This window comes from Sus scrofa, chromosome Y, assembly GCF_054392235.1.
Source record: "Sus scrofa isolate SSC_HxYL_T2T_F1_AM1 chromosome Y, Sscrofa_HxYL_maternal_Yorkshire_Landrace_v2.0, whole genome shotgun sequence".
NCBI lineage: Eukaryota > Metazoa > Chordata > Mammalia > Artiodactyla > Suidae > Sus > Sus scrofa.
Window position 1 is genome coordinate 5,577,268 of NC_139402.1, and position 72,089 is coordinate 5,649,356.

The 72,089-nt window shown below is 42.0% G+C and overlaps 2 protein-coding genes across 2 annotated transcripts; both read left to right on the forward strand.

The window, feature by feature from the left end:
* Nucleotides 1-8,973: 8,973 nt before the first annotated feature.
* LOC146394340 (odorant-binding protein-like) lies at nt 8,974-34,544 on the forward strand. Its single transcript, XM_085009128.1, has 6 exons — nt 8,974-9,051; nt 9,495-9,634; nt 30,794-30,867; nt 33,089-33,199; nt 34,202-34,298; nt 34,517-34,544. Exons 1-6 carry the CDS (start codon nt 8,974-8,976, stop codon nt 34,542-34,544), a joined length of 528 nt encoding a protein of 175 aa, XP_084865254.1.
* Nucleotides 34,545-51,472: 16,928 nt separating this feature from the next.
* Nucleotides 51,473-58,979, forward strand: LOC146394341 (odorant-binding protein). The gene is made up of 6 exons (XM_085009103.1): nt 51,473-51,633; nt 52,090-52,229; nt 54,311-54,381; nt 56,919-57,029; nt 58,237-58,338; nt 58,545-58,979. Exons 1-6 carry the CDS (start codon nt 51,556-51,558, stop codon nt 58,562-58,564), a joined length of 522 nt encoding a protein of 173 aa, XP_084865229.1. The 5' UTR covers nt 51,473-51,555; the 3' UTR covers nt 58,565-58,979.
* Nucleotides 58,980-72,089: the final 13,110 nt, after the last annotated feature.

Sequence of the window (72,089 nt, forward strand, 5' to 3'; positions counted from 1 at the left end):
CGGTGGAAATATTTCCTCACCACAGTCGTCATTGTGATCTGGATCCTTTAATTCAGACCCTGTATAATTAACTGTAGTTCATGCTTCATTACATCCTGATTAAAAACTATTAAATTTCAAATGGTGATGGAAGGGGTACCCACTGTAATGTATTGAAGCCCACTCGACCTTCCCACGAGTGGAGACCTGTCTAAATTCCCCTAATGATGCCTCTTTCCAGCAGGAAGCAGTCAGAGTGGTTCTCACCCCTTTTCCCTGCAGTTAGAGTCTCCAAATAGAGAAGGGAGTTTGAGGCAGAATAATTACTGAGGTAGCCAGTGTAGAAGCATGGGCTTCAACGCATTCTTTGATATGGCCATTGATGAATATTTGTGGCTTAAGAGCTCCAAGGGTAACATCCCCATAGGCCCTGTTTGCTATAGGCAGTATAGCTATGAAGAAATGGACATTCATCCCTAACCCCCTGTGATGCAGTCTATGGGAAGAGAAGGGCAAAGAAACCATGAGACATGGGATATTTCCACTGCTAAGATCCCTATTGGAATGACATAGGTAAGAGTGCAAGGCCAGTGGGAGAAAACCACCTCTTTCTGGACCCCATAGTGGTACCCCCATTTTAAGGGATAAAAACCCCTATAAGACAAAAGAGAAGGGGGGGGCTCTTCTCTCCCCACCCTGCTGTGCTGGATCTGTTTGCTTTCCTGTAATAAAGACATTGCTTGCTTGTTGCCTGTGTGTTCACCAAGATCATTCTTTGGCTGTGTGAATAAGAAGCTGAGTTCCAGAAATGTCTTTCCAGCATCCCTGTGACTCTCAGGTAGGCTCCACTGGCCGCAGACAGAGGAGTCACATGGTAACTTGTCTCATAGCAGAACTCCAGAAAGCCACATACAGAGCTTAACTACAAAAAACTAAAAGAAATTAGCCAAGACCCAGATGAAAATACTGCCCTCTTTCTTTCTCACCTAACAGAGGCTCTCCAAAATTGTACAAATTTAGACCCTTCCTCAGTAGAAGAAAGTCTTTTCTTAAACACTCACTTCATCTCTCCATCTGAACCTGACACAAGGCAGAAACAACAAAAATTGGCGGATGGATCTTAAACCCCACAATGGAATCTCTTGTGCCTCGCATTCAAGGTCTTTAATAATCAGGATGAAGAAGCTAAAAGCCAAAAACTATAAAGAGATGAGGCTAAATAGCTAATGCTGGCAACTGTCATTCAGGCTTCCCAAAATAGAGGCTCCCTCACAGTAACAACTTCCCCAAGGCCCCCCCAGGCCCATGTTACAGATGCATCAAGAGAGGCCACTAGAAGGCTGATGATGACCAACTGCTCAAGGGGGGTGCCACATCCCTCCCTGTGGAGAGACCTGAATCATCAAACCTCAATCTGCCAAGCAAGCTCGACCTGGCTGCAGAAGACTGAGGGTGCCTGGGGCCCCCTGGTCCCCATGCCTATCACTGCATCCGCATACTGGGTAACTCTGCTAGTTGCAGGTAAGCCCATCTATTTTCTTATTGACATGGAGATCACTTTACTCGGCACTACCTAAATTTATAGCCCACCCCACCCCTCTCAAGTCACTGTTGTGGGCATTGATGGCCTAATATCTGATCCCTTATCAACAAAACCTCTTCAGGAAGAGCTTTAGCCATTTTTTCCTGATACTGCCCAGGTGCCCAACCCCAATTCTCAGCAGAGATGTTTTATCTAAATTCAGAGCCGCCCTTACACTTCTCACTCCTCTCTCTTTCGCTGAACCATCCCTCACCCTCCTTATTCCTCATCCAGATCCTGATATGATACCTCTGCCATCCTCCATTCTTTCACCCAGGGTATGAGATACCACCACCCAGTTCAGAGCTTAGCATCATACTCCCATTCCACCTGGCTTAAATGATCTGTCCACATACCCCTGCCAACCCAGATACATGCCCCTGAGGGAAGTGGCCACTGGAGTCTTAGGCACAAGCAGAGTCCATGTCTCCATCCCATGTCTCATCTACACACAAATCCAGACCCTGAGACCAGTGCAGGAAATGCCATTTGGCAGTCCATTATATAAGCCAGGCTTTCCATGGCACACAAAACTACAAAAATTAAGACAGGGCCCACAAACTCCACTCCTGGCCTTACTTGGCATGGCCTTTAAGTCTCAGGGAAGATATCTGTACGTATTCGGGGACATTTCTTTCTGGCCTTAAAGGAACAGGACATCCCAGCAGGAATTTTCCTGTGCCTTTGAGATGCAGATATTCTACCTGGCCTTCTGGAACCCTTATCTCACCATCTTTGGAAAGACAATCTTCAGGAAAAGGGGTACAAGTTGGAAATTGAATTCTCAGGGACAGTTAGAAATCCTAGGGCTTTTTCATAAACATTAGTAAAAAGGGGTTGAACCATCTAAACAGGTGACCTTGCTGTGTTCCATCTGCCAGAAACCTAATGTACATCCAGTCTTTCTTGTAACTGACAGATTTTCACACAGTTGTCCCTGATTCATGGCTGAAACTTCAGAATGGGAAATATGAGGTCTCTGTTTGGCTTGATTGTATGTATCTTTGTGTGTGCTGTGCATGTATGGCATTGACAAAATTAATTCCAAAAAGAGCTCATTTAATTGGCTTAAAGGTAACTAAGCACGTACATAAAATCTCAAACTACATAAGGTAAATTAATTTTAGGTTCATGTGACCTAGAAATCACTGAGTACTAAATTAACATCTAATAGTAAAGTCTGTTATTCTAATACCAACATGTCCTTGGAGTCATCAACATTAAGTATAATACCTTATTGTACCTAACACTCATAGAAGTAAATGAGATACTGAGGCATCAGTTACTAAAGTGAGAAACCACAGTCATTTATTTCATTACCAACTAAAATGGAAAAAATTAAAATCATTTAACAAAAACTATTAATCAGTATGTTCAGTGCCATCCTGAGATGTTCTCTACAAGAAAGTGCATTTTTTTAGAAGTTAAAAAACATCGTCCATGCTTGCTTCAGAAAAGTAGGATATATGCATTCAGTAAACAAGGACGGAGAAATAGAATTGAATTCTATTAAGGACACAGAAAGGAAGTCTATCTTATAGCTTGTTATTTTGAATGGTAAGATGGGGAGAGAATAAGACAGATAGAGAAAGTGCTGGAAGGTTGGTGGGAAGTGGACACACAAAAGAATTTTGTGCATGCTCAGGACTGACTATATTAATAATTTCAGGAAACTAATTTTTTAATTAATTTACTTATTTTTTACTGTTATTTTCACAACACAAATTTTTTTCCAACTGTACAGCATGGTAACCCAGTTACACATACATGCATACATTCTTTTTTCTCCCGTTATCATTCTCTGTCATAAGTAACTAGACAGAGTTCTCAGTGCTACACAGCAAGATCGCATGGCTAATCCACTCCAAAAGCAGTACTTTGCATCTATAAACCCCAAGCTCCCAATCCATCCCATTCCCTCCCCTCCCCCACTCGGGCAACCACAAGTCTATTCTCCAAGCCCATGATTTTCTTTTCTGTGGAAAGGTTCATTGTGGTGTGTATTAGATTCCAGATATCAGTGATATCATATGGTATCTGTCTTTCTCTTTCTGACTTACTTCACTCAGGATGAGAGTCTCTAGTTCCACCCATGTTGCTGCAAATGGCATTATTTCATTTGTTTTTAGGGCTGAGTAGTATTCCATTGTGCCTATATATACCACATCATCCTCATCCAATCATTTATCAGTGGACATGTAGGTTGTTTCCATGTCTTTGCTATTGTGAATAGAGCTGCAATGAGCATGCGTGTCCATGTGTCTTTTTTAAGGAAAGTTTTGTCTGGATATATGCCCAAGAGTGAGATTGCTGGGTCTTATGGTAGTTCTATGTCTAGTTTTCTAATGTACCTCCATACCATTTTCCCTAGTGGTAGTACCAGCTTACATTCCCACCAACAGTGTAGGAGGGTTCCCTTTTCTCCATAGCCCCTCCAGCACTTGTTATTTGTGGACTTCTTAATGATGGCCATTCTGACTGGTGTGAGGTGGTATCTCGTGGTAGTTTTGATTTGCATTTCTCTAATCATCAGGGATGTTGAGCATTTCTTTCATGTGCTTGTGGTCATCTATACATCTTCCTTGGTGAAATGTCTACTCATTTTTTTCCATTGGGTTGTTGGTTTATTTGCTGCTGAGTTGTATAAGCTGTTTGTATATTTTAGAGATTAGGCCCTTGTCAGTTGTGTCATTTGAAATGATTTTCTTCCATTCTGGATGTTGTCTTTTTGTTTTCTTTTTGGTTTCCTTTGCTGTGCAAAACTTGTCAGTTTTATTAGGTCCCATTGGTTTGTTTTTGCTTTTATTTCTGTTGCTTTGGGAGACTGACCTGAGAAAATATTTGTAAGGTTGATGTCAGAGAATGTTTTGCCTATGTTCTCTTCTAGGAGTTGGACGGTGTCTTGTCTTATATTTAGGTCTTTCAACCATTTGGAGTTTATTTTCATGCATGATGTGAGGGTGTGTTCTAGTTTTGTTGATATACATGCAGCTGTCCAGGTTTCCTAGCAAACCTTGCTGAAAAGACTGTCTTTTTCCCATTTTATGTTCTTGCCTCCTTTGTCCAAGATTAATTGACCAAAGGTGTCTGGGTTTATCTCTGGGTTCTCTCTTCTGTTCCATTGGTCTGTCTGTCTGTTTTGGTACCAGTGTCACACTGTCTTGATGACTAGGGCTTTGTAATATTGCCTGAGGTCTGGGATAGTTATGTCTCCGGCTTGGCTTTTGTTCCTCAGAATTGTTTGGCAACTCTGGGTTTTTTGTTTTTATACATAAACTTTCAGAAGGTTTGTTCTACTTAGGAAACTAATTTTAAAAATAAGCTAGTGCAAACCTGGAATTTGGATTTGGTCTCTCTGTTAAAAGAAGGTTTTCTTAAAATGCTGTTTTTTATAATTGATTATGTGAATTTCTGTGCCTTTAATTTGCGTTTGGTTTTGAAATCCTTTGTTACTTGGGTTGAGTGAATAAGTAATGGTCAGCAATAATCTATGATTCTATCTGACCAGGTATGTTTAAACTTTCCCTTGTATTTGTTTCCAAACTTTCTCAGTATAAATTACAGGGGAAACTTTGTCAAATGAACAGTATGGTACAAAGAATTCACCCCTCATTGTCAGACTCTGGCCATGCTGATGACGTTGTAGCATGAAGATGTCTGCTCCTAAATCAGAGAAGTACAAAGGTAAACAATAGCTGTGAATTCAACAGTCAGGGCTATGGGAAATCCAAGGCTCTCCCTTGGCTCTTCCCAGCTCCCTGGCAAACCCAAACATGAAAAAGAAATGGTTAGAAAATGTGTTTTCCATTGGGGGTATACAGTTAGCAGTCCTAATTTAGCTATGTTGGGTTCACATGAGGGTGATTTTAAAGAAATGGATGGTTTGGATTCATATTCTAGTTTTATGTAATGAGGTTCGTGTTTCCTATCTGACACTTACCTCTCCAATAGTTATTTGCTGGTATGTTACATTATGGTAAAGGTACCAGAATTATTAAGAACATGTTCTAAGCTTGTGAGGCTGATTGCTGTAATCTGTCTCTGGGCAAATATCAGATGTCCCATGATAACCAGGGGACTATACATACATTCTGGAACAGTGTCATTTAAAGGGTTGTCTCCAGCCTAGAGAAAATGTTTCTTATCAGGAATACTTAAGTGCCATCGGCACCAAGAAAGTGAAGGACATTAGCTCTTCAATTTGTATTTCTCACTTAAGAAGGGGCTCTACATGGGACTGGTCTATAGAGAGAAGGACTCACCTCAGACTCACCCTGAAACAAGGCTCTAATAATAAAAACACCAATGTCTAGACAAAAAGGAGACAACATCAAAGAAGACCACAGTCCTAAGATTGCCATACCTGACTTGTATGGTTATTTGTTTTACTTCTGATTTACCCTGGTAGGTTTATTCCCTCCAAGGCTCTTAGGGCTGATGTTATGAGGTGAGATCCCCTCACCTGGCCAATTACTGCCTGCTCTGATCCGGACCATAAATATGTTTTCTTCTAATGTTACTCAAGCTCAATCAGCAACAAGTGAAAACTTCAGCCAAGGGATATAACATTCCCAGCCTATATTAGTTTAAATGAAAGGCTCCCTTAAGCTGAACACCATCTAGGGATAAACAACCTGACAACACTAGGCTGAAAAGAAGTGAGGCTGAACAGACAAAGCCAGTGTGTAAGTTCTTTAAACATAAGGTACAGACTGAGCCAGCTGAACGTGGGACTCAACCCCTTCCCCCTCCCTTGACCTTCCCCTCCTTTTTCAGTGATTCCTGCCACAACTTAACACCATGAATTCCATCCAGCCACAGATTCCCACTACGGACCCTTATAAGCCTAGCACCTCTGCACAGTCACAGCTGACACCATCTTGAGCTCAGACCATGCACCTCAGAAGCCTTAAAAAATCTCTTTTGCTTTATTAACTTGGCATGGTGCTTTCCTCCCTCACTATTTAGATGGGAATCATGAGACCTTAGATGGAAAAAGAAGGAATACACAGAAATAGAACAAGAAGACAGAAATTTCCAAAACTTGAGAGAAAGCCCTCACAGTCAGAGAAACCTAAATAAATTGGACAAGGAAAGAGCAGATGTACAAAGCAGAGATTAGCATTACTTGGGTATTAAAGGTTTAATGTTTGTGTCAGAGGTGTCCTTCATTATTTGTCATTCTGTTACATGCATGTTGCTTCATATTAATGAAAAAGAGCTCAGAAGAAAGGTCATAGGACTTGCTTTACATATAACCTAACAGGATTAAAAAGATACAAATGTTAATCTGTTGCCATCATCTCTCAGTGTAAATGTCATTTAATTTCAACTTCATTGTCACATGGAAAGGACTTCCTAAGATGGGCTGATCTTTGCATCCATCCAAAGGGAACACATTTTGCTGGGCATTTGAATAGAAAAACCAGAGAAGGGAGGAGGTGCCTAAACAGGGAGAGAGAGAGAGAGGGTGATAACAGGCATGGGACAGAATGTAGCTGAAAGCTTACACCTGCTCAAAATCACCCCAAAATCAGGGAGGTCCCTGACAAACTTTGGGAGAATATGGGGTGACATGCAACTATATTATTGAAATAAATTCTCTGATTTAGTTTTGACAGCAGGAAATCAAGGCAGACAATATACAGAGGAACAGAGGAAAGAAAGACAGAAACCTATCTTGGCATCAAAGGGAAAAAGAACAGAGGTTAAAGAAAGACATGATCACTGAAGGAACCATTGTTAGTCCTTTGGAGAATGAAGGCAAGTGTTCCACTGAAGATGTAAGGTGAAGACTCCCTTTAGTCAAGCTCTCCATGAAGTTCTGACATCAGTCCAAGACAATGATTCTGAAGCTCTAATGGGCCCCTGGAGCAGAAAATACAGAGTTTGCCCTCCATGTGTTTTCATGATGCTGAGTTAGGAAGTCTTAACACTACCATTTTCCCTTCATTTTTACAGCTGCAACACACACTATCTTCAGGATATTTGTATTAAAAATTGACCATGAAAGAAAATGAACATAAAGAAATACTTGTGAGAGAAAGAAGGAAGTGTATCTTTGGCTGTTTCACTCTCCTTGTAAGGGACCAAATGGGAAGAGCCTGGAGTGTCAATGAAAGGACAATGAAGTCTCCAGTTAAGACGAATAAAGTGAATTTAAGGTGAGCCAAAATGATGATTATAACCTAGGAAGCACACTCTCAGATAGCTCTGAGAACTCTCCTGACTTGTTAGAAGTTGCAGGCACAGTGCTATGCATTTTGGAGACAATGTATCATCCAGCAAATGACTGACTATTTTGACATAAAGGTCACCAATGTTACATCCTCTAGCTAATAAGCTGATACAAAGTCACCAATGTTACATCCTCTAGCTAATAAGCTGATACAAAGCAACTGCACTGTGACCCCCTACAGAGTTGGGGAAGAATGCTCCTTCTTTGAAGAGCATACATGGATAGCTGAAGAAGAAAGAAAAATGATGGAACTTCATGGTAAAGTAGGGATTCCTGACTTTGAGCAGCTCTGGTTCATGTGGAAGACAGATGCCCTTTGCACAGGAGGGAGGGAAGAAGATCTAAAACATACTTTTATGTGTGATTTTTATTTGCCATGCCTGAAAATCTGCATGTTAGTGCATACGGAGGAAAGCTACCTTTTTCCTTCAAAGTTATACAAATTACAGGAATGACTATCATGCTTTCTTGCTTACATGGGCAAACATTTGAATCTATGAATAAGTAACATAGCAAAGATGAGACTGTCTAAAAGGAGTCTGGGAAATGGAGTGTTGGAAAGGAATGGCTGATATGCCTTCTTCAGATGAGGTTAGCTGACCTGTGCATGGGTGGTCCACTTAGTAAAAGGACGACAGAGTGTGCTCTGGGACAGAAGCGGGGTGGATACAGACTTGATATGCTCATCCCCTATAAGAAACTGTACTCTTTCATAAGGTGTCCTAGGAAAACATTTCAGTCTTGTTAAACCAGACAATGACTCCTTTATGCCTAATAAATAAGCTTAAACCTACCTCCTCGATGTTGAAGAAGTAATACAGGTGTTCCATTCTGCAATCTCAGGATATCAAAGAAAAATACTAGTACTGTTCTTGAAGGACTTCCTATGTATTATAATTTCACTCTCATCCAAAAGGCAAAATGTTCAGACCAACGTAATCTCTACTTAAAGCTAATCTCCTTATCAAAGCAACAGAAGGCCAGAAAAACTCTTCTCTGCCAACCAGGATATTGGTAAGATGATTCTATGGAACCAAAGTCTTGTGATGCACAACCATTGGTCATTAAGTGTCATGAAAACAGACCAATCCTATAAAACAAGGCAGAAATTCCCATTCTCTCCAATCACTGGGACACTCGCAGCTTTTGCAGAAGAACTGCAAGAGGCAACAGGATGAAGGTTGTGCTGCTGAGTCTGGTGCTTGGTCTGGTTTATTCCCAGGAACCTCAACCTGAACAATATCCCTCACAGGTACCAGGGATGGGATATTTTGTAGCAGGTCTTGTGAGTGAGTGTGTGTGTTCACATAGGGGTTAGGTTATGGATACCCATATACCTAGCCATCAATTCCAATTCCAAAATGCCCCATGAATACTCAATTTATACTGTCTCTATATTTGGGGTACTGTCTATTCATTAGATATCATACATTTCTATTGTTTGTGCAAAAGAGAGTTTACAGCAGCCAAAGAACTGCCTTGCAGGGGGCCGTCTTCCCTTTGATAACTGAATGCAAGCTACCTCAGAAATAGCTCAATTCCCTGTGTTGCCTTTCTCTTGAGTTGGTACATTATTTCATAAATAGGGCTTTGTTCAATTAAGTTAGCTTCTCTTGAAGTAAAAGTGAAGGAAAGTAAATGAGCAAAGATGGAGAAAAATCAAAAGGAGTGGACTGAAGTTTATTTTGTTTTTAGATTTCAGGAGAATGGAGAACACTTTGTGGTGCATCCAGTAACCAAGAGAAGATCAGTGAGAAGGGCCCATTCAAGATTTATTTCCATAGCATTTATTTTGACAGTAAAAAGGACAACATAATATTTAAATTTTTTGTCAAGTAAGTAAAAATAACAGGGTAGGAAAACACATAGAAATCCCCAACCCTGGGGGAGGGTCTGGTTTCCATGTGAAATGCCTGGGTTTTGCACAGGAGTCTGCCTCCCTGAGTTGTACAGCTTAGAAGGGTCTCCAGAGACCTTGAGTCATGTTCATCATAAGCTTCCAGAGAACGCCAGGTGCCTTGGCTTACAGAGAAAGTCCCACAAGAGCTATGGCCTCAAGCCATTTAAGGAAAGAGGGACAAAGCAGCAGGAGGAGGTCAATACCCTAAACACTGCTGTGCCAACCTGGGGCTGGAATTTTTTCATGGAGAATTGGTAGGAGAGGCTTCACACTGCACCTCAGAGTCTGGGAGCAGGTGATGGGTGACTCACCCATGTTTATTTATTTATTTATTTATTCATTTTGAAAAATATCTGGAGTTCCCATCGTGGGGCAGTGGTTAGCAAAGCCAATTAGGAACCATGGGGTTGCGGGTTTGATCCCTGGCCCTGCTCAGTGCCATCCTATCTTCCTTTTCGCCATTTGCAACATTTTTTATGTACACAATGTTGCCTGGCTTTTCATGCGGCCGTGCTTTCTGTAATCAACATTCTGGTATTTTCACATGATTCCATGCACTTTTGTGAAGGGCGTAGTTCAAAGGGTTTTGACATGTGTACACCTGGCTTCACCACCTCTATCATCAAGATATAAAATTCTTCCATCACTGCAAACAAATATCCTATTTTTCTTCCGGATCAAACCTCAACCCATCATGCCACAGGTAATAAATGATCTGATCTTTATCGCCCCTTCCAGAACTTCAGACAATGGAATTATACCCTCTGCTTCTTGCACAAAACAGGTTTACAAATGTTTCTGGGTCTGCACATACAAACAGTCACTATTTACACAGCCAAGCAAAGAGAGTTTTCTTGTATATATAAAATTAGAACATTTTCTAGTCACTGGACAATTCTTTTATTCCCATTTTTGTTGTTGTTGTGAGAGAATTTGATGCAGTTCCCTCAGGACTAATAACAGTGGACATAGTTCACTGTGGCTTTTCTTCTGCAATGTGTCTGTTCAAGAGTTTATCCAATTCTTCATGGATTTTTTTCACCTTTTAATATTAGTTCCCTGTTCATTTTTCATAGAGCAAAATATGCTTATTTTCTTTTTCCTCCTTTTTAAATGATTTTTATTTTTTCCATTATACTTGATTTACAGTGTTCTATCAATTCTCTACTGTACAGCAAAGTGACCCAGTCTCTCTCTCTCATAAACACACAAACACATATATACACATGTTTTCTCACATTATCCTCTATCATGTTCCTTCTAAAGTGACTAGTTCTTTTTTTGTCAATATCTACATGCACAGAAAGACATAAACAATTCTGGGTCTTTTGTTGTTCCATATAAATTTTTGGATTGTTTGTTCTAGTTCTGTGAAAAATGTCATGGGTAATTTGATAGGGATTGCATTGAATCTGTAGATTGCTTTGGGTAGTACGGCCATTTTTACAATATTGATTTTTCCAATCCATGAACATGGAATATCTTTCCATTTCTTTATATCTTCTTTTATTTCTTTGATTAAAGTTTTATAGTTCTCAGCATATAAGACCTTTATTTACCTCCTTGGGCAGGTGTATTCCGAGGTATTTGATTTTTGGTGGTACAATTTCAAAAGGTATTGTATTTTTGTATTCCTTTTCTAATGTTTCATTGCTGGTATACATAAATGTGACTGATTTTTTGACAAGGGAGGCAAGAACATCAAATGGGAAAAAGAAAGTCTATTCAGCAAGCATTGCTGGGAAACATGGACAGCTGCATGCAAAGCAATGAAATTAGAACACACCCTCACACCATGCACAAAAATAAACTCAAAAGGGCTGAAAGACTTAAATATAAGACAAGACGCCATCAAACTCCTAGAAGAAAACATAGGCAAAACACTCTCTGACATCAACATCATGAATATTTTCTCAGGGCAGTCTCCCAAAGCAATAGAAATTAGAGCAAAAATAAACCCATGGGACCTCATCAAACTGACCAGCTTTTGCACAGCAAAGGAAACCCAAAAGAAAACAAGAAGACAACTGACAGAATGGGAGAAAATAGTTTCAAATGATGCAATGGACAAGGGCATAATCTTCAGAATATATAAGCAACTTATACAACTAAACAGCAAAAAAGATAATCAACCAATGGAAAAATGGGCAAACGACCTGAATAGACATTTCTCCAAGGAAGATATACAGATGGCCAGCAAACACATGAAAAAATGCTCAACATCGCTGATTATAAGAGAAATGCAAATCAAAAATACCATGAGATACCACCTCACACCAGTCAGAATGGCCATCATTAATAAATCCACAAATAACAAGGGCTGGAGGGGTTGTGGAGAAAAGGGAACCCTCCTGCACTGCTGGTGGGAATGTCAACTGGTACAGCCACTATGGAGAACAGTTTGGAGATACCTTAGAAACCTATACATAGAACTTCCATATGACCCCGCAATCCCACTCTTGGGCATCTATCCGGACAAAACTCTACTTAAAAGAGACACGTGCACCTGCATGTTCATTGCAGCACTAGTCAGAATAGCCAGGACATGGAAACAACCTAAATGTCCATCAACGGATGATTGGATTCAGAAGATGTGGTGTATATATACACAATGGAATACTACTCAGCCATAAAAAAGAATGACATAGTGCCATTTGCAGCAACATGGATGGAACTAGAGAATCTCATCCTGAGTGAAATGAGCCAGAAAGACAAAGACAAATACCATATGGTATCACTTATAACTGGAATCTAATATCCAGCACAAATGAACCTTTCCACAGAAAAGAAAATCATGGACTTGGAGAATAGACTTGTGGCTGCCTGACAGGAGAGGTAGGGAGTGGGAGAGATTGGGAGCTTGGGGTTAGCAGATACAACTTAGAATAGATTTACAAGGAAATCCTGCTGAGTAGCATTGAGAACTATGTCTAGATACTCATATTGCAACAGAACAAAGAGTGGGGGAAAAAATGTATACATGTAAGAATAACTTGATCCCCTTGCTATACAGTGGGAAAAAATAAAATAGAAAAGTAAATTGGGAGTAAAAAGGGAAAAGAAGACATAAGCAAACACAAAGTATGTTCTTTTTTTTTTTTTGTCTTTGGTCTTTTTAGGGCCACACCCACTGATCATGGAGTTTCCCATGCTAGGGGTCGAATCAGAGCTATTGCTGCGGCCAATGCCACAGCCACAGCAATGCCAGATCGAGTCACATCTATGACCTACACCACAACCTACAACCTCCTGGTTGCCAGTCAGATTAGTTTCCACCACACCAAGATGGGAACTTCCAAAGTACTTTTTTATATAAGTGACCTACATATAATAATAATTTATTTGCTTTTATTTTACTATATAATATATACTTTGTATGTTTGAATGTATACATAAGTGTGCCTTTCAGTGTTAAATCTTCTGAAGCTGTTTTTATACAAGAAGAACTTGCTTTTGATAAACACATTTGAAAAAGATGTTTGCACTTTTTGGCTATCATAACAGCTAAGGATACCTGGCCAGGGTTCTGAAATCACTAAAGTCTGTCTTGAGAGCTAAGCCTCTCAGGTTCAAAAAATGACTAAATCAATTACTAATTTTTAAAAAGACTATTGCCAAGCAGAAAGAAATAAAATGTGTAAAGAAAGAGGAGTTACCACCATGGCTCAGTGGTTAAGAAATCTGACAAGGAAACATGAGGTTGCGGGTTCGATCCCTCGCCCTGCTCAGTGGGTTAAGGATCCGGCATTGCCATGAACTGTGGTGTAGGTCACAGACACAGCTTGGATCCAGTGTTACTGTGGCTCTGGAGTAGGCTACAGCTCCAATTAGACCCTTCACCTGGGAACCTCCATGTGCCACAGGTGCAGCCCTAGAAAATGACAAAATTTAAAAATTTAAAAAATTTTAAAAATGTGTAAAGAAAGAATATGTGTTATCAGAACAAATGTTTCTGAGCTAGGGACAGCAAGAGAGTATACATTAACAGGTTCAATAATATTGATGCTGTCAAATGCACAGTCATGATTCTATGCAATTAGATCTTCAAAATTCCTGTGTGATATATCAACGCCTACTACCCAGAGTTTCCCTCATCTAAGTCCTCACAAAAGGAAAGCAAAGACAGACCAAGGTGAATAAGTTCCCTAAGTGATTAGCTCCTCAGGAGTCAGCACTGGGGCTGCACGTCTGAAAGAGATAATAGGAATGCCTCTTCTTTTGGTGGCTGCTCAGAAACATCAGGTCTATTACTGGGTATAGAAGAAATTTTACTTTTATTTAGCATTTGTATTCTTCAAGTAGAACTGAAAAAAGGAAAAAGACGATGCTATACATTAATAAATTGTGATGTGAAATGGTCATGTTTATCTGCAAGGCTATATATATAGTCACTACAGAACCTACTTTAAATGTAATTTATGTAGTCTGATCCCTCCCTTTATCCTCCTTTAGTTTTTTACAGACCGGACCTGATAATTTATTGAAATAAGCCATTCAATTAAAATTACTCCAATGGACAATAATCCTTGGACATAAACACTCAGGCTGTACCATTCAGCAGACTAACTTTAGGCTACGTCACGGTACCTACCTGTGTCTTGATTTTTTTGTCTATAAAATGGACTTAGTAAAACAGAACCTACATCATGGGGTATTAATAGGAAGATTACATGAGTTAATATGTGTAAAGTGTTATGTATAGTGCTGCACAGAATACTCAAAAATGAAATTTCTTACTATATGAAATTAATTTCAAATAAAATGATTCCAATAAAAAATGACTAAATCCAAGGCTGTTCCTTTTCTTCTTCTTTCCTACCATTCTAGATTTTTTTCATGTCTGTGGGATTTCAAAATTGACCAGGTTTGTATCTGCAGTTTGTCATGCAACTTCTGCTCAGATTTGAAGGCTAAATGAGGCATCCTTGCCACCTGTTAGTTACTTGGTCTAGAAAACCTATTTCTTCTCATTACCATCCCACTGCTCATAGGTACTGAGGGGTCCCACTGGTCATGGGTACTCAGGATCTCAAGAGAGGAAAAGAAATGAAATCCTAATATATGTCCAACTTGAATTATTTTTATCCATGGGATGATGTTTTGTTTTCCAAGATGAATGGAAACGGCACAAAAGTATTTGTTCAGGGAAGAAAGATAGCACCTAACGTTTACAAAACTGACTGTGAGTATGAGGTTTTACTGGTACGAGCAGACGAGGGTGGAAACCTTGGTCTCCATTTCTTTCAAGACCCCATACATGGGAATTCTAGTTCTACTAAACGTGCAGGGGTCGCAAGGCACCCATCCCTCAATTTTCAAAGCACTTTGTGGTCATGATCAAAGGAATACATCCCACAACTCAGAAGGTCTCTCCTGACGCTGAGTGATCCTCCGTGGGGGTGCCTACAACTGATCTTTCAGGAGGGTCTCAGGTACATGTCCCTCTAGGTAATTGAAAACAACCGTGGGAACTAAGGCCCCAAGGTCTATTTTGGGGTTTACATATCAATGTCATTGTTGGGATGGACTTTTTGGAAAAGAGTCTAGCACCCCTTTATCTATTCAATGTATAATGGATCCGTTGAAAATCAAAGGAACCACAGTAATTTCAAACACAAAGCACATTCCACAGAAACGCAGCTTCTGATCAAAGCAATGGGGATGTTGCTTAAGATGAGAGACCTAAGTTATTTATAATGGCATACACAACACTGTCATTTTTAAAGGACCACAGGGTACATATGGGATTAAATTTTAAACACATCAACCTGTGGTTCCGACCCTTCCCTGACGTAAGCAATAGCACAGTGGTCCTGGAAAGAACCCCATTTCTTACATATATGCCTGACCTGTTTCTCCACCCATTAAACAGTAACTTTTTTGTCATTGCTGTATCTGGTACCATTTCCCTGCTTCCTTTCTGTCATAAGCAGCTGGAGCATTCCCTGTACCCACAGATGGAGACAGGGATCAATACAAGAACTGTTGTTGCCAAAAGGCTATATTCTCCATGATGAAGCTTATCTACAATAAATAATTTAACCTGGGTCCAAATGCATGAAAATTCTCTCTCTCTTACAGATGCAGGTACAAATGAGTTACACATTGTTCGGTTGTCCCAAAATTCCATGATAGTATATAAAATCAATGTGGATGAAAAAGGCAAGAAAAGCATAATCACTGGACTGCTGGCTATGTGTTCATCCTCCCAAGACTCCCGCTGGTATTGCCGTGGAATCATTCCAGTGTCAAAAAACCAAACCAGCAGGTACCATCATTATTGATGTACCAGATCCAGGTCATTATATGCAATGAGTTAAGGATGCTGGAATATAATTTACGAATAAAATGATGAACCTAAGATCTAGTGGGGAGCGAAATTATGAGACACTTTAAATCATAGACCATTTGTTCAAATGAAACATTTTTAGTAATTGGGTTTTATTAGAAAGAGCTTTTTAAGAGATCCACTAATTTCCAAGCAAGGAATGTGGAGGTCGAAAGCCTTAGAACTGAAGCTTTTATTTTATTAACTAGGGCCGTACCTGCAGCATATGGAAGTTCCCACATCAGGGGTCACATTGAAGCCGTAGCTGCCAGCCTACATTGCAGCACCAGCAACTTGGAATCTGAGCTGCATCTGCAACCTACACCACAGCTCATGGCAATGTTGGGTCCTCGAACACATTGAGCGAGGCCTGGGCTCAAAACTGTGTTTTCATCGAAACAGATTGGGTTCAGTACCACTGAGCCAAAACAGGAACTCCCAGAACCAAAGCTTTTAAAGGGAACCTGTTTAATCCTTTCCATGAGAGTCCTTATAAACTTTGAAATATCAAGCCCATAATAACCTCAAAGGGCCCTGAGAGGAAAAAGAAATATTGCCTTATTGATCATAAACCATTTTTTTAAAAATTACTGGGAAGAACTGTGGTTTGTTTTTATGTCTTTTTTTTTCTGTTTTGCATTTTAGGGCTGCACCTGCAGAACATGGAGGTCCCCAGACTAGGTGTCAAATCGGAGCTACAGCAGCCGGCCTACATCACAGCCACAGCAACACAGAATCTGAGCCCCATCTGTGACCTACACTGAAGCTGGCAGCAACTTTTGATCCTTCAGCCCATGAGCAAGGCCAGGGATCAAACCTACATCCTCATGGATACTCTTTGGGTTCATAACCCACTGAGTTACAATGGGAACTCCCAGAACAGTGGTTTAAGGAAAGGATAAATTTTCTCTGATCACAAGGTCGCTAACAGTGCATATGTGTCTGGAAGGGAAGACTCATGTATCCAGATTTTGGGGTCCAGAACAAGGTGCGAATGTCAGGGAGAGCATCCAGGCAGTTGCACAAGATGCAGTAGATTCACTGTCTGAGATGGGTTGGGTCCCCAGTTCATTCATGGAGCTGCTGACAGCGCCACCTGCTGAGGAGGGGACGGTGCCCAGGTTCAGAGTTGGGCTGGGTTGAATTCCTCTCATGCACCTCAGTTGAGGAAGCTGACATCTGAGACATTCACCAAAGTAAACTATCTGAGACTATCTGTTACATTGTACCACATGAAGACATGAATTCCACATGCACTTCTTTCAATCCTGTACTGATACATTTTGAGGAGTGCTAACAGATACATTTCTGCTGCATGTATGGTGATTTTTCTGGCAAAGGAAATAAAGCTAAAGATGAAGATTTTAAGAAGTTCAAGGAAGTGACGAGAGAGAAGGGGATTTCAGAAGGAAATATAGTGAATGTGGCTGAAACCGGTAAAGGAACTATACGTTTTCTTGGATATATCAATCACCCAATCTGTACATATTCTAACAGCAAAAAAACTGATTGATTTTCAATGTCTCCTTCCATACATCATCCTTTATACAATCCCCTACTTAAAAAGAGAAAACGTGGAAACAGTCATATTCGGGGGTTGTTTCATTCTTACCCTTTTCATTTTCTCCCCAGATGACTGTCCTAAGCAGTGATTGAAAAGAGACTTCAACATCACCAATGGTAAGAAACTGACCTGTTATCAATGCTGCTCCTGCAAATCCATCAATTAGGACATAGGGGGACTGCACAGGTGACCTTCTTTTTGGTAATGATATTTATCCCAAAACTTAACATCCATCACTAGAGAATTTTCCATGACACTATTTCCCGATCTCAAGACATATTAAATTGCAGTCTGGTGGACTGACTATTGCTGAGCAGTTTAGGTGAGAAAGTATTATCCTACAGGAATCACTCAGAGGACAGACCTCAGAGAGAATCAGCTGGACAGCAGTTGGTGGCAATGAGTTAGTTTCCCATTCAGTCCTTACCTGATGGTTGTCCATGCACTTCCCTACTCTGGGAGAATTGGGCTTCTAGAGAACTCACCATTTCCACAGAAACATGGGTTTGTTATCCAGAACCCCTTCAGAACCGTAGAAACTTTAAAATTTCTGACACAATAGAGCCTCAACAAATGACATTGATCTATGCTACAATGTGCCTTTTCTTTTTCTTTCTTTCTTTTCTTTTTTTTTTTGCTATGGGAAGAAATGGAGGAAAAGAAAGTGATCAGTAAGACTAGCTTCCAGGTGAATATAACCTTGAATCCAGAAAGGACAAAACCTTTGGAATTAGAGGAGAACAATGTAACCCCATCACAGATCACACAATCATTTTTAAGGTCAATCACCCCAGGATCTAGCATCCTGAAATCCTGAAACTCGCAGTATGGTATTGTCAGTAGCCAAGGTCCTGACACAGCTACTTCCCTGGAAAGAATCCAATGTATCCCTCCTCATCACAGGTATGGAGAATAAGGTCCACTCGGAGTTTGTCCAGTAGGTGAACTGACAGCTCCTGGACCCTTGCATGTCCTGCTACCTGAGCTCATACCTGTCAGCCATCACACAGTCAACTAAACCTACCATCCTGTTTCTTTCACCTATAGGGGGTGACACTGAGAATCAGGAATATGATCTGCTCCATAGAATCAAGAGCAAAAATAAGCATCCCTGGTTCCTGCAAAGCATCCTCCTTCTCTCTTTGTCAACGTACTCCAATTCCCATTTCATCTCTCCTGGTCAATCTTCGTAGCCTGTTTGGTGATACTTGATTTCTGATGATTGCAATAAATGTGTTTAATACATACACGCCACATATGTGTCTTTGCAGAAAATCCCCTATTTCTGTATTTTATATTATTTTTTATTTATTTATTTTTGCTTTTTTCCTTCTTAGGGCCTCACTGGCATATGGAAGTTCCAAGGCTGCTTAAGAAAAAAGCCCCTAGTGAGCATCTTATTCATTACAGGGGGAAAAAGAAGTGTGCTCAAATCTTTGGGATATAGACATGAAGTGTCAGATGCCATGTGCCATAGTTGTGGGAGATATGCCTATTCAGACAGCACCCACACTGCTGAATTTGAGCTGAAGTACTAACCTTTCTTAACCACTGGATCATTAATAATCAAAAATGGACACAGTTGAGACTTGTTCAATCCATAGTACTATGAACTCTACTTAGAGCGTGGAGGAACAAGAAGACAGAGACATCAGTTGGGAAGTGGTAACACACAGCTCACAAAATTGCATAATACACAGCTCACAAAATTGACAGGTGGTGTTCTATCCTCTCATGCTCCAAAGAGCTTCAGATACCAGTATTTCCAAGAAGTGACCTTTCCTATCATAATGTGCAGGGCATTCCCATCAGCTCCCCATGGTGCCCAAGGATTTACCATTCAAGTATCCAAGCTCCCTAGATTCAGAACATATTCCAAACAGAGGGCCAAAGTTCACAGATCTGGTCCAGTTCCTGGGAGAAGAAAACTCATCCTCAGTGATATTTTTTCACAGGAAATCTTCTACCTACCCCAGCATCGTTACCTTCAAAAGAGGTACAGCTGTCAGCTGTGACAGCTGTTCAAGGCATCAGTAATGAAGATGATTATGGTTTTAACTGGATGTATTAGAAATATCAAGGACGATGTTTAAACTCTCCTGCTTTGTGCAAAAGACTGCATGCACATGGAGTTCTGACTCTGCTCTATACAGGGTGTCTGAAAATGTTGGCTTGAGTGTGTGGATATAACCCAGGGGAAATGATTAGACACCCAGGGCGTCAACCTCTTAAGGAATATTAAAGGTCAGGACCTGGCATAAACAAGTTCAGCACTGTGAAAAATTATAGGCAATTATATATACATAGAGGTGTGTGACTCCTTGTTCTTTGTTGCATGAATATTAATAAGAAAAAGCAAATTCTTACCACAAATCCAACAGATAAAGAGCCTAGTATGTGAAAAATACAATTTAGGCTAATGAAATGAACACAGGTAATGAAATGTCCATATTTCTTGAAAGGTTTGTTACTAAACCTGACACACGATGCAAGAGAAAATTTCTACTGTCCTTTTTCTATTCAATTGAATAGAATGTTTCACAAAGTTGCAAGTCAAGAAGACGTAAAATTATTGAACACGTGAAGTAGCATAAACTTTGAGAAAGACATTTTTAGATACCTAATCATAGGAATACATTTTTAAATTTTATTTATTTAATTTCCCGAACACATTATTTTTTTTCCTACTGAACAGCATGGTGACCCATTTATACATACATGTATATATTCTTTTTTATTACATTGTTATGCTCCATCATAACTGGTTAGACATAGTTCCCAGTGCTACACAGCAGGATCTAATTGCTAATCCATTCCAGAGGCAATAATCTGCATCCATTAACCACACACTCCCAATCCATCCCCATCCCTCCCCCTCCCCCTAGGCAACCACACATCTCTTCTCCAAGTCCATGATTTTCATTTCTGTAGAAAGGCTCCTTTGTGCCATATATGAGACTCCAGATATAAGTGATATCATATGATATTTGTCTTTCTCTTTCTGACTTACTTGACTAAGGATGAGAGTCTCTAGTTCCATCCATGTTGCTGCAAAGGGCATTATTCTGTTCTTTTTCTTGACTGAGTAGTATTCCATTGTGTGGTATATATTCCATATATACCACATCTTTCTAATCCAATCATCTGTTGATGGACACTTGGGTTCTTTCCATGTCTTGGCTATTGTGAAGAGTGCTGCAATGAACATGTGGGTGCATGTGTCTTTTTTAAGGAAAGTTTTGTCTGGATATATGCCCAAGAGTGGGATGGCTGGGTCATATGGTAGTTCTAGGTATAGTTTTCTGAGGTACCTCCATTCTGTTCTCTGTAGTGGTTGTACCAGCTTACATTCCCACCAACAGTGCAGGAGGTTCCCTTTTCTCCACACCCCTCCAGCATTTGTTATTTGTGGACTTGATGGCCATTCTGACTGGTGTGAGGTGCTATGTCATGGAATTCATATTAACATGTTTTCCATCTTAATTTGCTGATGAATCGTCTTGGAAGATTTAAGTACTTTGCACGGATGTGTTTAAATTCTACATTATCCATACACATGCTCATTCCTTAATGCACAAACATACTAAAATATTGGAGAGCAGTCTTTTTTAACATGTGCATGATAAGACATGAAGAAAATCACAGTTCTGTTTATTTCGAGTACTAATATTTTTACAGGTTGTGTTATTTATATAGATCTCATTTATGAATTTAATTTCTTACATTTTCCACTGTGAATGGGTCATAGCTACCAGACTGTTAAATTTATGGCTAAGTGTTTCAACACTACAAACAAACAAGTGAATGACTTTCATAGGGCTCAGTTACTTCATTATTGCTATAAATGGACAAGCCTTATCAAAGTGAATGCACTTCAAGAATTTTGATGGCTACAACCAACCTAGACAAACTTTCAAGACACCTTTGGTTATTTTATTTCCTTTTTTAAGAAAAATTGAAGTAGAGTTGATTAGCAATGTTGTGTGATTTTCATGGGTACAGCAGAGTGATTCAGCTATATGTACTTACACATCCATTTTTCCAGATTAATGAGATCCTGTTGTATAGCACTGGGAACTATATCTAGTCACTTGTATTGGAGCATGATGAGGGTAACGTGAGAAAAAGAATGTATATATGTATGTGTGACTGGGTCACTTTGCTGTACAATAGAAAATGGACAGAACACTAAATCAGCTGCATGGAAAAATAAATAAAAATCATTTTAAAAAATAAAATATATAACCAACATACTACTTCCCAGGAGTCACTTCTGGTTATCTATTTTATAGAGAGTACAGGAAACACCTTTATAGTTTCCATTTTCACATCCCAGCATGTTCTTCTCACAGATCCACAATCAGCACACTCTTCTAACCATGCTCAGAACTTCACTCAAAACCCTTCCCTATGGAAAGACTGTCTCTTTCAGAAATTAAACCCGACCACACTCCAAGTCCCTCCCTTGCCGTTTTATCCACCCTAGAACGTAGGAACACATGATTTATTTGGTAATAACTTGTTAGCTTGTTTGTTTTCTGCCTCCTTTGCCTGGGAGACAACTCCAGAATCATGAACTGAGTTGGTCTGTTTCCTGCCAAAGCTTGAGGCTGAGGCTCTTGTCAGTTCTAAATGTGTATTTCATGAATTCAGGCCAAACAGTGGGGTAGTAAAATCTTATAGGAGAGATGTTCTTTCAAATGCATACATAGGTCACAGTTGAGAGCACACTGTGCTAAACTTCTTTTCTAGTACTTTCCTGTAAGCTAAAGGAAAAATGAAGATGTTACACAGAAAATGAAATCTTTCATTGAATGCATAAACCATGAGAAGGGCTGGAATGGGAATGATCATTCTTGAGGCTGGCTTGCGTTTCCAACCCAGCATTAGCTAACAAGCACCCAAAATTACGGCACCATGAGGGTGTGGGAAAATCCAATTCCTATTTCATTGATAATAAACATTTTGATCAAGAGCTATGCCCAGATCCTGACTGACTGTAATGGCACCACAGGAAAGGTATCCATCATTTAGGAAGACAAACACACACACTGCAATTAAATCAAAGAGCAGACAGATGCCAATGGATCAATACCAGGGGAGGAACACACAGAACCCAAGGTCAAGAGTCACAAGAGACAATGGAGCCTTTCTTTCTGGAAGCTGCCTTCTCTGACGTTGGGAGGAAATCCTATTTATTCCTGTCCATGGCAATCTTCAAGGATAAACATTTCCAGAAGTCCAGAAGGATTAAGGAGGTTATGAAATCCAACAAGATTCTTTTATTTTACCGTCTACTCCTCACCACCTGGATAGGATTCAGGGGTTCCCAGTGACAAGCCTGGGCTTAAAGGAAGGTCCAAGCTGTTCAGAACTACTGAGAACAGGCATGATGAGAGCAGAGATGGTCTCTTATACACATTTCACTGTTTATTGGTGGTTCCCTTGGGCTTTGTGCCACAAAACATCTTTGCAAAGCCAGCATATTTAATGGGAAAATGGTGATCCTTTTCTGCATCAGATTGACGGAGGCACCCATGGAAGTTCTGCTGAAAGGTACAACCTACCTAATTCACTAACAGAAGAATCCCTCTTCTGTGTTCATCTGCTTCTATGTGAGAACTTTCCTCATGCAACCTTCCCATTGGTGTTCTTGAACCTGCCATGACCATCTCTGTGTTTCTTCACATAATGCAGATGCAATTTGTCCCTGAGTGGGGGATCCTGGATGGGTGACTCTTCCTTCTAAATACAACTGGGTCAGGGCACTCCAGTCTTCCACAGCCTTGCTCCTTTGCCTAAATGGGCAGTGCTGACCAGGACCCCTTCAACTTAAGTCATACTCCAGTGAGTATAACTGGATGACACTTGGACATGGATTTCAATTCTGGTTCTTATCAGGTCCTTTGGTGTTTGTTTAGTTTTTTCCACCAAGAAAAGCTCCTGTTATTTACAGGTTTCCCAAATTTTAACATCAAGAGTCTAATTCCCTAGGTAAATGTCATGAGACATGTTTCTACAGTATTTTCTCAGCCTCTCTGCTGAAAACTCCCATCTTGTCCTGCCTTACATTACCCCACATTCCTGCTTGAAAAACAGTTGCAGTGCTGGTAAATGACTTAAGCTTAAGAACAAAGACCTAAAGGTATAAGTTATTCATAGGGTCAGCTGAATAAGGACATAATGCATTGGTCTAGGCACACGGGACCTGTGCAGATAGGCATGCTGTTGGCACAAGCGTGATATGTCCTCTAAAGAATAAGAGGAAGATGAGCCTCATGGCCCAAAGATGTTTATGAGGGGTTGTTAGCAGGATTTGCATTAGCAAGGAGAACCTGGGTACAAACCTAGGCACACTGGGTTGCTGCAGATAGGCATGCCATCTGCAGGAGCACAGTGGTGATTCTCTAGAATGCTATGCATAGATAGCTGACACCAAGCTTTCTCAATGCTGATGATTGTTAAATGTCTAAAGGTCAGAATAAAAGCTTAATGCAACCAGCTATGTGACTTTCAAAATAACTTAAAAAAACCTATATCCTGCACCTACAACCCCCTCCTCACTTGACCTAATCCTCAAAAGCACCATAAAAGCAGTGAGGTTTCTTGAGGCTGCGCTCTTGGTCCCTGAGACCTTGAGATCCCTGGTTCCCACCTTTACTTAAGATCAATGTCTCTGTGTCTCATTTTGTGTTAACTCTTTTCCTTAAGTTTCACAGCACCCATTCTTCAGCCCCAACCTGCTGAGCTGGTCTCAGCAGGGAAACACACAGAGGCATTCATTAACCAGTTCTAGGTACTGGAGATGAAGCCAACTCTGAACTCCAGAGACTATGACATTGCAGAAGTTACTCTTTAGTGGAAGATGACTACCTATATGAAGAAAAAAAATGATCATAAAATAGATATTAGGATTCTTTGCCTGTCTTGGCTATGGTCAATAGAGATGTAATGAACGTACATGGCTACATGACACTCAATGTCAAATGACAAATGCATTCATTTAAGATGTGGTTCGTATATACAATGAAATGCTTCTCAGCCAAAAAAAAAAAAGAATGAAATAGTTTGAATTCATTTGTAGCAATATCGATGGAACAAGAGATTCTCATACTAAGTGAAGTAAGTCAGAGAAAGCCAAATACCATATAAGATCACTTATATGTGGAGTCTCATCTGTAGCACACATGATCCTATGTACAAAACAGAAACAGACTCACAGCCATGCAGAAGAGACTTGTGGTTGCCAGGGGTGGGGGGAAGGAATGGATAGCAGAGGAGTTTGTGTTTGGAAGATGCAAACTCTGACATGTAGAATGGAGAAGCAATGAGGTCTTGCTCTGTAACAGAGGGAACTCTAGCCATTCTTGGGATAGAACATGATGGAAGATAATATGAGAAAAAGTGTTGAGAAATATTTATGACTGGGTCACTTTGCTGTACAGTAGAAATTGACACAACATTGTAAATCAACTATACCTTAAGAAAAAAATTTAAAAAGCAAATTTAAAAAAAGCTGGAAGGCGATGGGGATATGGAATGTGGGGGGTTGCTACACTTTGGGGAGAAGTAAGTTGAAACCATCTGGGTCAGCATAAATCCAATGTGGCTGGCCGGATCAGAGCATGCGAGAGGTGCAGTGGTTGCAGAAGAATTAGGAAAGGCATGAACTGTGGGGATTTGTGGATGACAGGGGGGGTTGACAAGTCATGCCCTGTCACAGGAGAGTGTTCTCACATGGGAACTAAAATTCTCAGAGTCCCCATCCCTGACACATGACCAGATAACCGTCTGTGTGAGAGGCTATCCTGCATGTTGGAGGATGTTGAGCAGTAGGCTGTATCTCTGTCCATCAGGTGCAATGTGTACACAACCACTTTTCCCACTGGGACAATCAGACATGTCACCATACATGCCTAACATGTCTCCTGTGGACACAGCAGCTCCTGGCTGAGAACCAGTCCCCTACAAAGAGTCACAGAAAGCCTACCCAGATCCATTCAAAGCAAAACTTCTGGGTAAGAACAGAGCAATGTATACAAGGAATCCTAGGGGACCCTTAAAACAGGGCAGGCTTTGAAAGAGGGCTTTAACCCTTGCTGCTGAAAATTGTGCTGTGACAGAAGAAGCAGTGATGTGTCCTGGGGTGCTGGTTAGAAAGACAGGGTTCTAGGCTCAAGGAACAAGGATGTGGTCTGAAAAAGTTTGCTTGTGGTTAACTACCCAATTGACAGTCTAAGTGCATTGGAACCTTGGCCAGGAATCCTTGGGGGAACAGGGTGTGTGTGGTGATCAGGTGATAAATCTTCCATGCACAATGGAGATGGGAGTTGTGGAACCTAAGATATCCAAAAAAAAAAATGCAGATAAAACAGAAAAAGGATACTGAAATTTACAACCTGGGAGACAGACTTCATAGTTTTAGAATCCTGGATAACTTGGAGAAGGAAGTACCACTGAAAAGGTACACAGGATAGCTTGGCATTATTTTGGGGCAGGATGTAAGAATAAAGTTTCTGTGGGCATGTCCCATTTTTGCTATATTATAACCTGCATTTTGATCATCAGGATAAATGAAAGAGTTGGAATTAACCTTGTGTGACTTCCTTTGGCTCTCACAAGATTAATAAGCAGCAAAGCCAAACGGTCACCACCATCTCTTAGAGTAACTACTGTTTAGCTTCCCTGGATGGGCAGCTGGAAAAGTCTTCCAAACATGGAATGATCTTAGCACACATCCCCAGGGCAAAACATGTTGGTAGGACTCCAAGAGCAAAACCTGGAATGATGAAGTTATATAATGATGGAGGCGGTGATGACAGGAAGCTAAGAGGTGTCATGTGGGATCATAGCCCTGTTCAAAGTTTGCTGAATCAAGGACCTAAGAGAGAAAAACTTCCAGGGTATTATGAGACATCAAAATTCCAGTCATATATACTTCACAGCAGAAGATTAGATAAGACAATACACAGAGGAATATATGGAGAAAAGAGAAAAAAGGATTTGGGGGCTAAAAGAGAATGTAAAAAAGATAGTCTTTCTGGTCCTCTAGGGTATGAAGCTGGGGTCCACTGAAGATGGAGGCTGCAGAACCCCTTAAGCCACCCTCTTCTCAAAGATGTGACATCCAACACAGAGAATGATCCTGAGGCTTGGAGATGACCCTCGAGCATCAAATCCTGACTCAGCACTCTGGATGTTTTCACTTGGTTGAGTTGGAATTCTTAAGAGGTTCATGTTTCTTTATTTCACACTAAGAACACAATATATATTTTAGGGTATTTATTAGACAAATGACTAGAAAAGAAAAAGAAATTGAATAAAACTTTCATTAAAAAATACAAACAAGAGGTTTGTTGGCTGTTTCAATGTCTTTGAAAATAACCAGAGATACAGAAAGGGGAAATTTGTTTGTTTTCTCCTTCCAACTATTAAAAATAGGGGGAACTAATACCATGCTTTCTTGCTTGCCTGGAGAAACAACGGAGCCAATGAGTACATAGTCTATTACAGATTAGGTCTAAAAGATGTTTGGGGAATGGAGGAATAAAATGAACAGATGATATGCCTTCTTACATGAAGGTACCAGGCATGTTCATGGGTGGTCCTCTCAGTTTAAAAAAAAGGGAGTTCCCACCATGGCTCACTGGTTAACGGATCTGAATAGGAACCATGGAGTTGTGGGTTCAATCCCCGGCCTTGCTCAGTGGGTTAAGGATCCGGCATTGCTGTGAGTTGTGGTGTAGAGTCTGTAGCTCAGAGCCCAAGTTGCTGTGGCTCTGGCATAGGTTGGTGGCTATAGCTCTGATTCAACTCCTAGCCTGGGAATCTCCATATGCCATGGGTGCGGCCCTGGAAAAGACAAAAAAGACAAAAAGTAAAATGACAGAGCCTGCTGTGGGGCAGAAAAAGGTTATAATATACCCATCATTCCAGAGAAAGTGGAGGGTTTCCATGGGTATCTTAAGAAATTGTTTTAACTTGTAAAACCAGAGAGAAAATCTTTGGGTCTAGAAAAAGAGTTTATACATATCACCTCAACATTAAGAAAATAATACAGGTATTGGGGATATGTGTCTTGGATTGCTTATCCCATTTCGTATCTCAGGATATATAAGAAAATAAATCTTACTGTCCTTAAAATACTTGCTATGTTTTGTGACTAATCACTGACTCTAAAGGTCAAATATTCAGATCCACTTAAGCTTCTCCTAAATCAGATCTCATCGATAAAATGACAAAATGCCAGAATAGCTCATCACTGCCAACCAGGATATTTTAAGGTGACTTAATGTCACCAAGGTTTAGATTAACAACCTAACAACCATTGGTTCATCAAGCCTCATGACAACAGACCAGTCCTATGAAGAGGGGCAGAATTCAGATAACCTCCAACAACTGGGAAGCTCACAACTTCTCCAGAAGGACAGGAACCACCCGGATGAAGAGTCTGCTGCTGAGTCTGGCACTTGGTCTGGTTTGCGCCCAGGAACCTCAGCCTGAGCAAGATCCCTCACAGGTACCAGGGGTGGGCAGGTCTGGGAAGAGGTCTTGGCTCTGTGGGTGTCTGGGTCCCTAGGGGTTTTTGCTATGTGCATCCACAAGCCTAGCCATCTATCTCCAACTCAGACTTGCTCCATTAATTGGCTCCTTGCCTTCTACAAGTTGGTGTTTGGAGTATCCACTCTATCTATTCATGGGGTTTACACCTTTTTACTATTTCTATAAACTAGAAGGTGGATCAGCCAAGATCTGTTGGGAGTGGATTCTTGCATCTGGTGACAGAGTGTCAGCTATTTCAGAACGACATCAAACCCTTGTTTTAACTTTGCCATGATTGTTTACAGGATTTTCTAAATCCTGCTTTGTTCAGTGCACTCAGATAATGTGGGCTGATTTGCAAACGTGAGGGGACACGCTTGATGGATGATGGCAGCATCCATCAAAATAGATGAATCTATCTTTCTAAGATGGATTTTGATTTTAGCTTTCAGGAGCATGGAAAACCCACTCTTTCACAGCCAGTAACCAAGAGAAGACCAGTGATAATGGCCTATGCCAGGTTTATGTCCACAGCATTTTGCTAACATAGAGGATACAGTATCCTTCCACTTTTTTGTCAACTAAGTAACATAACAGGGAAGGAAAACACATAAAAATACCTGACCCTGAGGAAGGTCCAGCTTCTCTATGTGCGGGGACATGCCTGGGTTTTGCACAGGAGCCAGACCCCCTCAGGTGTACAGTTTAGAATGGTCTCTGGAGACCTTGTGTCATTTCCACCATAAGCCTCCAGAGAAATTCAGGGACCTTGGCTTCTAAGGAAAGTCCCAGGAGGTCCACTGGCATCAAGCCCTTCAAGGAAAGAGGGACAAAGCAGCAGGAAGTGGCCAGTGCCCTAAACCCTACAGTCCCCACCAGGGGCTGGAATTTTTCACACAGAATTTGTAGGAGAGCCTTCACACTGAGCCTCAGAGGTTGTGAGCAGGTGCAGGGCAAAAAGGGAGCTCTACCCTGAAGGGTGACTCCGAGATTTTTAGTCAGGAGTCAATTTATTAAAGTCATCATAACAGCAAGTGATATCCATGGAATGTTCATGACAGCACAGGTGTTTTATGAGGAATGTGCAAAACAAATAACATACTGTGACAAAGAAGCATATTAAGAAAACAGTAGGAAAAGGTTTATGCATGGAGAGATGGTGTATTAGAAATATAAACATAGAATTGATTATATCTTAAATTTCACATATTAGATAGCATAATTCAATTATACAGACACATATATAGCCTCACACATACACTCTCAGGAGATATACATATCTGTTCCCAATAATATTTTAAAGAATACCATATTATTTTCCTGTTTATACTTTGGGGCCCTAGATTTGACTTATATGGCCACCCCTCCTGAAATCAACTTTGATGTATTTATGTGGAATTATATGCACCATGGGGAAGGACATAGTTGAGTGAGTTCTGATATGTGCACACCTGTTTAACCACCTGAACAGTCATGACATACCATTCTCCCATCACTGCCCCAAATCTCATTTTTTCCCCTCACCACTAACTGCCTTCTAGCTTCAAGTAAAAACTCCTCTGATTGTCTCACCACTTCTACAACCTCAGACAGGGAATTGATGCCCCCTACATCAATTCCTTTGTTTCTTTCACTCAGCAAAAGGTTTTCAAAATGTTTCTGTGTGTCCATATACAAGAAGTCACTTTTTACAAGACACGTGAAAGGACTTGGTTTAAATGTGTAAAAATGTGTATACTTTGTAGTTCTTGCACAACTATTCCCACTTCGTGGCTGTTCAGAATCACTTCAGTGCATTTCCTTGAAGGACTCCTAACAGTGAACACACCTCACTGTGGTCATTCCTTTGCAATATGTCTTGTCAATAATTAAACTGGTTCTTCCTGAATTATTTCCATTTTAATAGTGTGTGGTTTTTTTGTGTAGGTCAAATAAATGTTTTTCATGTACATGCACAGATAGATCTGTATGAAGTCACTCAAGAATATTTTTACACAGGTGACAATCTATACTTATCATATAGGGAAATAATTTCCATACATCATAAAAGAATATCAGGTGTTTTCCTCTGTATGCTTCTGTGTGGGATTCTCTTTGTATACAGATATGTGCCCTTTCTTATTTCATTCTCCTATGATGTATTGATAGAAGAGGAGTTTGTCTTTTTGATATAAGTAAACACATTTTTCCTTTAATTTTTTGGCATGTTTTGGCTATCATCTAAAAATACACTGTCAGAGTGCTGAGAGACCACTAAGGTCTATCTTGAGACCCATGCCTCCCAGTTTCAAGCAAAGCCTTTTTCATTTCTAATAGGTTTTTTTTTTGTTTGTTTGTTTTCTTTTTTGGCAAAGGCTTTTTGCTTCTTTCCCTGAGATTCCTGAGTTTTAAATGTTTATTTGGTTTCAAACATGACCTATTTTGAACCTGCAATTGAGCTGTAGTCCTTCTGCTCAGATATGATGTGTAGACAAAACAGCCTGTCCCTTGGGAGTTCCTTGATCTTAGACAACAAATTTCTTCCTGGTTAATGTCCCATTTATCATAGGCACTGAGATGATCCCTACACAGGGTCTAGAGAGGGTTAAAAACTGAAAGTTCTGTTTATATGCCAAATTTTCATTGTTCTACATCAACCAATATAATGTTTTCTTTTTAAGGGTGAATGGAAAATGTGTAGAATTAACTACAAAGGGAACAAAGACAGACAACAAGGCTTATGATGATGTTGACTGTGAGTGTTTAACAGCTAAAAGTAGATGGGGGTGGAAATTGCGGTCTGCATTTCCTTCAAGACCCCATACATGGGAATTCTAGTTCTACTAAGGCTGCAGGTGTCACCAGGCTGAAGTCTCTCAATTTTCCAAGCATTGTGCTCTCATGAACAAAGGGCTCCATCAAACGATTCAGACAGCCCCTCTGACTATAAATGTTCCTTGTGGGGGGGGCAGACCCTAGAGCTGATATTTCATGAGGGTGTCAGGTACACAAAAAAGTTTCTAGAATATTTAAAACAACCTTAGAAACAACATCTCAAGGGTCTCCCTTGAGTGTACACATGAATAGCATCCTGCAGGATGCACTTTTTATAAACCATCTCAGAATATCTTCATCTATTTGGTGAATGCGGGATGAATTTAAAATCCACGGAAATCATAGGGATTTCAAACACCAACCACAATGCCTCTTACATGCAACTTTGGGTCAAAGCAATGAGGATGCTGGCTAAGACTGACATCTCTACGTTCTTTTGGACAGCCCTCAAAGACATGACTAATTTCCAATGGACAAAGGGGTACATATTTGATTAAAGTTTAAATATGTCAATATGCATTCCCAGGAGATCCCGGGGAGCCTAGTGGGTTAAGTATGGGGTGATGCCACCGCTTTGGCTCAGGTCACTGCTGTGGTTTGGGTCTGATCTCAGGCCAGGAACTTCTGAATGCTGCAGGCACAGACACACCAAAAAGGTGATATCTAATGCCTGGCTAACATAAGCAATAGCCTGCTGGCTGGGCAATGAAGAGAAATCAGTAAATATGTCATTGAAATATTTCCCTACATGTTCATCAATAATGTTCACTATTAGGAGGTAATTTTCATATATTATTTATTTATAAAACATAGTTGATTTAAATATTGTGCCAAGAGCTGCTGTACAGAAAAGTGAATCAATTCTTCATATATATACTCATAAACATGTATATATTTGCATATATGTATATATTATATATGTACATATATTCAAATACGTGTGCATATAATGTCGTGCATGTGTATAGGCAGAGACATAGGTCCATATTCCCTTTTTAATTAAGGTATAGTGGATTTACAATGTCGTAACAATGTCTGCTGTACAGCATAGTGACCCAGTCATACATATATATACATATACACATATTCTCTTTCTCTTATTATTTTCCATCATGTTCTACCCCAGGAAATTGAACATAGTTCCCCATATTGTAGAATAGGCCTGCACTGCTTATCCATTCTCAATGTCATAGTTTGCATCTACCAACCCCAAATTCCCCATCCATCCCACTCCCTCCCCCTCCCCCTCAGCAACCACAAGTCTGTTCTTCATGTCTGTGAGTCTGTTCTCGCTTTGTAGAGAGGACTGTTAGTGATACGGATGGCAAAAACCCTCATTTGTAAAACCATGATTCAATCATACAGGCCAACTGTGAGTCTGAAGGAGGCTTACAGTCTGATTTTAACTTCCCCATATAAGCCCAGGCTCATGGATCCCCAGAGGGCTTGAGCAAGACACAGGCACTGGTGTGGGGCTAGGGAACCATGAAGCCATTTCTGCTGCTGCTTCGTCTTGGCTCATGCAGACTCCTGATATTCTAATGGTGAATACTATGGGGATCCAGGCAGAAATGGGATTCTGGGGTCTCAGGGGCACAGATCAGAAGTTTAAAATCTGACCTTGAGGAGAGAACCCAATGAGGTGTTATGGAGGGCTGGAAGAGAATGCCTTCCCAGGGTTTAGAGGGAACACAAAGTCCATCAATGCTCCTTCTCCTCCAGAGAAACATGGCAGAGCCACAGAGGTGGAGGGAAGCCCCCCCACGTGGGTGTGAATTAATTGTTTTGTAGTCAATGCTTGCACAGCCCGGCAACACAAATTGTCTTATTACCTACGGACATGGTAGTGGCCGCTACACACCCACTACACATTTTTAAAGTAATAACCAAGACTGAGGGGCTAAGGAAAAGTAATCATTCATATCAAATGTTCAGAAGATTGCCTGATGGTACAGGACAGACACTCAGCAACCCAAAGTTATGAAAGGTAAGTTGATTCTGGTACTCAAGAGAAAACAATTCTGTGGCTGGAATCACAGAAATATAAAAGATTGTTGAACTTACATTTGATAATCTATGCTCATGGTGTTTAAATATATTGAAGGCAGGTTGAGAATATGTCTGTTTTCTCTTTCTCACAGATGGGGGTAAATACAAATTTAAAGGTATTCACGTCTCTGAAAATGCCCTGATAGGATATAATGAAAACGTGGATGACGAAGGCAAGATCCCCAAAATGACTGCACTCTTTGGTCTGTATTCACACTAAGAATATTCCCAATGTCACTGTCATAAAACATTTGCCTTGTCAGCATTTTCCCTCATAAATGTAATATGTGCACATGCTAATCATTTTCCATTTACAAGGCCCATGTCTTTAGGTTCCTTGAGCTAAGGATTCTGGAATGTAATCTACAAAGAAGGGAGGGGAAAACAGGAGCTGGGAGAGGAGAGTATCATCAGATGTTTCCAAAAAGTCACACTAGTTAAAAGGAAAACCCCTCGGTTTGTAAATGTTCTGTCAGCAAGAGTTTTACTCCAAACAAGTTTCTACCATGTCAACTCTCTCAAGCCATGGCTTTAATCAAGTTGAATGCAATCTCTTTACTTGATGTTAGCTTTCAATGCATTCTAAGCCCTGGAACAGAAAGGGGTGGAATACATCTTCATGCTGTTTCATGTTTCTGGTGCCTTGTCCTCATGAATGTAGTTCTCAACCCCAATGACCACAAAAGGGCACCAGGAGGTGTGCTGTCACCCTGGACAGGAGTGTCTGTTTCAAAGAAGCTATCAGGCAGAACTGTGGTTGAGTGAAAGAAGAAATAGTCTCTCGTTATGAGTGTGACAGGGCAACTGTGTCTCTGGAAAGGGAGAACCCTGTTTCCTAGTTATCGCCTCCAGAACAAGGCAGGAATTCAGCAATAGAGACTCAGAAGCTGAGAGAGGAGCATGCAGGTTCATATTTGTGATGCACTTGACTCTAATGCATGGACCTCCTGAGGAGCCTTTGGGGTCCTACCGCTGATGCTGGAGGGTGTGCAGTCAGTGAGATGGATGGGGATGAATTCTTCAGACAGAGAGCAGACCTCTGCATCGTGGCAAATGGGAACTGTCTGAGATGCTCTTGAATTATTCCAAGTGAAGCTTGATTTGCCCATTCAATCTTATTCTGTATGCAGATACCTTTATGGGGGCAATTTTGTATTCAGATATATTTAATGGGGGAATTCTGCTGTATCCATGGTGATTTTCAGGCAAAGGAAATAAAATTCAAGACGAAGACTTGGAGAAGTTCAAGGAGCTGATGAGAGAGAAGGGCATTCCAGAAGAAAGTATGGTGCACGTCATCAAAGCTGCTAAAGGACTGTACTTTTCCTGAATCTGTCATCCCCTCGGTTTGTAAATGTTCTGTCAGCAAACACGTGGATTCCTAAAAGGTTTTCTTCCATATTTTTTATAAAGAATTATAAAGTTTTTTTTTATAAAACCCCTTACATAAAAAAGCAAACCTTGGAAATTTGGGGACACGGCATGTTCACTGATTTCATTCCTGTCCCTTATTATTTGTTCCCAGATGACTGTCCTAGCAGTGAATAAAAAGTGACTTCAACGTCACCTAACTGTAAGTAAAAATGACCTGCTATCAATGCTGCTTCAGCAAAGACATCAAGTACCTAGCACTGTAATTTTATGGATGTCGAATTTTGCAGGTTAGAGTTTTGGGACCCAATCACTGAAATCCTACTACCTGACCTCACCCCTCTCAGCTGTCACAGAATTCACTCTCCTAAATCTACTCTCCTGTTTCATTCATCTACAGGGTGTGCCACTGGGGACCAGGCAAAAGATTTTCTCTAGGGAATTAAGACCAACAACCAACATCCCTGGTTCCTGTATAACCTCATCTTTTTCTCTCCACAATCAAACTCCCTTTCCCATTTCATCTCTCCTGGTCACTACTCCTATCATGTTTGGTGGCTTTTGATTTCTGAGGGTTCAAATAAATTGATTGACTACACACCTGGAAAACGTGTATCTCTGTAGAAACTTACCTAATTGAATTTCATCACACAAATATTCCCATTAAATATCCTTTAATAGGGAAGATGTTCCATCAGAGAACACTCTTAAGAGGATTAAATAGAGATGTCCTATTGGTATCAAGGTGATATTGAGAAAAAGGATGAAACCATCATGAAAAATGAGGCAGGGTTATGAACATTTTATTGAACTGGGACGAGGAAGTCTCATCATGAAAAATACCCCTAGAGAGCATCTTACTCATTACAGGGAACGAAACCTATGTTCGACTCACTGAGGTTCAGAGAGAGAAAGTGTAAGATGCCATGGGCCATAAGAGGAAGAAACATTTATTCTGACAGCAACCAACCTCCTGAAACTGCACTGCAGAACACTCTTGCTCAACGCCCTGATCACTAGGAAGCAAAGATGGGGCAGCAACGAGACAGGATCGATCCACAGTATTGTGACATCAACGTAGAGCTTGGAGGAACAGTTTGACTCAGAGCTTATATAGGAAGTGGCGACTGCAAACACAGCTCACAACGTCTACACATGGTGCTCTCTCCTCTTAGGTCTCAAAAGCCAGTGGACACTAGTATTTCCAATGAATGACCTTTCCCACTGTAACTGGGTGAGCACATGCTTCAACTCAGCTTGACATTCAAGGTTTTACAACCAAAGTGTCTCAGTACCCTAGATGCAAACCTTATTCCAAAGGCTCGACAAAACCCTTGGGGAAAAAACTCAACCTAAGTGACTTTTATCAGAATTAATGTTTTAGACACTCCAGAGACATGGCCTCCAAATGGGCTATAGCTGTCTTTGAGGTCCTGCTGACTAGGCCAATCTTCCCAGCAGTTAGGTGGCTTCCCAGGAGGTGGGTTCCTTTTCTCCTTCACTCCTCCCTCTGGAATGCTAGCCCCATCCTGATTCCTTTTCTCTCTCTCTCTCTCTCTCTCTCTCTGTTTCTTTTATTCTACCCAGATATATCAAGAGTTTCTTGCCCTTTCTGGAGGTTTAAGGTCTTCTGCCATAATTCAGCTGATGTTCTGTGCAAGGGTTCCAAATCCTTGGGAAAAAAAAACACTCAACCTAAGTGACTTTTATCAGAAGTAACATTTTAGATCCTACATAGACATGGCCTCCAAATAGGCTACAGCTGTCTGCTGTAAAAGGCATCAATAAGGAATGTTATTATGGCCTGAGTTGGAAGTATTGGAGATATCGTGGACAATATTTAAAATCCCCCACTTTGTAGAAAAGAATGTCTGCCTCTAGAGTTCTGACTCTGGTCTATACAGTGTGTGTGGAAATTTTGGATTGAGTCCATGGATATACACATGAGCAATTGAATACAGAGTGAAGGGGTGAACTTCTTTAGGAACGTGGAGGGGAGGTGGAGCAAGGTGGTGGAGGAGTAAGAGGTCGTGTTCACCTTCTCCCACAAACACATCAAAAAAAAAAAAAACCATACACATGTAAAACAGCTTATACAGAACATTAACTGGATGCTGGCAGATGAACTTAAACCTCCAAAAAGGGCAAGAAACTCTTGACATAACTGGGTACAACAAAAGAAACAAAGAGAGAGAAAAGGAATCAGGATAGGATTAGCATTCCCAAGAGGGAGGAGTGAGAGAGGAGTGAGAGTGGCTTACCTCCTGGGAAGCCACCTAAATGATGGGAAGATTGGCCTAGCTGGCAGGACCTCAAAGTCTCTGAGAAAAGCACAGTAGCTGGACTGAGAACAGCAAAGCAGAGTGAGAGCCACACAGTTCATCTGAACCACTGGCCCAGACACCACAGCCTGAGATGCTCAGGAGGGGGCTGGGTGCTGAGACTCAGGCTCCAGAGGTCAGTCTGGGAGAGAGGACTGGGGCTGGCTGTGTGGGCACAGCCTGAGGGGCTAAGGAGCAGCATGCCATGGGCAGGGGAGCATAACGCCATGGGCTGAGGAGGGAAACGCAACAGCAGAGGGAACAGGGGAGAAGGTCTGGATGCACAGGAGAGGCAAGGCGCCACTGTTGGGAAGGGCAAGAGGAGGAGGGGCAGGTGCCATAGGAAACTCCCTACACTGTAGCGCATGCAGGCACATGACTGCGGGCTCTCAGAGGGTGGGGCGGCTCTGATGCATGCTACGAGGGGCGAAAAGCCTCTCGCACATTTAGGGGAGATTGCGCACTCCCTGTGCAGGCTATAGGTGTCCAGGCACCTCTTCTGGGGGATAAGGGCATCAGGGGGCTACCTGCGATGTGGTCCCTCTTGCATGACCTACAGGTGGCTGGGACAGACTGAGGCCTGCCACCACTTGGGGCCTTGAGTGGGTTCCACCTGTGACCCCAGTCACCTCAGGGGTTGGCAAAAAGAAAAAAAGAGGGCAGTGCAAACAAGCACCATACACTGTTGCTCTCACTCCCCTGGGAACACACCCGCCCTGCAGCTGCCACAGCCAACACTCTGAGTGGTGTGTCATTGGTCACTGTCCCTTCCCAAGACTCCACAACTAGGAGCAGCTGATACATCACCTCCTTCATGGGCTAAGTGGGACAGCGTACTTCTTGGGTGGTCTGCAGGTGGCAGAGGCAAACTGCAAGTTATCCCTGATTCCAAAGATAGGCATGGCTGAGCACCACTGGGGATACCTGAAAAAAAATTGCTTGCAACTCCTGCCACCTCAGAGGGCACCACAGAGAAGGACATTGTTACGGAACATACCTGGTGTTGCTCTCACTCCCCGAGGAGCACACTCACCTACTGGTGCCACTGCCAAGTGCTCTAGGCAGTGCCCAGATGCTTGATCACTGTCCTTTCCCAGGAACCTACAACTAGGAGCAGCTTGTGCAGCACCTCCTGTGGGGGCTAAGCAGGATGAGGTGTTTCTGGCATGGTCTACAGGAAGTGGGGGCAAACCACCAGAGTTACCTCTGGCTCCAGAGGTAAGAGTGGCTCGATACCAATAGGGGTCTGTGAACAGACACCATTTGTAGCCCCATTCAAGAGGAGGGTATTGTGACCGAACACCACCTGTTGGTGCTCTTGCACCCCTGGGAAAACACCCACCCTGCTGCTGCCACTGCCAAACGTTCTGGGCCGGACCCACAGGCCTGATCTCTGTCACTTCCCAGGATCCTGAAACCAGGAGCAGCCTCCACAGCACCTCCTATGTGGGCTAAGTGAGATAGGTTGCTTCATGCATGGTCTACGGTAGGGGAAAACCACCAGTTATCATTCCATCTAGAGATGGTCATGGCCCACTCCCACAAGGGTTCCCTGAACAGGCACAACCTGTGGTTCCAGTCGCCTCACAGGAGGGCACTGCAATCAAACACAAGCTTTTGCTGCTCTCAATCCCCTGGGAACTCGAACAGCCTGCTGCTGCTTCTACCAAAGGCTCTGGTAAACTTGTAGGTCTGCCTAGAGCTTATTACCACTTCCCGGGGCCCTGAAACTAGGAGCAGCCTGTGCCAGCTTCCTGCAGGTCCTGGCTGCTATTGAGAGACCAAAGACCAACCACCCACTGCTGGCCCTACCCATTGCCTCCTTCACCCTGAAAACACACTGAACATTGTGAGAATAACAGGCTGCTCAAACCGAAGAAAGAGAGAGCAAATATTCAAACTCCCACACCAAAAACAAATAGTAACCCCCCAAAAATACATGGGCTATTCTTGCAGAGAAGTAACCTTATAAGACTACAGTTTGGCTTCCAAAAACTCACAGAAAAACAACATAAGCTGGATGAAGAAGCTCAGAAACCATTCCCAGTTAAAGCAACAGGAGAATTCATCTAAAGCAGGCAGCTATGAAACAGATCTCTGCACTCTGACAGACTTGGAGTTCAAAAGGGAGATAGCAAAGATACTGAAGGATTTAAGAGGGGATATGAACAGTAAGGCAGATTCCCTCAGAAAGGAACTAGAAAATATAAGGAAAAGTGAAGAAAAACAAGAAAATTCATTTGCAGAGATACAAACTGAGCTAAAGGCCATAAAGACCAAAATGAATAATGCAGAGGAACTAACCAGTGACTGGGAAGATAGAATAATGGAAATCACCCAATCAGGACAGCAGACAGAAAACCAAAGGAAAAAAAAAAACATGAAAGCAATTAAGAGACCTATAGGATAATATAAAGTGGGCCAATCTATACATAATAGGAATTTTAGAAGGAAAAAAGGGGGGGGATTGAATATATTTGAAGAAGTTATGGCCGAAAACTTTCCAAATCTAAAGGATACTGATATCAAGATACAGGAAGTACAGAGGGCTGAAAAAGTTGAACCCAAACAGGACCACACCAAGATATATTGTAATAAAAATGGAAAGCTATAGGTAAAGAGATGATTCTAAAGGCAGCAAGAGAAAAGCAAACATTAATTATAAGGGGACACCCATAAGGCTATCAGCTGATTTCTCTACAGAAACAATCCAGGACAGAAGGGAGTGGCAATATATATTTAAAGTGCTGAAAGGAAAAAATGGCAATCTAGAATACTCTATCCAGCAAGAATATCACTTAAAATAGAAGAGGAAATAAAGAATTTTCCCAACAAACAAAAGCTAAAAGAGTACAGCAAAATAAAACCCATTCTAAAATATATACTGAAAGGGCTTCTCTAAATTAAAAAAGAAAAAGGAAAACAGAAGAATTAGGATGGAGAAAACCACAATTGGAAAGCAGTCACTTAAATAAGCCAGCACACAGATCTAAACATAAAGATGTTGGGGGAAAAAAAGAGACATAAAAATCATACAATGTGGGGAAGGAAAGTAAGAAAATATAGATTCTTTTTTTATTTTAATGATGTGTTTGAGCATATATGACTATCAGGCTAAAGCAAGCATATATAGGAAAGGGTCAACATACTTAAAAAACATGGCAACCACAAACCAAAACCAAACATTACATTCACAAAACTAAAAAGAAAAGTACTTGAATAAAATAAATGGAACCATCCAACCAAAAAAGAAAAGAACAAAAAAGAAACATAGAACCAACTGGAAAATAAGGTTTAAAATGGAAATAAATAAACATCTATCAATAATCACCTTAAATGTTGATGGACTGAATGCTCCAATCAAAAGACACACAGTGGCAGATTGGATACAAAAGTAAAAAGCTTCAATCAGCTGCCAACAGGAAACTCATTTTAGGGCAAAGGACACATATAGATTGAAAGTGAGGGGATGGGAAAAGATATTTCACGTCAATGGACAAGAAAGGAAAGCAGGAGTTGCAATACTCATATCACACAAAATAGACTTTAAAATGAAGGCCATAAAGAAAGACAAAGAAGGACACTATTTAATGGTGAAAGGATCCATTCAAGAAGAAGATAGTACAATTGTCAATATATATGCCCCTAATATAAGAGCACTCAGATATCTCCAACAAATACTAACAGACATAAAAGGAGAAATCGATGGGAATACAATCAGAGTAAGATTTTAACACCCCACTCACATCAATGCACAGATTCTCTAGACAGAAAATCAATAGAGCAACAGAGATCCTAAGGACACAATAGAAAAGTTAGACTTAACATTTACAGGACATTGCATCCAAAAAAAATCAAATTATACATTCTTCTCAAGTACACATGGAACATTCTCAAGAATTGATCACATCCTGGGGCACAAAGCTAAGCTCAACAAATTTAAGAGTGTAGAAATTATTTCAATTATCTTCTCTGACCACATGACATGAAACTAGAAATCAACCACAGGAAAAGAAATGAGAAAAAAAAAAAAAACCTGTCTACTTGGAGACTAAACTACATTCTACTAAAAAAAAAAAAAAAAAAAAAAAAAACAAACATGGGTTAATGAGGAAATCAAGGAGAATATTTAAAAAACACCTCAAGAAAAATACTAATGAAGACACAATGACTCAGAATCTATGGGATGCCACAAAAGCAGTGCTCAGAGGGAAATTCGTAACAATACAAGCCTTCCTCAAAAAAGAAAAAAAAATTCATATATTATGGTGAACCTAGGTTGGGTCTGTAGATATTTAAAACGTTTATATCTTCTTCTTGGATTAATCCTTTGATCATTAGGTAGTGACCTTCCTTATCCCATGAAACATTCTTCATTTTATTTTTTTTCCAAAATTATATTTTTTATTAAAGTTATACATGCACATACTTTTATAAAGGCAAAGAGTGCTTGAAGCTTATAATGAAACATTCTTCATTTTAAAGTCCATTTTGTCTGACACGAGTATTGCTACTCCAGCTTTCCTTTGATTCCTGTTGCCACGGAATATCTTCTTCCATCCTCTCACTTTCAATTTGTATGCATCCTTAGAAGTGAAATGGGCCTCTTGAAGACAGCATGTATATGGGTCTTGTTTTTGTATCCATTCAGCCAGTCTATGTTTTTGGTTGGGGCATTTATTCCATTAACATTTAAGGTACTTATTGATATGTATATTCTTATTGCCATTTTATTAACTGATTTGGATTTGTTTTTGTTGCTCTTTTTTCTTTCCTTTTTCTCTTGTTCTCTCCTCCTGTGGTTTGATGACTATCTTTAGTGTTGTATTTGAGTTGATTTTTCTTATTTGTGTATCACCTGTAGATTTTTGGTTTGCAGTTATTCTGAAGTTTTGATATGAGTCTATATATATATATATATATATATATATATATATGAGATTTTTTTAAGTTGTTGGTCTCTTAATTGCAAGTGCATCTCCAGTGTTCTGCATTTGTACCCTCCTCTTCTCACAATTTCTGATTTTGGTCGGATAATTGTGCATGGATGATTTTGTATCTTTACTGTATATATACCTTCAAAAATGACACAAATACATGGAAAGACATACCATGCTCTTGGATTGGAAGAGTCAATATTATCAAAATGACTATACTACCCAAGGCAATCTACAGATTCAATGAAATCCCCATCAAATTACCAAGGACATTTTTCACAGAACTCGAACAAAATATTTTAAAGTTTGGAAGCACAAAAGACCCAAAACAGCCAAAGACACCCTGAAAAAGAAAAATGGAGCTGGAAGAATAAGGCTCCTGGACTCCAGACTATACTGCAAAACAACAATCATCAAAACCATATGGTAGTGGCACAAAGACAGAAATATAGATCAATGGAACAGGATAGAAAGCCCAGAATTAAACCCACACACCTACAGCCAAATCATCTATGACAAAGGAGGCAAGAATATACGATGTAGAAAAGACAGCCTGTTCAATAAATGGTGCTTGGAAGGGATTAATCTCCAAAATTTATAAATACCTCCTACTACTCAATACCAAAAAACAACCCCATCAAAAATTGGGCAGAAGATCTAAACAGACAATTCTCCAAAGAAGGCATACAGATGGCCAAAAACAAATGAAAAGATGTTCAACATCACTCATTATTAGAGAAATGCAAATCAAAACCACTATGAGGTACCACCTTACACCAGACAGAATGAAAACCATCAAAAAGTCTACAAACAATAAGTGCTGGAGAGGGTGTGGAGAAAAAGGAACCCTACTACACTGTTGGTGAGATTGTAAATTGGTGCAACCACTGTGGAAAGCAGTATGGAGATTCCTCAGAAAACTCAAATAGAACTCCCATTTGATCCAGCAATCCCACTTCTGGTCATCTCTCCAAAGAAAACCATGACTTGAAAAGACACATGTACTCTCCAATGTTCACTGCAACATTATTTGCAATAGCCAAGACGTGGAAACAACCTAAATGTCCATCAACAGAGGAGTGGTTAAAGAGGAGGTGGTACATATACACAACGGAATATTACTCAGCTATTAAAAGGAATGAAATAACATTTTTAGCAACATGGATGGACCTAGAAATTATCATGCTAAGTGAAGTCAGTCAGACAATGAGACACCAAAATCAAATGCTTTCACTGACATGTGGAATCTGAACAAAGGACAGAATGAACTTCTTTGCAGAACAGATACTGACTCACAGACTTTGAAAAACTGATGGTTTCCAAAGGAGACATTTTGGGGGGTGGGGGATGCACTGGGGTTGTGGGATGGAAATGCTATAAAACTGGATTGTGATGATCATTGTACAACTATAAACGTAATAAATTCATTGATGAATAAAAAATAGAAGAAAAAATCTCAAATAGACTTAACCCACCACCTAAATGAATTAGAAATAAAAAAAACAAACAAAACATGAAGTCAGAAGAAGGAAGGAAATCATAAAGATCAAAGAGGAAATAAATAAAATAGAGATAAGAAATCAATCAAACCAAGAGCTCGTTCTTTGAAAAGGTAAACAAAACAGACACACCTCTGGCTAGACTCACCAAGGAGAGGACAGAAAAAAAAAATAAAATAAGAAATGAAAAAAGGAGAAGTCACAGCTGATAATACAGAAATGCCAAAAACCATAAGATAACATTGTGAACAATTATATGCTAAAACATTAGACAACCTAGAAGAAATGGACAACTTTCTATTGATTTTCAGCCTGCCAAAACTGAATAAAGAAGAAAAGAGATCAACTGAAGAGACTGATCACTAGAAATGAAATTGAATATGTCATAAAAACACTCCCTACACATAAAAGTCCAGGACCAGATAGCTTCACAGGTGAATTCTACCAAACATACAAAAAGGAAATTATACCCATCCTCCTTAAACTTTTTCAAAAGTCTGAAGAAGAAACACTCCAAAAGACATTCTATGATGCCACCATCACCCTAATTCCAAAACCAGACAAAGATACCACCAAAAAAGAAAACTATTGGCCAATACCCTTGATGAATATGAATGCAAAAATTCTCAACAAACTTTTAGCCAACCGAATCCAAACATATCAAAAAGATCGTACACCACTACCAGGAGGGATTCATCCCAGGTCCACAAGGATGGTTCAACATACACAAAACAATCAATGACATACACCGCATTAACTAAAGTCAAGTCAAAAATCACATGATCCTTTCAATGGATGCAGACAAAGCTTCTGACAAAGTCCAACATCCGTTCATGAGCAAAACTCTTACCCAAGTGGGAGGAGAAGGAAGATTCCTTAACATCATCAAAGCCATTTATGTCAAACCCACAGCAAATATAACACTCAGTGGAGAAAAGCTGAAGGTTTTCCCATGCAAATCTGGAAAAAGACAAGGATGCCCACTCTCACCACTGTTATTCAACATAGTACTGGAAGTCCTAGCCACAGCAATCAGACAAACAAAAAGAAACAAAAGACATCCAAATTGGAAGAGAAGAGTTAAAACTGTCACTGTATGCAGATGACATGATACTATATAGTAGTATATATACTGTATATTGCTATATAATTTTCTAAACTATAGAAAACCCTAAGGACTCAACCCAAAAACTACTTGCACTGATCAAATTCAACAAAGGAGCAGGATATAGGACTAGCATTCAGAAATCAGTCACATTTCTCTATACTAACAATTATGAGAAAAGGATTACAAAAATACAATACCTTTTAAAATTGCACCACAAAAAAATCAAATACCTGTGAAATCAGCTGACCAAGGAAGTAAAGGACTTAGATGCCAAGAAGTACAAAACATTCATCAAGGAAATTAAAGAAGAGGTAAAAGAAATGGAAAGATATTCCATGTTCATGGGTCAGAAAAATTAATATTGTAAAAATGGCCATACTACACAAAGAAATCTACAGATTCAATGAAATCCCTATCAAATTACCCATGATGTTTTTCCCAGAACAAGAACAATCCAAAAAATTATATGGAACCACAAAAGACCAAGATTTTCCAAAGCAATTCAGAAGAAGAAAAAAAACACCCAGGAGGCATAACTCTTCCAGACTTCAGGCAATATTACAAAGCCACAATTACCAAGACAGGTGGTATTGGTGCCAAAACAGACATACAGACCAATGGAACAGAATAGAGAACCCAGAAATAAACCCAGACACTTTCGGTCAATTAATCTTTGACAAAGGAGGCAAGAACATAAAATGGGAAAAAGACAGTCTTTTCAACAAGGATTGCTGGGAAACCTGAATAGCTACATGCAAATCAGTGCAACTAGAACACACCATGCACAAAAATAAACTCAAAATGGCTGAAAGACTTAAATATAAGACAAGACACCATCAAAATCCTGGAAGAGAATATAGGCAAAACATTCTCTGACATCAACCTCATGAATATTTTCTCAGGTCAGTCTCCCAAAGAAATAGAAATAAAAGCAAAAACAAACCAATGGTACCTAATCAAACTCACAAGTTTTGCACAGCAAAGGAAACCACAAAGAAATGAAAAAGACAACTTCCAGAATGGGAGAAAATAGTTTCAAATGATGCAACTGACAAGGGCCTAATCTCTAGAATATACAAGCAACTTATGCATCCCAACAGCGAAAAGCCAATCAACCAATGGAAAAATGGGCAAAAGACCCGAATAGACATTTTTTCAAGGAAGATGTACCGATGGCCAGCAAGCACATGAAACCATGCTCAACATCCCTGATTATTAGAGAAATGCAAATCAAAACTACCATGAGATACCACCTCACACCAGTCAGAATGGCCATCATTAATAAGTTCACAAGTAACAAATGCTGGAGGGGTTGTGGGGAAAAGGGAACCCTCCTGCACTGTTGGTGGGAATGTAAGCTGGTACAACCACTATGGAGAACACTATGGAGGTACCTTAGAAAACTACACATAAAACGGCCGTATGACCAAGCATTCCCACTCTTGGGCATATATCCAGACAAAATTTTCTTTAAAAAAGACACATGCACCCACATGTTCATTGCACCACTATTCACAATAGCCAAAACTTGGATTCAACTAAAATGTCCATTGACAGATGACTGGATTCGGCAGATGTGGTATATACACACAATGAAATACTACTCAGCCATAAAAAAGGACAAAATAATGCCATTGGCAGCAACATGAATGGAACTAGAGACTCTCATCCGGAGTGAAGTAAGACAGCAAGAGAAAAACAAATACCATATGATATTACTTATATCTGGAATCTAATATATGGCACAAAGGAAACTTTCCACAGAAAAGAAAATCATGGACTTGAAGAATAGACTTGTGGTTGCTTGGGGCGGGGGGGGAGGCAGTGGGATGGACTGGGAACTTAGGGTTAATAGGTGTAAACTATTGCCTTTGGAGTGGATAAGCGAGGAGATCCTGCTGTGTAGCACTGGGAACTATGTCTAGTGACTTGTGATGGAGCATAAGCATGTGAGAAAAAAGAATGTATACATGTATGTGTAAATGGGTTACCATGCTGTACAGTAGGAAAAATTGTATTTGGTAAATAAAAATGAAATAAATTTTTAAGAAAACATTGAAAAGGAGGACCTGGCTGAATCAAAAGCATCACAATGTTGTTAGTATGGGTTTTGTGATATATCACCAACATTAATCAAGGAAAAGAGGGTTTTCACCAGAAATGCTAGAGAAATGAATAGAATAGATATGTAAGAAAAAACTAGAAACAAAGTTACTTCCACCAAACGTTTTCTATGAAACAGACACGTTTCTTGCAACACTGACATAAGATGAAACAGAAAATTTAAATATTCCTTTTTTTTGATTAAAGAAATGGAATCTGTCATCACCAAACTTTCCATTAAGAACATGCAGGTCCAGAAGATTTTACTACAGAAACTTCTCCAATATATAAGAAGGAAAAAGCACTGCACTCCCTCAAAGTTTTCAGAAGGAGAGAGAAGAAAGTCTGTTCTATGCATTTCCTGAGACCAGCATAACCTGAAGCCCCAATTTCTGCTCTTTTTCCAATAGTAATCTTTTAGAGAGTATTCACATACTGATTCATAGCGTAGAGATCCAAATTATAAATTTACTACCTCTTCCACAATGAATGTGTCAGACCTTCTAGACTGTTAAACTTATTTTGAAATATTTCGGAGTTCCCATCGTGGCGCAGTGGTTAACGAATCTGACTAGGAACCATGAGGTTGCAGGTTCGGTCCCTGCCCTTGCTCAGTGGGTTAAGGATCCGGCATTGCCATGAGCTGTGGTGTAGGTCACAGACGCGGCTCGGATCCCGCCTTGCTGTGGCTCTGGCGTAGGCCGGCGGCTACAGCTCTGATTAGACCCCTAGCCTGGGAACCTCCATATGCCACAGGAGCGGCCCTAGAAAAGGCAAAAAGACAAAAAAAAAAAAAAAAAAAAAAAAAAAAAAGAAAAAAGAAATATTTCAACATTAAAAACACCAAACCAGGGAATGCTTCTATGCCTCAATCCCTGCATAATTTCTGGGCAGGGAATTGCCTTCTCCAAGTGAAGACAGCTTTGGAGTGTTGACAGTTAACACCAAAATAACCTTTTAAAAAATCTTTGTACTTCCTCTTGTCATTTCCCAGCATAACACACTTAAATCACCTTCCAACAACCATCGGAGCTTCACTTGAAACCGTCCTTTTTGGAAACTGTGTCTCCTTCTGAAATGGATCACACACACTCTGCTGGTTCTTACCTTGCCTGGTTTTCCACCCTACCACTTATGAACAGGTTATCTGCGACTGATTGTGGCTTCACTGGCTTTTCCTTTGTCCCCTTTCATTGGAAGGCATCCCCCTGGATGAGGAACAGAGTCTGACTTACAAGGTTTAGGAAATTATGGCACTAAATCAGTATTTTCTGAACACAGACGAAACACCAGACAAGAGGAATCTTACTGAGCATATGTGGATAAAAGTTTATAAGGCATATATGGATAAAAGTTTCTAGGTTACTGGACTACATTATATACATCCTACCAAGTTCCTATAAAGTGAAGGAAAATCCAGTCTTTCTGCAGAACACTGAGAGTTCTCTCAGTGCATCTGAACCCCGGAAAATGCTGATCTGGGAGTCCCTCTTCTTCACATTGGATATTTTAATGTGCAGAGTCTAACTGTCTGAAATATGCACACAGGAATTAAGTGTCCACCATGGAGTAAAACAAACACACACTCTGAAATTAAGACAAAGAACAAGCATACACGCACTGATAAATACTCATGCAGGAACAGAACACCAGGAGAAAACAGTCCCAAGGGACAAGGACCTGTATATTTCTGGAAACTGCTTTCCCTGACATTGGTAGGATATTAAGCCCTGTAGATTTACCTGCAGGACTACAAGTTTCCAGAAGTATTAGGAAGGTTGTGGAATATGTTAAGTTTTTTTTTTCTTGTAATAGCACTCTTTTCCTCTCTGCCTAAGTAAGCTAGAGAAGACCTTGGTGCTAGACATGATCTTAAAGGAAGCTCCAAAGGGTGAAGCCTTCTAGCATGAAAATGGGAGAAAATGTAGAGATAGCCCTTCCTCGACTCACACTGAGTGTTTACCTGGTCTTTCCTTGGTCTGTCACCTCTTAGTCTTTCCAACTCCCCTGACATTTAATGGAAAAATGGCCATCCTTTCCTGAGTCAGCCTAATGAGGCACCCTTGGAAGCTCTGAAGTGTCCAAGCTGGGGACTTATTACATAGAGGAATCCCTGTTCTCTGTAAGTCGGTTTCTAGGTCTACCTTTAAACATCCTACCCTGTGTTACTGAACCCACCATGGTTATCTTTCCCTTTCTTTGGGAATTTCAGGTACAACTAGTTGGAGGGTGGGGGGTGCCACAAGGCTCTTTATTCCCTTCTAAACACACCTGGTCCATGGCACCCCAGCCTCAAGGACAAAGGACCTCCCTGGTTCATTTATTAACCTGCTCTGCACTGGGATGCAGCTAATACCAAAGTTCGAAGAAAATGACGTTGAAGAAGTTACTCTTTAATGAATAAAGACTACTTATGAAATGAGAAAAATGAACATAAAGGGGAAAGGGGAGAGGACATGGGGGCTTCCTACTCTTTGGAAATTTGCAGGTTCCTGTAAGGATGGATGCTTCACTCCGTGTGAGAGAAGTATATGAACACATAAGAATCAGGATTTCTCAACTGCCCCCTGGTTGGCACGTTGGTGGATAACTCTCTCTTGGGAGAGTCTCCCTGCACATAGTAGGATGTTTAGCAGCACGCTTTATCTCTATCTCCTAGATGGAAGGTGTCAACACCCACTTTTCCCATGAGGACAACAAAAACTGTCACCATTCATGTGCCTGGGAGGGACGGTGATGCCTCACTGTGAACCACTCCCCAACAAGAAGTTGTACAAAGCCTTCTTAGATCTGCTCAAACCAAAACTCTAGTTTAAGAACAGAGAATGCTACATCAGGAATCAAAACTGAGGAGATGCTGCAAACAGGGCAGGCTTTGGGAAGACAGCTCTGAAGCCTCACTACTTACAAGTGTGGGCTGAGACCAGAAGCAATGGCATCTCCTGAGGTCACCTGTTAGAAATTACTTCCACACACAACACTATATCCACTCCATCAGAACCACCAGTGTCAGTAACTTTCTCTGGGAATCACTGAGCATGCTGTCATTTGACACACACTTGGAGAGAATTTCACCAGGATCAGATCTCAAACAGGGGGCTTGTGCTTAATTAGCTCAACTGAGATTATCAGTACTTTGGAACCTTAGTTGGGAATCCTTGAGGGAACAGGATGGGTCCGGTGACCAGGGTCAAAAGCTTCCTTGCACGATGGAGAGATGGGAATTGTGAAACTTAAGATGTCAAACCATGATCACAGGGAAAACAGGTAAAGACGTCAGAAATTTAACACTGAGGAGAGAGAGGCATCATAGTTACAGTAACCTGGATAAATTGAACAAGGAAGAACCTGGAAGAGGGACACAGGATAGCTTAGCATTGTTTTGTGGAGGTTTTGAGAATAACATTTCGGTAGGAGTGTCCCCGTTTTATCATACTATCACCTGCATTTTGATCTTAAACCTTAACGAAAGATACGGAATTAAAGTTCTAGCGACTTCCTTTATTTATAACAGGATTACTAAGAACCAAACCCAACCTGTGCCATCATCTGAAAGTAATTACTGCTTAGCTCCCCCTTGATTGGCAGTTGGAAAGGTCTTCCAAACATGGGATGATCTTAGGATTCATTCCCAAGGAACACATGTTGGTAGGACTCCAAGAGTACAACCTGGAAGAAGTAGGTTATATAAGGAGACATGGAAGTGGAGGTGACAGGAAGCCAAGAGGTGTTTGTTGGGACCTTTGGGTGCCCCTGCTCCAAATTTGCTCAATCAGGCAGCTACAAGAAAAAAAAAACCCTGAGATATTTGGTGACATGAAAACCCCATCATATATTTTCCAACAGAAGAATATAGAGGACAATAGACAGAGAAGTCAGTGGGAAAAGGAGAGAAAAAAAAATGCATGGGGGACCCAAAGAAGAGAGAACAACCACCACAAAAATATAACATTTTTAGGAGTTCCCGTCGTGGCGCAGTGGTTAACGAATCTGACTAGGAACCATGAGGTTGCGGGTTCGGTCCCTGCCCTTGCTCAGTGGGTTAAGGATCCGGCGTTGCCGTGAGCTGTGGTGTAGGTTGCAGACGCAGCTCGGATCCTGCATTGCTGTGGCTCTGGCGTAGGCCGGTGGCTACAGCTCCGATTCAACCCCTAGCCTGGGAACCTCCATATGCCGCGGGAGTGGCCCAAGAAATAGCAGCAACAACAACAACAACAACAACAAAACAACAACAAAAAAAAGACAAAAATATATATATAATATTTTTAGTCCTTGCAAGTGTGAATGGAAGTGGCCAACCAACAAAGATGGAGGCTGAAGATCCCTTTTCTGTTGCTTTTCAAGTGACAGACATCTGTTGATTTCACAAAAGTATTGAGATTTTGTCTGTGACTTTTTTCGGGGGGCTGCACTCATGGCTAGGGTTCCAATCAGCGCTCCAGCTGCAGGCCTACACCACAGCTGGAGCAATGTGGTATCCAGAACTGTGTCTGCAACATACACCACAGCTCACAGCAATGCCAGATCCTTCACCCACTGAGCAAAGCCAGAGATTGAATCCAGGTCATCACATATTACATTAAAAATGACATTTTCTGAAAAGGTGTTTTGCACACAGAACGATAAAATGAGTGGTTGAGATACCTTCTTCACATGAGGTTACTGGACATGTCACAGGTGGACCTCTGAGTAAAAAAAAAAAATAACAGAGCCTGCTGTGGGGTAGAAGAAGGTTATGACCCCAGGGAATGAGGGGTCTTTTAACATTGTTCCACCAGATGGTTTGTCTTCAGTTTGAGAAAAGAAGTGTAGACGTATCTCTTCAAGGTTAAGGAAATAATACGGGTCCTGGGGATATGTGCCTTGGATTGCTGATCCCATTATGGACCTTGGACATAAAAGAAAATAAGTATTACTCTCCTTAAAACACTTGGCATGTATTGCGATTTGTCACTCACCATAAAGGCCAAATATTCAGATCCACTTAAGCTTCTCAGAAAACAAATCCCATCGTTCAAAGCACAAAATGCCAGAATAGCTCATCACTGCCAAGCAGGATATTGGAAGATGACTTAATGTAACCAAGGGGTAAGATTAATCATTGTACATCCAACGTTATGACAACAGACCAAGACTATAAAAACGGGGAGGATTCCGACTCTCTCTAACAACTGGGACACTCCAAGCTTCTCCTGAAGAAGAATAGCAGGAACCACCAGGATGAAGAGTCTGCTGCTGAGTCTGGTCCTTGGTCTGGTTTGTGCCCAGGAACCTCAACCTGAACAAGATCCCTTTGAGGTAAGAGGGATGGGCTGGGTGGGAGTAGAGCTTGTGAATGTGTGTTGCTGTGGGGGTTTCCTTGGGCGCCTCCAGAAGCCTAGCCATCCACCTCAAACTCAGAATTGCTCCATTAATTGGCTCCTGGACTTGTAGGATTTGGTCTCTGTGGTATCTACTCTGTCTATTCCTCAAATCGATATATTGATATAGTTCTTGGAAAAAGAGCTGGATCAGCCAGGAACTGCTGGGAGTGGAGTTATTGCATCTGAAGCTGAGCATCAGCTATTTCTGAAATGTCTCCATTCCTTGTTATATGCTGGCTTGAGTTTTCACATTATTATCTAAATCTGGCTCCGTTCGGTCAAATCTGCTAATGTGTGCTGATAGGTAAAAGGGAACGGACGCTCCTGAAGGATGATGTGGGGGTCATCAGAAACAGAGGAACTCTCCTGCATCACAAGTATTTCTTTTTAGCTTTCAGGAAAATGGATAACCAGCTACATAGGCTCTAGTGACCTGGAGAAGATTGGAGAAAATGCACCCTTCCAGGTTTTCATGCGTAGCATTGAATTTGATGACAAAGAGAGCAAAGTATACTTGAACTTTTTTAGCAAGTAAGTAAAAATAATGGGGAAGGAAACCACGTATAAATACCAGAACCTGAGGAAGGTCTGGCATCCATGTGTGCAGGGAAATGCCTGGGTTTGAACAGGAGCCTGGTCCCCTCATGTGAACAGCCGAGAAGGGTCTCTGGAGACCTTGAGTCCTTGCCACCAGAAGCCTTCCGAGAAGGTCAGGAGTCCTGCCTGAGAGTAGAGGTCCCAGAAGGTCCCCTGGCTTCAAGCCATTCAAGGCAAGAGGGGCAGAGCAGCAGCAAGAGCGCAGTGCCCTAAACCCTACAGTCCCCACCTGGGGCTGCAACCTTTCAGGCAGACTTTGTAGGACAGGCTTCACAGGGAGCCCCACTGGCTGGGAGCAGGTGCGGAACACAAAGGGGTCTCTACTCAAAGGTGAATCAGCAAAGGTTCATTGTGACTATGTTTATTAAAGTCCTCATAGCACAAAGCACGCTTGATGGAATGTCCACTATAGAACAGGTGTTTTATTGGGAACATGCCCACACAGAAACAAACTTTCAAGAATAGAAATATTAATGATAAAAACCCTAAAATATTTATGCCTGAGGAGCTTGGGGTATAGATATATAAATATGTATAACTGATTTTATTTTAAACAGCATGTATTTGAGAGTATACTGACATTTAACTTGTACACACACACATATCATATCTCAGGATACATACAGAACTGTTCTAATTTTGTAACAAATACTTTACTATCTTCCTCTTTGCCATGTTGATTATGTTTGTGCCCTATCTTTGACTTGTTGTGGGGCCACTCTCTCTGAAATCAACTCTAGAGTGTACTGACCCACAGGTACCCCTCTAAAGGGCAGGGTGCTCTGAGATTTCACTTGTGGACACTGGTTTCACCACCTCAACAGTCATGATATAAATCTCCTCCCCAAATCTCATTTCTGTCCCTCACCGTTAACCACCCACCTAGCCACAGGTAACAACGGACCTGATTATTCTCACCTCCTCTAGAACTTCACACAAGGAAATCACACAGTCCACATTGTATCCCCTGCTTCTTTCACTCAGCAAAATGGTTTAAAAAGAGAATTGTTTGTCTGCATAGAGAAGGAGTCCCTTTTCTCAAGACAAGTGGAGGGACTAGGTTTGAATACACAACCATGTGGATACTTTGCAGTTTCTGCAACTGCATGTGGTTTTTGTTGTCACCACTTCATGGTTTGGTTTTGTATGTTTGTTTTTTGAGTCACTGGATGCATTTCCATAATGACTAATTACAGTGAACACAACTCACTCTGGTCATTGTCTGGCAATAGGTCTTTCCACTAATTAAGCCAGTATTTCTTGGGTGATTTCTCTTGTAACATTTGAGGCATCTGCATTTGTCATATATACCAAATACACATTTTTCACTTACGTGCACAGAGAGATACATATGAAGTCACTCAAATACATTGTAATAGAGGTGACAATATAAACATATCAGATACGTATACCACTTACTTATGTTATACAGGCATATCATGTGTATCTTTGTGTGTGATTTTCCTGGTACACACATATGTATCTTTCAATGTGTATTCCTCTGATGATGAATTAATAGAAGAAGACTTTCTATCTTGGATATGAAAAACTAAAATTTCCTATAATTTCTGCAATGTTTGGCGATCCTTTCAGCATCCATTGCCAACGTTATGAAAACCCTAACGGCTCTTTTGAGAGCTCTGCCTCTCATTACTAGGCAAAGGATGTTTTAAACAGTTTTTTTTTTAATTTGTTTTCATTTCAGTAGGAAAAGACTTTTTTTACTCTTTTCCCCTAAAGTCTCAATTTCTTTATTTAGTTTCAAGGAAACATGGCTAAATATGTACAGTTCATTCTCAGAACTTCTACTCAGAACGAATGTGGAAATGAAATGTCTTGTCCCTTGGGAGCTACCTGATCTGAAACAATGCATTCCTGTCCTGTGCATGTCCCAGGGCTCTTAGGCATTACGGTGTTACTTACACTGGGGCTGAGAGGGTGCATCAGTGAAATTGGCAATTATAGGTCAAATTTTTAGGATGTGAAATCAACCAACTCACTGCTTTCTTTTTCAGGGAAAATGGAATCTGTGAAGAATTTTCGCTGATCGGAACCAAACAAGAAGGCAATACTTACGATGTTAACTGTGAGTAGGAGAGTTGAATGGATAAAAGTAGAGGAGGGTGCAAATCGGGGCCTCCTGTCCCGTCAGGACACCACACATGTCCATTCCAGGGTCCATCAAAGGACAGGTGTGGTCAGGCACCTATCCTCAATGCTCGAAGCCCTCTGCCATCCTGAACAAAGGCTTCCATCCCACAACTCAGAGGGCCCCTCCCGACTCACAGGGGTCCTCCATGGTGGACCCTAGACTTGGTCTTTCAGGAGGGTCTCAGGTATATGGAGCGGTTACTAGAATATTTAAAACACCCTTCAGAACGCGTGTCTCAAGGGTCTATGTGGACAGGACACATCAATATCATCCTGCAGGAGACAACTTTTAGAAATTAGCTCTGAACATCCTAATTGCTTCCGTGAATGCCAGATGAATTTCAAATCCATGGAAATCCTAGGAATTTCAAACACCAAACACAACGCTTCTTACATGCAGCTTCTGGTCAAAGCAATGAGGATGCTGGCTAAGATTTACAGCTCTACGTTCTATGCGAGAGCCTGCAGCCACATAACCAGTGGTCATTGCTCCAAGGCATATATATTGGATTACAACTTACATATATCAATATGGGATTCCAGGAGGTCCCTAGTGGTTTACGATTTGGTGTTCTCACTGCTGTGGCCTGGGTGGGATTTCCACATGCTATGGGTGTGGCCAAAACATAAGTGATTCCAACCCTTGCTTACTATAAATCATAGCACAGCCGTTGCACTATTAACACAAAGAAATCAAATGTGTGCCAGATTCTTAGCCCTTCATGTACATTGATAAACTTTTAATATTAGGTAGGAATTTTTTGAATAATTTTTTGCCTTTATTTTATGGCCCCACTCATGGCATATGCAGGCTCCCAGGCTAGGGATAGCATCTGAGCTGTATGTGCTCCTCCATGCCACAGCCAGAGCAACCCAGGAAAAGGGCCATGTGTGCAATCAAAACCAGAGCTCAATGCAATACCATATCCTTAACCCACTGAGCAACACCAGAGATCCAGCCTGCATCCTCAAGGATCCCAGGCAGATTCATTTCCAGTGAACCACGATGGAAATTCCCAAATCATGCCTTTTTTCTTTCCTAGGGGATTTCTTTCCCTCAGCTGAGGCACCCGTGCTTCTACTGTATAGACCTTCATTTCTGCCATGTTCCTATATATTTTCCTGGATCGAGAAATGGCAGTTCAAGTAGGGAAAGAAACAGAACAGCCCACCTCTTCCTCCACGTCTCTTGGCAACGAGCAATCGCAACCAGACTAGCTTGGGTTTAGGGGAAATCCCTGCACCCATACGAAGCACACACTGGACTTTGGGTGAGGGCAGCCTCAGCCAAGATATAGCCTTACCTTCCTGGCCTCTACCAGCTGCAAAACCTTTATGGCCATTAGAAATTGAGATGGCAAAACCCTCCCGGAGAAACCATGGTTAGAGCAAAGGGGGTTCCGGAGAGTCTCAGGAGAGGCATCATCTGACATGAACTGTCCCCAAATAAGCCCAGGCTCATGGATGCCCAGGGGCTTGGGAAAGATGCATACACAGGTATGGGGTTAGAAACCAAGGAAGCCATTTCAGGAGCTACCTCGTCTTGGCCCAGGCAGACAACTGGCAATTCAGTGGTGCTGACTATGAATAATGCTATGCGGGGTTTCAGGAACACAGATGGGCTGATGAAAACCAGATCTTGATGAGCGATCCCAGTGAGGTGTTATGGAGGGCTGGAAGCGAGAACGCATGCCCAGGGCTTAGAGGGAACACAAACTCGGTCAATGCTTAATCTTCTGCAGAGCAACATGGCACAGCCACAGAGGGGGAGGTGCAGGCCTCCAGGTGGGGGTGAGCTGATGCTTTAGGTGCTCACTGCCTGCACAGCTCCACGAGGACAACAGTCCTGATAGCTATACACTGGCTAGAGGCCTCTGGGCATCTGCTAAGGAATCACCTAGATGGAGAACAGAGGAAATGCAATCACGGATACTGATGGTTCAGAATATGGCAGTTCTGGTTCGGGGTGGGCACTCAGTAACCCAAAGGGTGGAAGGGTGCCTTGACTCTGGTCCTAAAGAGTGCTCTAAGCCATGGCTGGGAAAATGAAAATTGACAGGATGTTTCGACTTGGATTTCCTAACCTCCCTCATGATATTTGAAATGATGCTGCCTTCATTGGAACTCACATTCAAGAAAACATGCTAGTAGCATTGCAAGGGGGAATAAGGTTCATGCCATCAGAAGATGTCCATAAGGAAAAGCCCCTCCCCTTGCCATCCTAATCGGCTGAAGCGTTCCCTGCACCCACAGGGGGAGAGACCCATAAACACAGGATGCACTGGAGCCCAAGCCCCAAGTTTTCCATGATAAAGTTCAGCTACAAGAAATTAATTAAGGCCAGGCAACATATACATGAATGTATGTATGTTTATGTGTATAATTGCATAGACATGCACATACATTTCTATTTACATGTGTGTATAAATGTGTGTGTGTGTGTATATGTATGTATCATTTCTCTCTTTACAGACGCAGGTAACAACAAATTTGTAGTTAGTTATGCGTCCGAAACTGCCCTGATAATCTCTAACATCAATGTGGATGAAGAAGGCGACAAAACCATAATGACGGGACTGTTGGGTAAGTCTAAATCCTCATGCCATCCCCATGGGCATGGTCATGAACCATGTGCCCTGGAAGCATCTTTCTCCACACGTCAGTCGCAACAGACAGAACTCAGTATCCACTTAGAAGGCGTAGGTCTTTACGTTCCTTGCATTAAGGATTCTGGAATGGAATCTACAAAGAGAGGAGGGAACATCAGAGCTGGGAGAGAAGGGCAGTTTCAGCAGCTGTTTCCAACCACATCTCATTCCTGCAAAGTAACATTTTGGAAAAGAGTTTTCCTGGAAATGGGTCCCTCCCATGGCAACTCATCTCAAGCCATGGCTTTAATCAGGTTGACCTCAATCTCTATACTTCAAGTTCATGGTCAATGCATTCAAAACCCTAAGACAGAAACATTTGAAATACATCTTCATGGGGTCCGTGGTTCTTTTTTTTTTTTTTTTTTTTTTTGGTCTTTTTTCGCTATTTCTTGGGCCGCTCCCGCGGCATATGGAGGTTCCCAGGCTAGGGGTCGAATCGGAGCTGTAGCCACCGGCCTACGCCAGAGCCACAGCAACGCAGGATCCGAGCCGTGTCTGCAACCTACACCACAGCTCACGGCAACGCCGGATCGTTAACCCACAGAGCAAGGGCAAGGACCGAACCCACAACCTCATGGTTCCTAGTCAGATTCATTAACCACTGCGCCACCACGGGAACTCTGGGTCCGTGGTTCTGATGCCACAGAGGGGCACTGGGAGGTGTTCTGTCACCCTGGACAGTAGGCGTCAGCTCCACAGAAGGTGTCAGGCAGAACTGTGGTTGAATGAAAGAAGAAGACATAGTCTCCCATGACAAGAGTGTCCCTGGAAGGGTGAACCCTGTTTCCCAGGTACCTGGGTCCAGAACGAGGCAGGAATTCAGGAAGACATACCAGGAAGCTGATAGAGAAGCAGGCACGTCCATGTCTGGGTGGTGCACTGGGCTCTAATGCATGGAGCCCCTGAGGAGGCTTTGGGGTCCTCCTGCTGACACTGGAGGGTATGCAGTGCGTGAGCTGAACTGGGATCAATCCTCGCACACACAGCAGGCCTCTGCATCATGGCAAGTGGCACCTGGTTGGGACTCCCTTCAATTACTCCAAGGGAAGCTCTGTTTGCACACTGAATCTCCCATTCGGTACTCAGACATCATGATGGGGTCTAATGGGTCCATTGTGTTGTATGCATGCTGATTTTAGGCAAAGGAACTGACATTGAAGACCAAGATTTGGAGAAGTTTAAAGAGGTGACAAGAGAGAACGGGATTCCAGAAGAAAATATTGTGAACATCATCGAAAGAGGTAAAGCAATGCGCATTGCCTGGACATATCATTCACTGGGTCTGTGCACTTGCTAGCAGAAGACACACTGAGTGCATGCACCTATTGTCTCCCATACGGAAATGGCTAGAAAACCCCATAGGTACAATCGTAAAGTAAAATAAGACTATTAGGACTTGCTTGTATTGGTGGATTGTTTGAAACCTGTCCTTTTTATTTTCCCCCAGATGACTGTCCTGCCAAGTGAATCAAAAGCGACTTCGACATCATCAAACTGTAAGTAAAATCACCTGTTATCAATGCTGCTCCAGCAGAAAAGTCAAGGCGCAGACACTGTCCTTTCCTAAAGGTCACATTGTGTCGCTTGCAATGTTTTGCTCCAACAATGGAAATCCTCCTGCCTGACCTCACGCCTGTCACCTGTCACAGGGGCCATGCTCCTAAACCTTTGTCCTGTTTCATTCATCAACAGGATGCAACACGAAGAACCAGGCATTGCCATTGCTCCATGGAATCAATACCAATGACCCACATGCCTGGTTCCTGCCTCTTATAATCCTGCTCTGCCCATGATTATCCCACGTCCTCTCTCCTCATCCCTTAATCACATCCTCTGGGGTGGTCCTTGACTTCGGAAGGTTCAAATAAAGGGAATTCATGCAGACCTGGGCAATGGCACTCTCTGTAACACGTCAGCTACATGACATCACCCAAGGAGCCCTGTGAACTATCCAGGAAAACCTTCCCTTGTAGGACATGTATGTCATCCCACACAAATCAAAATAAGATGAAACACAGGTGTCTAGCGATGTCAAGGTGAGCAGGAGAAAAAGGACTAAACCAGCACAGAAAGGCAGGATTCTTGTGAGGACTTTGATTGTAGTGGTCAGAGTCCAAAACAGAACCCCAAGTGCATTTCCTTCATGGCAATAAAGGAAACTTTGGTTCCAGTCACTGAGGTTTACCCAGAAAACTATGACATGGCCTGGGCCATCACTGAGGGAACATGCCTCTTCGGACAGCACCAACCCTTCTGAAACTCCACGGAAGAACTCTTACGTCTTCAGGTTTAAGGCACTAGTAGTCAAACATGGGCAGGTGAGCCATGGGCAAACCACAGTACCATGAAGGCCACATAGTACCTGGAGGAACAAAATGACCAAGAGGCCAGGTACAAAGCGCTCACTGCACACCCAGGTCACCACACATAAAGATGCGGTCCCATCCTCTCCGGCTTCAAACAGCATCAGACACTCGTCCTCCCAACAAAGAGCCCTTCCCCTGGCCATGAGCCCAGAACACCCACAGCACATTGTGCTACTCATGTCACCATCCAAGGGTTCTAGGCTCCTAGAGGCAGCCCTTCTTTGAAGGGCTGAACAACCGTTCACAGACCAGGACCAAGCCGTGAGAAAACACAGCTCCACATAAGGGATTTTGCTCAGGATCCGAGGTTCTGACAAATAAACATTGACAGGTTACAAGGAAGTAGGAAGAGTAAATGGGTATGCATAAATACACCTAGAAGGGGCCCCTCAGTGGGAACAGAGGGCACCAGGAATGAAGACTATGTTGGCTTTAGTTGGAAGTCATGGAGATATCAAGGACATTGTGGGAAATCTCCTGCTTCCTATAAATGAGTGCGTGCCTTGGGAGTTCTGATTCTCATCGACAGTGGGCATCGGAAATGGTTGGATTGGGTGGTTGCATATATACACAGGCTATGAAATGGACAGGGAAGGATGAATTGCCACAGGAATGAGGAAAGGTAGACCCTGACATACACAAAAGCACTGTGAAATGTTACCTGGGCTTGCACCATGTCACCATCATCAATTTAAAAAAAATAGAAAAGGGTGTCACTAGAAATGGAAAGAGATGAAGAGTAATGTAAGATAAAAGTAGCAACAAAGTTAGTGCAACTATATATGCCATCAAGTGGACACAGTGCTTGGAATGTCTGGTAGCAAAACTGGCCCCAGATGAAACAGAAAATGTCAATAGACCTATATTCTATTAATGATACTCCCTCTGGCATCATACAATTATCCATCAAAGACTGCAGGTCCAAAGCATTTCACCAGAGCATCTGCTCAAATATCCAATGAGGAAACGTCACACGACTCAGACAAGGTTGCAGAAAGACATGACAAGAAAGATGGTGCCACCCATTTCGTGAGGTCTGCATAGACTACATCCCAAATCGGATAAAGACATCGAACTCTACAGAAACCCATGAGTTGCTATAAAAATACCACATGCCCTCAACTGCGGTGTAGACCCCTAGGTAGAAAAGGAACCCTCCAGGGACTCGTATGATTTCCTGATTCTCAAGAGGCACACATTGTCCTTGAAACACAAACATGCTCACACAGGGGAGTGCTGTCTGTGTTTTACACATACATTACCCAAGAAGGGAAAGATAAAGAGAATCCATTTCTGGCTCTGGTTCCGAAAGGACTACTTTAGAGATCATCCATATGCTCATCCTAAAGATCCACCTTATTCATTCATGACCCCTTCCAACAGGTGCCATGGCTCCCAGACAGGCAACGTCATTTGGGAATGCTTTTGCAACATGACAAACAACAACCCTGTGGATACTGATATGCCTCCATCTCTGAGAATTTCTGTAAATGCAATTGGCTTCTCAAAGGGAAGACAACCTTCGGGCACTCTCAGTGCCCACCTAAAAGACCTTGCACCAGACACCCTGGCATGTGCTGTTGTCATTTCCCCTCATGTCATTCCCACACGTACACACTTAACTCACATTCCAACCATCCAGAGAGGTTCGCCTGTCACCCTTCTCTTTGCAAACTCTGACTCCTTCACAAATGGATCACAACCACACCCATTGCCCTTCCTAGACTCCGAGCTACAACATACACGCAGGTGATGCAATTCGCAAAACAAACACTCGGAAGGTAAAACAAAGAATAAGCATGCACCAAATGATAAATACCAGTGCAACACAGAACAGCAGAGGCAAACGCTCCCAAGAGACAATGGGACCTTTCCTTCTGGGAGCTGCCTTCTCTGACATCGGGAGGATTTACTCCTGTCTACATCGACCTGCACGCCAACAAGTGTCCAGAAGAAATAGGAACGTCATGGAACATGACATTTGTTTTCTCCTTTAGCAGCTCAAATTTCTTCTCCACTTGGATAGATTAGAGAGGACCTCGGTGGCAAATACAAGCTCCAAGAAGCTCCAAGGCGTGAGGATTTCTAGCCAAATAAAGGAAGAAAATGGAGCCATGCTGCTTCCTCGACTCACACTGTGTGTCTCTGCTCTATACTGGGTCTGCATGACACCACAGTATCTTTCAACCACCCCTGACATTGAAGGGAACAAGGGCCATCCTTCCTGAATTGGCCCAAGGAGGTACGTCTGGGAGTTCTGCTGAAGTGTACCCAGGGTTAAATCCTTTCACAGAGGATCCCCTAGTCTGTGGAGAACAGTTGCTAGGTGGGGATGTCTATCTTGAAACAACCCCTCTTCGGTGCTTGAGCCTGCCATGGCTAGCAGGCCTATTCTTCCTGCATTTCGGGTACAACCAGAGGGACGGTGGGAATCGCTGGGTGAGTCTTGGTTTCTTCTGAACACACCTGGGTCAGTACACCCTGGCCTCGAGAACAAAAACCCCAGGGACACACAATGACTCCCTTATTAACCAGCTCTGGGCTCAGAGGCCACCAACACCAAAGTCAAATACAACAAGGTTGGAACCTTACTCTACAGCGACCAAGACTATTTATGAAGAGAGAAATGGCCATGCAGTGGCAAGGAGAATAGGTCCGTGAGTACAGTGCTCTCCTTCTTCCAAAGGGAGCCATACATTCGGATGAACCGTCAGGTTCCTGTAAGGACTGAGGCTTTCTTCTCAGTAAAAGGAGAGGGGTCAATCAACCTCACCATGCTTTCACTGACCTACAGGAAGGGTCACTACAAAGCAAGTACACCCTCTTTGCTATGGAGTAAAGGTCCAAAACAAACAATCCGTTGTCCTCCGTAACATTATCTGAATATGTATTCACACGCCTGATCCCAGGTCATCTCTCCTGGTCATGATTCCTATCTTTGGGCTCCCATGGGGTTTCTGAGCTGCTGTTCAAACAAGCTGACTTCATGCACCCTTGCTAAATGTGCATCTCGTAGAGAGGCATCTCATTCAAATCACAAAAAATATCCCATTAAATATCCAGGAAAATGTTCCCTTAATAGGACAGAGGGTTTTCGCCAGAGATGATGCTGAAGAGAATGACACAGAGATGTCCTAAGGTATCAAGGTGTGAGGGAGAAAAAGGCTTAAACCCATCACAAAAAGGGAGGAGTGTAATGGAGAGCTCAGGGGAGGAAGAGGAGGGCCGTGTGGTTAAGGGAAAAGTCCCTTGAGAGCAACTTAGTCTTCATAGGCATGTGTGGCTTAAAGGCGACAGGTGCCCGAAAACAGGGCAGTGCCTCTTGCATGATGTAAGGCCCAGGGAACAAACCACAGCAGTCCGCTCAGAAACCACAGGGAGAGGGGCCTGCCATAGCTTGGGATCTGGGAACAGTCTCCACCTGCAGGCCACTCACCTCAGAGGGTGGCAAACAAGAGGACATTGCAACCTTGCACCAGCCACTGCTTCTCTCACTGCCCTGGGAATGCACCTGCCTGCTGCCACAGACACGGCGAAATGATTCAGGCTGTGCCCACATGCTTAATCACTGTCCCTTCCCAGGACCCTGAAAACAGCAGCAGCCTAGGCCATGTCTCCTCCGGGGGCAGAGGGTGATGGGCTGCTTTGTGCATGGTCTACAGGTGGTGAGGGCAAACCACAGCAGGTATTGCTGACTCCACAGGTGGGGGTGGCCACCGCCTCTAGGGGTCTGTCAACAGGCACCACTTGCAGCCCCTGTCACCTCAGAGGACACCACAGAGGACGGCATTGCGAGGGAACCCTCACTGCTCTTACTCTCACTCCCCTGGCAACTCACACACCCTGCCACGGCCATGGCCAAATGATCTGGGCACTTCCTACATCAGCCGAAGGTGCATTACCCTTCCCAGGCCCTTGCAACTAGGAGCAGCCTGCATCACTTCTCTGCAGGGCCTTCCTCCTGTCAAGACTCCAGCAACTGGGCACTCTGTCCTTGCCTCAGCCACTGACTCGTTCTCCCTGGAAACACACTCAGCACCATGGACACCCCAGAGGGCTCCCACCAAGGACAGCAACAGCAAATAGCCAAACTCCCATGCCCAAAGTATACAGGGACACCCTACCAGACACAAAGGGGCGCTGGTGCATAGAAACAGCCCTCCAGGACTACAGTTTGGTTCCCCTCAACACAGACAAAATGAAAACCAGAAGCAAGAGGAGGACCCTCAGGAAGCATTCCCAGCTAAAAGAAGAGGAGAAGTCCCCAGAGGCAGCAATCCAGGAAACAGACCTCTGCAGTCTGACGGACCCTGGGGTCAAAAGGGAGATTATGAAACTCCTGAAGGCATGAAGGCTGAAGAGGAGGGACTTAAGAGCCCTTTTAAAGAGTAAGAATGGGGAGAGAGGACAAGATGGCGGAGGAGTAGGGGGACACGCTCGCCCTCTCCCACAAACACAACAAAAAAAGCACATCTACAGAATAAATGACTCGCACAGAACAGCAACCAATCGCTGGCAGAGGAACCTAAACTCCAATAATGGCAAGAAGTTCGTGACATTACTGGGCAGAACGGGAGAAAAGAGGAGAGTGAGAGAAGGTGAATCCGAGCGGGACGGGCGCTCCCAAAAGGGAACTGCGGTGGAGAAAGGGATCCCGCACCCTGGAAAGTCACCTACTCAGGGGAAAGATCAAACGAACCAGAGGAATCTCCAGATGGAGAGAAGAGTGTAGCAGTAAGTTGGAGTAGGGAAAAGCTGATCAAGAACCGAACGGACCATCTGAACTACGGGCACAGTCACCAAAAACTGAGACGCCTGGGAGGGGGCTGGGCACCGAATCCTCGGCTCCAGAGGTTAGTCCCCGGGAAAGGGCCGGGGGACGCCTGGGTGGGGGCTGGGCACCGACACCTCGCCTCCAAAGGTTAGTCCCCAAGAAAGGGCCGGGGGACGCCTGGTTGGGGGCTGGGCACGGCGACCTCGCCTCCAAAGGTTAGTCCCTGAGAAAGGGCCGGGGGCTGCCTGGTTGGGGGCTGGGCACGGCGACCTCGCCTCCAAAGGTTAGTCCCCGAGAAAGGGCCGGGGGATTCCTAGGTGGGGGCTGGGCACAGACACCTCGCCTCCGAAGGTTAGTCACCGAGAAAGGGGCGGGGGACGCCTGTGAGGTGGCTGGGCATCGAGACCTCGGCTCCAGAGGTTAGTCCCCGGGCTGGGGGGGCGGGGCGGAGCGGAAACTGCTTGGGAGGTCTAGAAACCATTTGATGGGGCAGAGACTGCCTGGGAGACTAGAAAACAAAGCTGTCACAGAGGAAGGGAACAATACTCTAGGGGCGGGGAAGTGGAAAGCCACCTCAGAGGGAACCTGGGAGAAGAGCCTGATCTGCGCCTGTGCTGGGGAGGGGAGAGAAGAAGGGATGGGTCCCCACAGAATACCCCCCACGCCACAGCAAGCTTACAGGCCCGCTAGCTAGCAGAAAGCTGTGCTTCCCAGTGCATCCCCTCCACCCACCCCCGCCACCCCCTACGCTCTCAACGGACCTGGGGCAGCCTGCCATCCAGGAGGGCTGGCCTCAACAATTTCCTGAAGCCTACCACCGCAGGGGCTGTCCCTGCACAGGCCTGCTTGCCCTTTGGAGGGCCTACACTTCTGCAGAGCAGCACCAAACACCACCAGCCCCCGAGAAAAGGCCTGCAGCCCAGAAAAGCTAGAACAAGCTTAGCCAGGCCGTGAATAGATCGACCTAATTCTCAGATGGTTTTTCTGAGTCGGGCTGCCCTGGGAAGAAGCCTCTTGGGTCTCCAACGGTCCTACACCCATGCAAGCCCCCAGGGGGTACCCTAGTGGATCAGCTGCATAGGACTGCCAGCTCCAGGCAGGACCCCCTGCACCCCAGAAAAGCTGCAACAAGCCTGGCCGAGTCGGGAAAAGATCTCAGACGGGCTTTCTGAGTCGGGCTGCCCTGGGGAGGAGCCTCTTGGCTCTCCAAAGGCCCTGCTACCCACCAAAGCCCCCAGGGGGTGCTGAGACCTAGTGGACCAGCTGCATAGGACTGCCAGCTCCAGGCAGGACCCCCTGCAGCCCAGAAAAGCTGCAACAAGCCTGGCCGAGTCGGGAAAAGATCTCAGACGGGCTTTCTGAGTCGGGCTGCCCTGGGGAGGAGCCTCTTGGGTTTCCAGTGGCCCTGCTACCCGCCCAAGCCCCCAGGGGGTGCCCCACTCCCACGGAATAGTTGCTCAACACCCCCGGCCCCCTGGAAGAGCCCATGCAGTCCAGAATAGCTGCAACAAGCTCGGCCGGACTGTGAAAAGATCTGCCTACATTCTCAGGCTGTCCTTCTGAGTTGGGCTGCCCTAGGGAAGAGCCTCTTAGGTTCTCAGTGACCCAGATAGCTGCTCCAGCCCCCAGGGGGTGATGCACTCCTGAGGAACAGGAGTTCACTGCCAACACCCTGCAAGAACCCCACAGCCTAAAAACACCAGAGCAAGCTCTGCATGACCAAGTGAAATCTGCTACCATCCTGGGGTGGACCTCCCAGTCCTGTCTGCCCTCAGGAAGCCCTCCTTTGCTTCAAAGAAACAATGTTAGCTCCATCAACCCTCCAGAAAAGCCACACTGCCTCAAAAAAGATTGACCAACAACGCCAGCCCTCAGGAAATATTCCACGGCAGTGACAAGGCAAACACTGCCCCATAACGGAGAGTACAACTCCCTCAGGAGAAAGAAAACAACAAGCAAGATGAAGAAGCTGAGAAACCACCCCCAGTCAAACCAACAGGAGAACTCACCTAAAACAGTCAACAATGAAACAGATCTCTGCAGTCAGACAGACCTGGAGTTCAAAAGAGAAATAGGGAAAATACTGAAGGAATGAAGAGAAGATAGGAACAGTAATGCAGATACCCTCAGAAAGGAACTAGAAAATATAAGGAGGAGCCAAGAAAAACTAGAACATTCATTTGCAGAGATGCAAACTGAACTAGGGGCAGGAAAAACCAGAATGAATAATGCAGAAGAACGAATCAGTGATATGGAAGAGAGAATAATGGAAATCACTCAATCTGGTCAACAGACAGAAAACCGAATCCAAAAACTGGAAAGCAATATAAGAGACCTATGGGATAATATAAAGCGGGCCAATCTACGCATAATAGGAATTCCAGAAGGAGTAGAAAAAGATAAGGGGATGGAAAATATATTTGAAGAAATTACCGCTGGAAACTTCCCAAGTCTAAAGGATGCTGGGTTCAAGATACAAGAAGCACAGAGGGCCCCAAACAAACTGAACCCAAACAGACCCACACCAAGACACATCATAATAAAAATGGCAAAAGTTAGTGATAAAGAGAGGATCCTCAAGGCAGCAAGAGAAAACCAGAATGTTCCCTACAAGGCAACCCCCATAAGAATGTCAGCTGATTTCTCTACAGAAACACTACAGGCCAGGAGGGAATGGCAAGAAATATTTAAAGTGCTAAAAGGAAAAAATATGCAACCTAGAATACTCTATCCAGCAAGAATATCATTTAAAATAGAAGGGGAAATAAAAATTTTTCCCAACAAACAAAAACTTAGAGAATACAGCAACACAAAACCCAGCTTCAAGGAAATATTGAAAGGGCTTCTCTAAACCAAAAAGAAAGGAAGGAAAGGCAAGAAAAAAGAAAAGAAGAAAAAAAGAAGAAGAGGAAGAACTAGGACTGAGGAAAATGCAATCAGAGAGCAGTCACTCAAATAAGCCAGCATACAGATTTAATCATGAACATGCTTCAAACAAAATAAAATTAAAAAGAAAAAAATAAAAAAGAGTCATCAAAACCATAAAATGTGGGAAAGGGATGTTAGCAAGTAAATAACCCTTTTTGTTTGTTTGTTTGTACGTTTCTATTCTTAATTTTAATATAGTAATGAAGTGTTTGAACTTACAGGACCATCAGGCTAAAACACACAATTATGGCAAGGGGATAGCATACTTAAAAAACAGGGCAACCACAAGCCAAAACCAAATATTGCATTTGCAAAAAATGAAAAAAAAATACACTCAAGCAGATAATATCCGGAGACCATCCAACCAAAAAAAAAAAAAAAAAAGGAAGAAAGGACAACCATAGAATCAACTGGAACACGAGGTTCAAATGGCAATAAATAATCACCTATCAATTATCATCTTAAATGTCAATGGACTGAACGTCCCAATCAAAAGACACAGAGTGCATCAGTGGATAAAAAGGCAAAAACCTTCAATATGCTGCCTACAAGAAACTCACCTGAGGACAAAAGATACATATAGAATGAAAGTGAAAGGGTGGGGAAAAATATTTCACGCCAATAGACATGACAGAAAAGCAGGAGTCGCAATGCTCATATCAGACAAAATAGACTTTAAAACAAAAGACATAAAGAAAGACAAAGAAGGACACTACTTAATGATTAAGGGATCCATCCAAGGAGAGGATGTTACTAACATCAACATATATGCACCAAATATAGGAGCACCCAGATACATGCAACAAATATTAACAGACATAAAGGGAGATATTGATGAGAATACAATCAGAGTAGGAGACCTAAATACCCCCCTCACATCAATGGACAGATCCTCTAGACAGAAAACCAATAAAGCAACAGAGATCCTAAAGGAAACAATAGAAAAGTTAGACTTCATTGATATCTTCAGGACACTACATCCAAAAAAGGCAGACTACATATTTTCTCAAATGCTCATGGAACATTCTCAAGAATCGACCACATATTGGGACACAAAGCGAATCTCAGTAAATTTAGGAGCATAGAAATTATCTCAAGTATCTTCTCTGACCACAATGCCATGAAATTAGAAATCAACCATGGGAAAAGGAAAGAGAAAAAACCTACTCCATGGAGACTAAACAACATGCTACTAAAAAACCAATGGGTCAATGAGGAAATCAAGAAGGAAATTAAAAACTACCTTGAAACAAATGATAATGAAGACACAACCTCTCAAAATCTATGGGATGCTGAGAAAGCAGTGCTCAGAGGGAAATTTATAGCAATCCAGGCCTTTCTCAAAAAAGAAGAAAGATCCCAAATTGACAACTTAACCCTCCACCTAAATGAATTAGAAAAAGAAGAACAAAAAAGTCCTAAAGTCAGCAGAAGGAAGGAAAGTATAAAGATCAAAGAAGAAATCAATAAAATAGAGACAAAAAACAATAGAGAAAATTAATAAAACCAAGAGCTGGTTCTTTGAAAAGGTGAACAAAATGGACAAACCCCTGGCCAGACTCACTAAAAAGAGGAGAGAAAGAACCCAAATCACCAAAATTATAAATGGAAAAGGAGAAATCACAACGGATACAGCAGAAATACAAAACACCATAAGAGAATACTATGAACAACTGTATGGCAACAAGTTTGACAATCTGGAAGAAATGGACAATTTTCTAGAATCTTACAGCCTGCCAAAACTGAATCAAGTAGAAACAGACCAAATGAACAGACCAATCACTAGAAATGAAATTGAAGAGGTCATAAAATCACTCCCTACAAATAAAAGTCCAGGACCAGTTGGCTTCACAGGTGAATTCTATCAAACATATAAAGAGGAATTGGTGCCCATCCTCCTTAAACTCTTTCAAAAGGTTGAAGAAGAAGGAAGACTCCCAAAGACATTCTATGAGGCCACCATCACCCTCATTCCAAAACCAGGCAGAGACACCACCAAAAAAGAAAACTATCGCCCAATATCATTGATGAATATAGATGCAAAAATTCTCAACAAAATCTTAGACAACCGAATCCAACAACATACCAAAAAAATTATACACCATGACCAGGTTGGGTTCATCCCAGGTTCACAAGGATGGTTCAACATGCGCAAATCAATCAGCATCATACACCACATTAACAAGAAAAAAGTCAAAAATCATATGATCATCTCAATAGATGCAGAAAAAGCATTTGACAAAGTTCAACATCCATTCATGATCAAGACCCTCGCCAAAGTGGGTATAGAGGGAACATTCCTGAATAGAATCAAAGCCAGTTATGATAAACACACAGCAAATATAATCCTCAATGGGGAAAAACTGAAAGCCTTCTCACTAAAATCTGGAACAAGCCAGGGCTGCCCACTCTCACCACTGCTCTTCAACATAGTTTTGGAAGTCCTGGACACAGCAATCCGACAAACAAAAGAAATAAAAGGCATCCATATAGGAAGAGAAGAGATCAAACTGTCACTGTATGCAGAGGACATGATACTATACCTAGAAAACCCTAAGGACTCAACCCCAAAACTCCTTGAACTGATTAATAAATTCAGCAAAGTGGCAGGATATAAGATTAACATTCAGAAGTCAGTTGCATTTCTGTATACCAGCAATGAAACATCAGAAAAGGAATACAAAAATACGATACTTTTTAAAATTGTACCTCACAAAATCAAATAACTCGGAAAACACCTGACCAAGGAGGTAAAGAAAATTATACACCATGACCAGGTTGGGTTCATCCCAGGTTCAGCAGAAGGAACTATAGAACTATATGCCGAGAACTATAGAACTTTAATCAAGGAAATCAAAGAAGATGTAAAGAAATGGAAAGATATTCCATGTTCCTGGATTGGGAAAATCAATATTGTAAAAATGGCCATACTACCCAAAGCAATCTACAGATTCAATCCAATCCCTACCAAATTATCCAGGACATTTTTCACAGAACTACAACAAACAATCCAAACATTTATATGGAACCACAAAAGACCCAGAATCACAAAAGCAATCCTGAGAAACAAAAACCAAGCAGGAGGCATAACTCTCCCAGGCTTCAAGAAATACTACAAAGCCACAGTCATTAAAACAGCATGGTACTGGTGTCAGAACAGACAGACAGACCAATGGAACAGAATAGAGAATCTGGAAATAAACCCTGACACCTATGGTCAATTAATCTTTGACAAGGGAGGCAAGAACATAAAATGGGAAAAGGAAAGTCTATTCAGCAAGCATTGCTGGGAAACCTGGACAGCTGCATGCAAAGCAATGAAACTAGAAAACACCCTCACACCATGCACAAAAAGAAACTCAAAATGGCTGAAAGGCTTAAATATACGACAGGACACCATCAAACTCCTAGAAGAAAACATAGGCAAAACACTCTCTGACATCAACCTCATGAATATTTTCTCAGGGCAGTCTCCCAAAGCAATAGAAATTAGAGCAAAAATAAACCCATGGGACCTCATCAAACTGAAAAGCGTTTGCACAGCAAAGGAAACCCAAAAGAAAACAAGAAGACACCAGACAGAATGGGAGAAAATAGTTTCAAATGATGCAACTGACAAGGGCTTCATCTCTAGGATATATAAACAACTTATACAACCCAACAGCAAAAAAAAACAATCAATCAATGGAAAAATGGGCAAAAGACCTGAAGAAACATTTCTCCAAAGAAGATATACAGATGGCCAGCAAACACATGAAAAAAATGCTCAACATCGCTGATTATAAGAGAAATGCAAATCAAAACTACCATGAGATACCACCTCACACCAGTCAGAATGGCCATCATTAATAAATCCACAAATAACAAGTGCTGGAGGGGCTGTGGAGAAAAGGGAACCCTCCTGCACTGTTGGTGGGAATGTCAACTATGGAGAACAGTTTGGACATACCTTAGAAATCTATACATAGAACTTTCATATGACCCCACAATCCCACTCTTGGGCATCTATCCGGACAAAACTCTACTTAAAAGAGACACATGCACCCGCATGTTCATTGCAGCACTATTCACAATAGCCTGGACATGGAAACAACACAAATGTCCATCCACAGATGATTGGATTCAGAAGATGTGGTATATAGACACAATGGAATACTACTCAGCCATTAAAAAGAATGACATAATGCCATTTGCAGCAACATGGATGGAACTAGAGACTCTCATCCTGAGTGAAATGAGCCAGAAAGACAAAGACAAATACCATATGATATCACTTATAACTGGAATCTAATATCCAGCACAAAGAAACATCTCCTCAGAAAAGAAAATCATGGACTTGGAGAAGAGACTTGTGGCTGCCTGATGGGAGGGGGAGGGAGTGGGAGGGATTGGGAGCTTGGGCTTATCAGACACAACTTAGAATAGATTTACAAGGAGATCCTGCTGAATAGCATTGAGAACTAAGTCTAGATACGCATGTTGCAACAGAAGAAAGGGTGGGGGGAAAATGTAATTGTAATGTATATGTAAGGATAACCTGAACCCCTTGATGTACAGTGGGAAAATTAAAAAAATATATTAAAAAAAGAGTAAGAATGCAGATGCCTTTTAGAAAGGAACTAGACTATATAAGGAGGAACCAAGAAACTTTAGAAAATTCATTACCAGAGATGCACACTGAGCTAAAGGCACCAAAGAGCAGAATGAATGAGGCAGAGGAATCAACCAGGGACTGGGAAGAGAGAATCATGGAAATCACCCAACCAGGACAGCAGAAAAAAAACATGAAAGCAATATAAGAACTCTATGGGATGATATAAAGTGGGACAATGTATGCATCATAGGAATTCTAGAAGGAGAAAAGCAAGGGTATTGAAACGAGAGTTGAAGAAATTATGCCTCAAAACGTCCCCAGTCTAAAGGA

Excerpts from the sequence above, each read along its gene's own strand:
- LOC146394340 (XM_085009128.1), top strand. The coding sequence starts at position 8,974 with ATGAAGGTTGTGCTGCTGAGTCTGGTGCTTGGTCTGGTTTATTCCCAG. Across the intron at positions 9,635-30,793 it reads ATATTTAAATTTTTTGTCAA|GGTGAATGGAAAATGTGTAG; the intron begins GTAAGTAAAAAT and ends TTTCTTTTTAAG. Across the intron at positions 30,868-33,088 it reads GGCTTATGATGATGTTGACT|ATGGGGGTAAATACAAATTT; the intron begins GTGAGTGTTTAA and ends TCTTTCTCACAG.
- LOC146394341 (XM_085009103.1), top strand. The coding sequence starts at position 51,556 with ATGAAGAGTCTGCTGCTGAGTCTGGTCCTTGGTCTGGTTTGTGCCCAG. Across the intron at positions 54,382-56,918 it reads CAATACTTACGATGTTAACT|ACGCAGGTAACAACAAATTT; the intron begins GTGAGTAGGAGA and ends CTCTCTTTACAG. Across the intron at positions 57,030-58,236 it reads CATAATGACGGGACTGTTGG|GCAAAGGAACTGACATTGAA; the intron begins GTAAGTCTAAAT and ends TGCTGATTTTAG.